This window comes from Lycorma delicatula, chromosome 1 (assembly GCF_047948215.1).
Source record: "Lycorma delicatula isolate Av1 chromosome 1, ASM4794821v1, whole genome shotgun sequence".
NCBI classification, from domain to species: Eukaryota; Metazoa; Arthropoda; class Insecta; order Hemiptera; family Fulgoridae; genus Lycorma; species Lycorma delicatula.
This window is the reverse complement of record NC_134455.1, coordinates 376,932,030-377,004,118: the sequence shown is the minus strand read 5'-3', so window position 1 is coordinate 377,004,118 and position 72,089 is coordinate 376,932,030. Positions and strand designations below refer to the sequence as shown.

Below are 72,089 nucleotides of genomic sequence, written 5' to 3'. Positions count from 1 at the left end.
GATAACTTTTTCATATGTGCAGGATAGTTAAAGACACACTATCAAATTTAATGTACTTAAAACCCCATGCAGTAATCAAAAATGAAAGGGAACCACCCAAGTCAATGTCTATTTATGATGAAACAAAAATGGTGTAATCAGACTGATTTTTTCATGGAGCCCACTGTGACAGGGCACATTTACCTCGACCTGTTTGAGAATTTTCCTGTTCCTCAGATTCCTGCCGGATTCAGTTTCCAACAAGATGTTGTTCCACCACACTTATATTGGGATGTTACCATGTTCCTGAACAACACTTCCCCAGATGTAGGATCAAATGAATTACCAATTGCATGGCCAGCTATATCTTTCAAATATCACTTCTCTAACTTTTTTGCTTGAAATTTCATTAAAAGTTGTAACAAAGAAAGTTTGAGATTTGGACGATTTAAAACAAAAAATTTGAAGGTGTAGGTCTAATAATAAAGCTGATGTTCTAACACCTGGCAGGAGTTAGATTATTGTCTAGGCATCTGAAGAGCTACAAAAGGTGCATACACTGAAGTAGACAAATTTACATTAAAACATGGCGAGAGTTGATGTTTATTTAAAAAAACGTTACCAAGTTATGTTAACTGGTTCTCTTAATATTAAGCTGTACTTTTAGACTAGACACTCTGAAGATTATAGTAAAATATGATATTCTTATCATATTAAGTAAATGAAATAACATTTTATTTTTTATTCTAAGCACTTTTGCGGGATCCTGCATATCAGTTTTTTATAATACAATTAAATAAAATTACATATCAAACACAATAAAAAAAAAAAAACTACAATCATATATAAAAAACATATGAAGTCAGTTAAATAAAATAACTACTTCTACTATAAATAACAAATTAAATTTAAAAAATAAAATAAATAGAATAAATTTACGCTATGTAACCTGGAAAGCCAATTTACATTACTGAGTGGATTTAAATCACGCTATTTATAAAAATTATAATCATTTCTTTTTTTTATCTATAAATGTGCTGCCATCTGTTGCTGCTTTTTTAAGTGTCATCATCATATTCTGTCTGAAAGTTGATCAAGTAGGAATCTTTTGTATTTATATGTTTAAATATCTGAAAAATGTCCTAACTTTACCTAGTATTATTTAAATTAAATTTCTTGATATTTTAATATTAAAATTAACTATTTACAATATTTTAATTTGTTATTATGTTTGATATGTAATTTTATATAAATATATTATATACAGCTGATGGTGAAGGATCCTGCAAAGGTGCTTTTGGAATAAAAAACAAGGTAAGTGTCATTTCATTTACTTTATAATTCTGTACTGGGGTTGTTCAAGTTGATTTTTTTATTATAAAAATACTACATATATATACATATGATCAAACTGAAAAACATGATTTATAATGTATAATTTTATAACAAATAAAATAAAAATATATATTTTTTAAATTCTTCTAAATTCGCGTCCTCTTTTAACAATATATTAAAAACATTTAAAAAAACTTGTAAATAAATCTGATGATGTGGTGCGCATGCAAGAAACACTAATATATATATATATTTCCACACAGGGCAAGAAACTTAAAAACCAAACTGAGAGAGCTTAACTACAGGTATTTGAGGGTTACCTTTTACACTGCTCCTATTAGCACTATTATTGGAGGTGTATATTACTGCTCTAATCTATTATTGTCTGTTGTAAACTATTCATGCTTCAGTGCAATAATTTTCGAGAACAGTGGTTTCCTTGTCAACACGATTTGTCTAGTGCAATTCTGACTAGATGATTTGTCTAGTTGCAAGTCCTACACTATCAATAACTGAAGGCAAATGTTCACAATAAAAAACTGAAGTCATTGACAACAGTTTGCATCAGGTGACTCTCAATAATATTACTTTAGCATTGATGCATCAGCTGTGCAGGGTGATCACTTCGGACATCTTTTGTCAAAATATGGTAGATATGTTAAGTCTGTCTTCCTAATGTAATCACAAAATTAGATTTTATATTATTTTCTTTTCATTTACAGATTTTATGTCACAACCATGTTTAGTCTGTACCAGGTCCAATTTAAACTCCCTATCTGATAAATATTGAAACATGAACACTGAATACAATTAACAACATATCACCCAAAGCTTACAAAATGTTCTACTCTATCAACAGGTTAAAATTCACATACTTCGGTCATCAATGAATTTCAAAAACACACTTTGCTCTCACACATTGACCATTTATCATTCACAATCATCTCAATAAATCAATATTAATTAAACAGAACTAAATACAGTTACAAACATTTTTTTTTAAGACATTGGAATATATACACAGTAATGAAATTAAGAAGAGACAAATCATGTTTGTTACAATAACCAATAGCTAATACTTACACGACATGGATAAAATACCATCCCATCTTTGGTCTTCACTGTGTGAAAATCTTTTATTCGAAGTTCATTGCTTTTCATATTAGGATTAACCTGTGGTGAAACATCATCATTCAATAAGATCTCAGATTCCTTTAAAAAAAAAAAGATAAAGAAAACAAATTACAAACTAATTAATTTCCAATAAATGTTTTTTTTTAATTTTATTCTGACTGGAACTTAGTAATAATACCACTTATATACAAATCACATATCATAAAAATAAATATTTTTGGCAGTAAATACCATTAAAATTTGTCTTGCTAAAATTTTTAGAAAAATCCAAGTATTATGACAAAATTAGGCCAAAAAAGAAGAAAATTATTTTAATTTTATTTTTATATGAATTTAGTATTTAAAGAATATTACAATGGTTATTTATATATATATATATATATATATATATATTATACACTTTATTTTCTCAATGTGTACGTTGTAAAAAATAACAAAATAGCAAACATATTAATCACAAATTTAATTCTGAGAAAATTGATTTTATAAGTCAATTTAAAACAAATATGGGGGTTGTTTTCAATGTTTTGAAGAATTTTTTTTTAAACTTTCAACTTAATTCTCTTACAATTTACCCAGATTTTCCAACATTTTATATTATCACTATGATATGATTTGTCCAACTCTGCGAAATAAGCAGTTCTCTCACCTTTGCATCATTAGAAATAAATCTTTGTCCAATGAGCGATTTCTTCATATTTCGGAGAAGGAAGTAATTAATTGAAGCCAAGTCAGGTGAATACAGCACATGCTTTCAGATGACATTGTCAAAGTGTAAATTATCATTGAGTTTTGCAACTACTATCAGAGACATGTGTACCGGCACACGATTGTGGTAAAAGAACAGTATCTTTTTGGCCAATGTGGCAGTACATATCAATCAGTCTAGTAAAACATCAGAACTGTAATGATCCTCTTACTTGAAAGTTCATGTATTACTAAAGAATAAACCGAAACATGGTAAAAAAATGCACTGAAGTCAAATTAAAACATCAACATTAAGTGCTTACATAAAGTTTCACTCACATAACTACTCCACTAAATTCACTCTGAAAGGGCGAGTAAAACTAACTTACTGCTTCATTGTTGATTTTATGATCTTCAAATTTAATTAGGTTGGTCCCTTCAGTTACAAGCGGATCTGTCGCTTCATAAAAATTATCACACCCATTACTGATCGGCTCCTCTTTCACTTGCAAAGATTCACTTTCCTGAAACACAAAATCAATAATTTAATCAACAATAAAGTTTCCTTTGTGGTATCATCTTCAGTTTCTAGTTTGATACTGTTAGAGGGGAATGCTTCATACACGTAGATATTCTTTACAGGTACATCCATTATCTTCAAAAATAAAAACACTCTAAGTTAAAATTGAAGTATTTATAATAAAAACAACAAAGTCGCTGAAAACAGTAAAACATTTCATATATTGAAATTTTTATTTATATTTATTTGTGTGTAACTTTTTTTTTACATGAATATTTAAGAACTTAATTATAGTGTATATATATAAAATATTGTCAAGTGAATGATTAATGCGAGACCTGACATTAGACACATCACTAATAAAAATGGCACTAGTCATTCTCAAGAATGAAAGAGAAGAAGAGGTTTTGCAATATTTTCTTCATGCAACAAATATACACAAGTGTTACATAAACATGATATTACCACTGAAATAAAGGTGATAATCAGCCACACACAAGCAGCTCAATTATTTATACCACAGAAATTTATGTACAATGGACATCAAAACTATCAGAGAACATTACCATGACTGTGCCCAGACATACTTTAGTTGCTTCACATGAAACAAAATCAAACCTAGGGCAGACAGTTTAAAGCAACCAACTATTGGTCTTTTAAACAGAAAATTATAAATTATATATGACTCCATTCACTAAAAACATTAAAAAGCTGGAGCTACAATTTTAATAATTTTTTTTTAAACCTTACAGTCCAGTACACTCTTCTTCAATTCAGAGAAGCCCCTTATTGAACAAAATGTTGAAATTCATCAAAGTCACTCCCAAAAATTGTAGGCTCTCTGTAGGAGATGATCTTCTCATACTCTGAGAATGACATTCCCCTGTCGTATATTCCCGATACAGAATAAAAATTGCACCTACAAGATGTGTTGTTATTATGGAAACCATATAAGAAAGGAATCACGACATTATTGTTGTGAATGTGATGTTGGTATTTGTCCTGCCCCTTGTTTTAGAAATTTCCACACTAAGAAGGAAAACATTTTCATATTTCAAAAGCATTATAATCCACTAAAAAAAAAAAAAAAATGTATGACTAGTATTAAACTGAAATATAGTAATAACTCTGTGAACTGGCTAACATGAATCTAAGTTATTATTCTGTGATCTTGAACTCTGAATGCATAAATTCAACTAAATTCAAAAACAACTTTTTTGTGATGAGTTAAACACTAGATCAGCCTGGTGGGCTAAATATACATATTATTATTATCTTTTATGACCGCATAGGATCATTCTAGTCAGTCTGTTCAGCATGTCTCTTTGATGGGACTGTTTGGGCCTTGTGGTCCTCCCATTACTTTTTCATACATTTCAATCCTTGTGTCCTTTCTAGTGTTGAAAATGTTTGTGTTGTGAGGTTTTATCTTATAAGAGTTTTTGTTCATGAGTTTCTCATTTAATTTTATCGTACCTGTGGCGTCTACTGATGTAATGCCAATTTCCTTCAGATCCTATCTTATTTCTCTCAATCATCTGCATCCTGCCTTTGTATTTTCCGAGTCGAGATTGTACTGCATTAGCAGTTTCCGAAGTCTTGAATACTGCATCCACATGATTATGTCGAAAGAATCCTAATCTCCTCTTATGCATATCAGTAATGGGTTCTAACTCTTTGTACATGATTTTGTTTGGCACACTCCCACCACTGCCCATCTTTCAGATACTTTTTATCCATGCAAGTTCTTCTAATTTTTTCTTTCCTTCTTCTGGAATCTGTCTGTCTTTCATTGTTTGTTCACGTGGAAGAGTGTTTGCTGCATAAGTGGTTTATGGTTTTATAACTGTGTTTAAGTGTCTTATTTTTGTATTTATTGATAGGCATTTTTATTATAAGTGTACCAGGTTAATTTTTGTGCTTCAGCTAGATTTTTCTTCTTATTCAGATAAAGGAATGTTTGTTTAGATTGTTTGTTACTATTTCTCCAAGGTATTTAAATTGGGTTACTAAACTTTGGGTCCAATTTTATTTGTAATGTTTTGAAGTACTAATATCCGTGATTTAGTTTCATCAATGCCATTTGCTACAAGTGCCAACTCGTCAGCAAAACTAGGAAGGTTTGTTTCAATTTTTCCACCCATTTTAACTTTTGTGAGACAACTTTTTGAGAGCTTGAGCCATTCCCTCATCACCATTTCTAAAATACAGTTGAACAGTAGTCGTGAGAACTCATTGCCTTGGCGCAGTCCTGTTTCGATCTCAAAACGTTCTGACAGCTCACCCCAATTTTACCTTTGACACAGTTTGTAAGGGTCAGTTTTATCATGTTTATAATATGATGAATAGTTCAGGGTGTCTTAGAATTTTTAGTAGGGATGCAGTCATAAGCTTTCTTGAAATCTACAAACGTTACGACCACATCCTCTTGTAATCCATTATTAGCTTGAAACTCAAGATGTGTTCTGGGCAGCTCCTCCAGGCTCTGAAACCTTCCTTGTATTCTCCTGGTTTTTTTTCGAGTTGTGGATGATTCTTGTAAGAATTTTGTATGTTGTGTCTAGGAGTGAGATTCCCCAGTTAATTGTTAGGGTCTGTTTTGCCCCCATTTTTGTGTAGGAAATGGATGAGGGCTATCGTCCACTGTTCTGGTAGTTCTTCTTTGATCCAGATGTTGACAAACTGTTGATGAAGGACAATTTTTGCTGATCTTCCTGCATGTTTTTAGATGTTTCCAAAAGTCTGATTTTCTCCTGCTGCTTTGTAATTCTTCATCTCACCCAGTGCTTGGTAGACTACTTTTATTGTGGGAGAGTTGATGTTTTCTGGTAGTGTTGGTGTTAAAGTTCACGAATTTTGTTGGTTCTTCGCAATTTAGGAGATCATTAAAATATTTAACAAGGATTTCCAAATTGTTTTTATTTCTGTTAGCCAGTTCCTTCTATTGACTTGTGTTTTTTTTAATGATGTAGTCTCTTTATTCTCCTTAGGGGTCAGGTGGTTTCTTTTCCTTGTTTTACTAGATTTTGGAAGGATATTTCTAATTTTTGGGATTAATAGCAATAGTAGATTTTTTTCCACTGTTTTGACACATTTGCCGTTCCAACATTGATGTTTTTGTACGGGATTTTATTGGGGCTAATTCTTCTGCGATTAATTTAATGTTGTTGACTGGATCTTCGAGTTTATCTGTGATTGTTATTTTTTTGGTTGCTTTTTGTTGATTTTCATTCTTGACCAGTCGGGCAGGATCCTCTTTTCTTTTAGTTTTAGACTTGATTTTGTTGTTTTCTTTGTGAAGCAAATTTTATTTTGACTACATAGTGATTGGATCCAGTGTCTACTCTTCTGATGACTTTTACACTGTAGATCTCCATGTGGTGCTGTTTATCCATAAAGACGGTCTAGTTACCATTCTCCTATAGTGTAATCAAGGTGTTTTTAGATTTTGATTATTTGAGATTTCCTCTTGAAATATGTCGATTTCAATATTAGCTTGTAATTTCTGCAGAGATCTATGAATCTCTCTCCATTTTTGTTTGTTTTCATTTGAGTGGGCCATTTTCCAATGTTGTCGTGGTCTTCTTTCTCTGTCTAGTTGGGCATTGAGTTTCCAATTAATTGTTTAACATGGATTTCAGTTATGTTATTTATAGTCAGGTCGCGTAGATTCAAGAACCTTACTGTTTCTTTATAGTCTTTTGGAGAATTATTTTTATTATTAGTGGATGCATGGCTGTTTATTATAGTGTAGATTTTATTAGATGCATTTGGTGTGAGTGTTGAGATTCTTGGAGATTGTGACTGGAATTATTGTATAGTTTCTTATTTTGAGTCTGACTAAAAAGCCTGTTCCAAACTGTGGCACTTTTTCATCACTCTCTTTCCAGGTATACCTTTGCAGAGTCTATATCCTTGAGATTCAATGGCATCCTGGTCAGTGTTTCTTATTTCCTGCAGACCCATGATGAGAATTTTGTATTGGTCCATTCGGCCAGTTATTATTTTTAGTTTACCAGTCCGCTGCAGCAAGTTTACTTTGTGTGTGGAAATGTAGATGATTTGATTTGCTTTGGTTTGATTTTGGACTTTGTATTTTTCTTATTTGTGTGTGTAGTGTTAGGGCATTCCAATGCTTCCAGTTGCATGTTATATTCTAAGTGCCAGCCCACCATATCTAAATGCTGCCTTTTCTAAACTCTGGTGTTGCTTGGTTGAGCAGGTGGAGTATTTCTTAAAAAAGATCTTTCAGTGATGCCTCTCAAGGGGTCACCTGTCAAACTAGGTTCCGAGTTACAACTCTAAATGCGATCTAGTGAGGTGTGATTTGATAATAAATGAAGCTATGAAGTTTTTTTAGATTCAGTTCACCAGACAAATTTCTCCTATTTGTTTGGGATACCTCCAAGCATAATCCATGAAGGCTCAATCTGACTTTTGTTAAAAGATATTACTTTGGAGAAAAGTTAAAAAGTCTGATCCTAAATGTTACACCCATATATATATATATATATATATATATATATATATATATATATATATATATATATATACAATAATGAAGCCAGGCGTCTGTGTAGGGCAGATATTAATCGGGCTAAGAGAGCTATGTGGGCTGACCAGCTCTGTGAGGTTGATGGTGACATGTGGGGGAGCAGCTACAAGATAGTAATGAAGAAGTTTGGTCGTTCCCTCCTCGTTCTGCCATGAGTCTGGTGGATTGTTTGGAAAAACTATTCCCAAAGGCTGTTGAGTGCCTTGGCAGGAAATCGCTCTGGAAGGTTCAGTGCCTCTCGTTAACCGGGATGAAGTAACAGCTGCCGCCATGCGGGTTAGGCACAGGAAGAGTACTGGACTAGAAAGCATTACCATTTAGTACATCTAGAAGCACCGAGTGATGCAGTGCAGGACCTGGTCAATGTAGTCCCGCAAAAGCTACAAGATGCTGCTAACTACTGCTTACACATGACTTTGTGCCAGATGCTTGGAAAGTTGCTTGGTTGGTGCTATTGGAAAAGGGTAGGAATCAGGAAGTTAATGTCACTGGCTACCGTCCTTTGTGCCTACGGAGTACACTTGATAAGCTATTCGAGCGCCTTCTTGTGGGTAGATTGATGACCGAGTTGCATGCTAGGGTAGGTAGTATGGTTTTTGCAAAGGTAGGTTCACAGTGCATTCTCTCAACCGAGTAATGAAGCTGGTCGATGAGGCTGCTGCTGGATCCTGGCGTATCAGGATGATTCCGGTTGTTGAAAACGCTTGCTATACCCTGCCCTGGTGAGTGACTCATGGTGAAGTGGGTAGACGTGGTGCAAGTGCGTACTCCAGCGGATCATAAATCTGTACCTGTCCCGTAGGTATGTAGCCGCCAACTCTGAAGTAATGCAAATTACCCATGAGTTGGAGGGTGATGTGTCGCACAGGGCTCGGTTCTCGGTCTTCTGCTATGGAACGTCGCATATGATGTTGTGTTGAGAATCGGGTATCCGGAAGGGGTCACGGCTGTAGGTTTTGCAGATGACCTGGCCCTGGTAGAATATTATTTACATTTATAGAAATGTACAGCATAGTACTGTATTTCCAAAAAAAGTGTTTCTATTATTTATACACCAAAGTTTTTTTTTTTTACATATGAAAAATGTAAAAATTAGAAATGAAATAAAATTAATTATTAAACCAAATTAAATGTACTTAATTAATTTTATTTTAACTTAATGGCTAACAGAAGTGTTAGTTCCCTGTTTACTATATTTATTTCAATGTTGTGCAGTGTACTTTGTCAGTCATTTGTGACATTTATTTATTTTTTTAAGCGGTTTGCAGTACAGCTCAAGCTCTTTACCACATCCTGACCCCCATAGGGGAAGACCCCCTCCGCCTTGTGATAATCCCAGTCCCTCCCCACATATCCCCCTCCATTCCTAGTCCTTATGGGTTTTACCATTTCACCAGAGGTCATCTTTTAGACCCTCTTAAACAGCTAACACTTCACAGTCATCAGTCTGGCCTCTGTCAGGAAGCCAACAATGCAAATGCCTCTGCAGACACTTCCATCATTGTATTTACACAACTTACCATTGCCTTCTTCCAACCATGATCCACCTACCATAACTTACAACTCTCAATCAAATAAACCGATTTGCAGAAGTGTGATCCCCATGCCTTCCTCTAACACTGAAGGTTTCACACAAAAATTCTTCCCTTATCTAACTTCAATTAGAATGTGCACTCAGATCATTACTTGGTTGAGTCTTTAGACACCAAAAGTACTACTCTCACACCAATTACGTTTTGTGTTATAAAACAAAACGTTGATCGCAACAATAATTCTGTCTTGTAATTCAATTTACTCAAAGTCTTCTTGTTTACTCAAAAATCAAGAAACAGATTCACAAATTTAATAAACTTCTAATGAAAACTTACCCTATTTTTCTCTGCTCTGGTCTGCTTTCAGAAGCAGGGTAAATCCCTACACCCTGCCATATTGCAGCTTCATCACACATTTATCCAAAGATCCATTCTCATCCCAACAGGCAAATATCTGAGCTTATTGGGACGTCATGCCAAAACACCTACCTTGGTGAAGTAAGCACCCAGCCAGGCCCCTAGCTACACAGGTTGCTATACTATAATAGCATCAGACACCCTCAGCCATCCTCCGCAGAGCTAAGAATCTAAGGAAGCCAGCAACTATGTTCCACTGCCTTTTGTTCTTCCAATTTACTTGCAGATCAAAAACAAAATTGATTCTTGCAAGCTTTCTAACTGCTTTAGTATGTTCAGCTTTGTACCTGAAGCACACTATAAAACATGGTGCACATCATCAATGGGACTACACTCCAGAAACAAGCTGAATTAATAACCAAACCTGTTAACCAATATTGTGAAGCACCATGTCCAGAAAGAGATTTTGTAATATGCTGATCGGGGGAAATCCACCTAACAACCTGAATACTTTTTAAAAAATCCTAAGCCAACTGAAAAAAAAAACTGTTTTCGAAAAACCTTACATCTGGGTTGAATGAATACTGCACATGTAAACACCTCACATGTTTAACATATACAGTGGTGTTTCACATGCTTGGAATTATTGTATAGTTTCTTATTTTGAGTCTGACTAAAAAGCCTGTTCCAAACTGTGGCACTTTTTCATCACTCTCTTTCCAGGTATACCTTTGCAGAGTCTATATCCTTGAGATTCAATGGCATCCTGGTCAGTGTTTCTTATTTCCTGCAGACCCATGATGAGAATTTTGTATTGGTCCATTCGGCCAGTTATTATTTTTAGTTTACCAGTCCGCTGCAGCAAGTTTACTTTGTGTGTGGAAATGTAGATGATTTGATTTGCTTTGGTTTGATTTTGGACTTTGTATTTTTCTTATTTGTGTGTGTAGTGTTAGGGCATTCCAATGCTTCCAGTTGCATGTTATATTCTAAGTGCCAGCCCACCATATCTAAATGCTGCCTTTTCTAAACTCTGGTGTTGCTTGGTTGAGCAGGTGGAGTATTTCTTAAAAAAGATCTTTCAGTGATGCCTCTCAAGGGGTCACCTGTCAAACTAGGTTCCGAGTTACAACTCTAAATGCGATCTAGTGAGGTGTGATTTGATAATAAATGAAGCTATGAAGTTTTTTTAGATTCAGTTCACCAGACAAATTTCTCCTATTTGTTTGGGATACCTCCAAGCATAATCCATGAAGGCTCAATCTGACTTTTGTTAAAAGATATTACTTTGGAGAAAAGTTAAAAAGTCTGATCCTAAATGTTACACCCATATATATATATACAATATAATATTCTTTCAGCCTCCACAAATCATAGAATTAGAGAAACATTCACCTTTAATCTTTTACTCCATCAGGTGCTATTGGACCTAAGCCCATCTTCAGTGATATCTTTTATAAATTCTTAAACTGTTTACAATTATACAATAACTATTAGCTTTTTACATTTCGTAATGTTTTTGCAATTGTTGGATTTAATTATATAAATACCAGAAGAATACGATAAAACAAAAACTCCCGTTATTTCAATTGAGAAATAAAATGAATATATAAATGAAATGGTTTTAAAAAAATTAATGACCCAACAATAAAGTTTTAAAAATTAAAAAAAGATTCCTTAGTTAAATACAAGGAAATATTTAATAATAATAATAAATTAAAATATCATATCAGATTATCCATATATACCTTGTACCCCAAAACTTACAGGTTTCCCAAAATTACACAAGGAAGGTATAACAACAAGACCATTAATTAATTTCAAAACAGCCCCAAGTTATATTATTACTAAAATTATTGATATAGCAATTAGATCAAGGATAAATATAGAATATAACTGAAATATAAAAAACAGTTATTAATTAATTAACTAAATAAGTTAAAAATTATTAAAACTATAATTACTAGCTTAGATATAACTAATATGTACCCAGATAAACCCATTGATTACACAATCTCAAAAGAAAATAAATTAATAAAAGCAGGAGAAGACATAAAATGTATAAATATTTAACAATTAGAAACATGTGTAAGCAGAATTATTTTGAATTTATTGGAACCTGTTACATATAAGAAAATATTTTACCCATGGGATTTCCCTTATCTGCTTTAATGTCAAAAATATATTGCAGGAATTTGATAATAGAACAGTATATGGCATAAATCACATATATTAAATTTTATTGTGGGTCAGATTCGTGGATGATAATTTAGTTATATATGAACCAGTTATAGATAATGAAGTAATTTTAAATAAATTCAGTTCAGATCATAAAACTTTATAATTTATATATGAAATGGAACATAACAGAAAAATAAATTATTTAGATATATATATATATATTAAAATAAAAACAATCAAATAATAACTGAATTATATAAAAAACCTACCTGAAATGAAATTTTTATAAATAGGAATTCTAATCATATTTGGTCCCAGAAGGTTAATATTTTTAAGTATGTACTTAAACAGAGCAATAAAATACATAAACGACAAATGGGAATTTTGTAATTTTAGTATAAAGAATATAGCTATAAAAAAAGGATATCATATGTCATTGACTGATATTAAAAATATAATCCAGAATTTTTCAGTAATAAAAATATTACTACATTATTACCCATTAAAATAGTGAAATGTTTATCTAAAATACCCTTATACAAATAAAATTATAGAAAACTAAATTGATGCGTATACAAATAAAAAATACAAACCTGATAATCATATAATAAAACATTAAAAAGTAAAAAATAAATGTGGGTCTTCTGGTATTTATAAAATTAAATGGAACAATTATGAAAAGATATATAAAACAAATAGATCATTTAAAAATAGATGTAATGAACATTTTAAATCATTTAAAAATAGAATAATAGGTTTCTCGAATGTTGCTTACAATTTTATAATAAGTTTGATTATTATTTAGTTTAGAAGGTAATTTGGAAATAGTTGAAAAAATTAATACTGAAGATAAAAAGTTTAACCTGCTAAATAATTAATATATATGAGTTCACAAATGAACTGCATGGAATCCAAAATTTACATGCAAGGCCATAATAATGAAAAACAATACAGTAGGATGCCTTAAACCAAACTGGACTGCTTAAATCCAAATTAAGAAATTAAAGAAAAAATAATACATTATTTGAAAAATAAATCTTTACTTCAACCGGAAATATTTTATTTATGTTTATTTTACTGAATTTTTCAATTGACCTTTTTGCAATTCATTTAGTAAAAACATATATGTATTTTAGCCTTTGTAAAACTTATTAAAGTAAATTTTTACCCAATTATCCAGATCTGGCCTTGTAAAGGTTCATCTGGACAATTGGTGTTTTCACTGTATGCAGAATCTAATATCCTTACTTACCACTTCATTTTTAACTTCTAAATTTTCTGATTTATACAAATTGGTGTCTTCAATTGCTAAATGATCTTTTTTGATATCAAGTAGTTCCTCTTTCAGCTGTAGTAAATCTACTTGCTGTAATAAAAAACAAAAAAATGAATGCTACAAAGTAAAAATTTTTACGATTTTTTTGTATAATTTATTAAATATATAAAATGGCTCCTGTAATTTGCTTAGCATACACATATAGGACAGCCACAGTTAAATTATTACTATTATTATTAGGTGACTTTAATATGCCCGATTTTGCTAAATATTATCAAAAAATGTTTCAACTCATCTTATAGATTTTTCTACAAATTGTAACCTTTTACAATCAAATAATCTGTTAAAACTCTTGTGGTAATTCTCATGAGTTTGTTTTTTCTAATCTTACTGACATATTATGTTAATAATGCTTACAGTAAAACTTTTTATCATGGTAAATATCATTTACCTTAGAGATAATGTTGCCTAAGATTTTGAGTTAAATCTTATAGCTAAACAATTCTTACCAGATATTTTTATAACATTCACCATTTACTAAATAGGAGTTTGATTGTAAAGGATATTTATTTATTATATTGCCATATAATATTGAAGTTTAAGAGTGAAACAAGGAAACTGAATTTAGTAGCAAATGAAAAATGCAATACCTGACTCGGATTTGATATTTATCACCAATATAGACATTTTTTTTAGAACTGCAACTACATATTAACAATATTGTTGATAATCATGTACCAAAAATATTTATATATAATGTAATTTTTGAAGCAGTTCTCTACTGAGAATTTACACAATTATTAATGAGAAAAACTTCCATAAGCTTCAAAAACAACATAGATCTACCTTATTATTAAGATATATTTAAGAACAAAATATTTGTAATACTCTTAGTCAAGATTTATTTTTTAATTATACTGTTAAAGTTGAGGAATCTTTATGCAATGATTCCAAAGATTTTTTTAAAATAAGCTAACAAAAACAATGATAAATCTATTTTAGGTAGCCACGAAGGCGGAGCAAATGTCCTCAACACTGAAGAGGCTAAGGCCAATGTCGGAGGTCCCAGGGCATCTAAACACAGGATATTAGCGTCTACGGTGGTGTTGGATATATAGCCGATACTATTACTATCACATACAATATTGTATGTGATGGTAGTAAGGTGGGAGGCCTTCAGACCGAAGAGCAAGTATAGGAAGTTGGCAGTCAGGGTAGCCCAATTATATAGGACAGTTTCCTTGCATGCTTCACTAGTGGTGGTGTGAATGCCACCATTGGACCTCATAGCCAAGGAAAAAAGGGACAGGATCACAGAAGGCAAGGAGGAGGCAAGGACCCGTATGTTTATTGAATAGCAGGAGGTGGAAGAATCCAAAAGGACATTACAGCTATATTTTGATCCCAGAAGTAGCTGTTATATTGGTCAATAGACCATGGGTCATTTGGGGTCTACGTCTGCAGGATTGGAAGGAGGTGTACAGATCAATGTCAGTATAATGAAGAAATTAACAGAATGGAGCACATCTTTTTCATGTGTCCCAGGTGGAAGGAAGAATTGGCATGTGATGGTTTGGACTCGCTTGGGGGTCATGCAGTTGATGCTCTTGTTCGGTGAGAGTTGGACCATGTGTTCACAGTGGTTTCTGGTCAATTATTATTCAGTCGACTGAAAAATATTAAAAAATAATGAGTAATATTAAGTAAACTTTGAACACTTTCTTTTTGAATATCTTGTTAAAAAATTCGGAGATGTATATACACAAGAAAAAATTTTAGCAGATGATGAAAGTTTACTGGAAAGGTAGGCTAAATTTCATTCACTTTATTAGAATAAAAAGAGCACACTTTGATATTAAGACATTTCAGAGTCAGAAACAGGATATATATAAATAAAACTTGATAGCATACGTAGATGCAGGCACACAAATTGTAAAAACTCCTAATCATGGCTACACCACTTTTATTGTCATTACTCTTTTTGAAACTAGTAACCAACTAGTGAACAATAAAGCTACCCCATGAACGTCCACTTAAATGAGGATGATATGTATGACATGTAAACAATGTGTAGACGTGTACACTCAGGCGTAACATTCCTGTGACATATGGTTTATTGAACCCCAACAATCAAAGTCTATAGGTATCCATGGTTTAGGGTTTAATTGTCTATAAAAGCAACTAAATTTTACTAGGATTTGAGCTTTACAACCTTTTGACTCAAAAATCAGCTGTTAAACAGCAGTGTTACTTAACTGCCTATTTGCAACTCAACAAATATTAGTAACAAAATATATATATATATATACCAACCTTTGTAAAACTGATTATAAAAGCAAATGTCTATATAGTGTATTTTTTGTACCATATTACTGTCTTTTTTCTTACACTGTACATTGTATTTTCATTTTTCAAATTTCTTCTTAATTTAACTGAAACACATATACTTTTTATTTTTTTTACTTATTGTATTACCCATTAAATATAGAATCACACAACCTTATTTAAATTACCCCTTTCAATTATCCAGATTTGGCCTTGAAATGTCCATCTGGATAATTGGTGTGCCACTGTATATAAAATCTAACACTTACCACTTCATTTTCAACTTTTAAATTTTCTGGTTTAACTAAATTAAACTCCTCAATTGTTAGAGATCTGTTTTGATTATTCATAATTTCAAGCAGTTCCTCCTCTTTCAGTTGTACTGAATCTATTTTCTGTAATAAAAAACAATAAATAAATGCTACAAAGTAAATATGTTTATGATTTATTGTACAATTTATAAAAGTAAAATAAATTGTATATGTAATTCGTTTATCATACACAAACAGCGCAGCAACAGTTAAATTATTATTATTATTAGGCGACTTTACTGTGCCAGGTTTTGTATGGGAAACCTAAGAAATGTTTCTTTTGCTAAATGTTGTCATACAAATCTAAATATTAAAAATGCTGTTACTCACCTGACAAATGGGTGTTGAGAACAACACCACCTTACAAGATGATGTTTTCTACAAATTGTAAGCTTCTGCAATCAAATAATTTGTTAAACTGTTGCAGTAATTCTCATGATTTAGTTTTTCTAATCTTAATGTTGCAATTTGTTCAAATAGTTAACAATAAAACTACCCTACCATGGGCCAATTAGATGAGAATGATATGTAAACAATGTGTAATCTTGTACACTCAAATCTCTGCTACACAGGAATTATTTTTTATCAGTGTTTATTTTACTGGGGGTTTTTAACTGAATTTTTGCAATTCATTTAGGAAAAACACACACAAATATATTAAGGAATTTATTAATCTCAATTATAAAAGTAAATTTCTACACATAGAAACTTTTTTTTGTTTTTCCACCATATTTATTTTTTGTTCATTGTACAAATTTACATATATTCCAAATATCTTTCTGGGTCAATCCACTTACTGTGACCCAAGGGTTGATACCAATTCAAAAAAATTCAAACTCACCCAATTGTTTTCCACATGTCTCAGGACCTTAAAATTAAAAGTCTTTTTTTAAGCAGTTTACATGTGGCAGCCATTTTTGTTACGGTACACACACCTATTTTTGCGATTGTAAGGGTTTATGAAAACAATCGTAACTAAAAAACTGTTAGTCCAGAAAGAATGAAACAAAAAGCAATATATTCATATTTTTTCAAGGTAAAAGAATGGTCTAGCGGTTTATTTACCTATCTCTCTTCTTTCTACGAGAAAATTAGCGATAAATTTGATCTTGAAAAACATGGAAGAACAATGTCCCATAGGAATTTATGTGAATGAAGAGTGTCACAACATTGTACTGGTACAGTGCCAAAAGAACTCATAAAATTTGTGAATTTACTGATGAAAGCAAATAACTTATTTTTTTACATGTTAATTCAGATGTCACTAGTGTTTGTAAATATCATGAAAATGTTTTTGTCAACATTCAGTCACCTGCATTGACAGTTCTGTTGCAACCCTTTGAGAACTCATAAAAAAACAGTTAAGAAAAACTTGACAAATAACATTAGAGCAAGCTCTAAAAGAACACATTTTTCCAAATTTAGATTTAGTACCTGGAAAGTAACCTTTGTGTTAACTGTTTCAACAGTATTTTTTCTCAGCAGAACAAAGAACTATATGAATGTAAAGACTAAGAACATTATATTGCCCCACATCACAATATTGAACAATTGGATGCTGGTTGTAGCATTTTGGGTGTATCACTTTCATCAAAATTAATTATAAATTAAGGTATTAGAAGCTACCATAAATATGTTCTTGTGTCAGAAGGCATTGTAAGATGTTACTTTACTTCAGACTCCAAGGACTAAGAACATCATCTGGTGTCAAGTATTGCACAACTTTCACTTAGGGAAAAAGAATCTATTGCTTGTGTGTATGACTATCAATGGTGGATAGAAGTGGTAGATATTAGCCTTGGAAATGATGATCTGCAGGTTCATTTTTCCAAGAGACATATTAGAAGAGATATCACAGCTGTTGCTTAACCACACTAAACAATAAACTTTCATTGCTACAAAAACAGGCTATTTCATTGAAGAATTACTACAATTTTGCTACAATTTAGTTTTTCTTCGTTAGAATTTTATTTTGGTGAACAAAAATACACCAATATATAAAGATGAATTCTTGAAAAAAAGATGTGGGCTACTCATTGAGATCTCAGTTTGGGTAAGTTTTACAAATACTTTTAAATCAAAATTGTTTTAGGTTACTGTTATTGGTTAATTTATAATTGAATTACTGAAAAAAACTATTACTATAACTAATGTAAGTAATAAAAAACAATTTTAAAAAATATTGAAAACATTAACTTCAACAGCACAGGCGCTAAATATAAAAATATATAAAAACTGTCAAGTGCAAAGAAGACAACAAACCCCCTTGGAGAACTTATTTAGAGAGTCAAAATCATATAGATTTTAACAGGGTTTTCATGATTTTTGAGAGGTTATCATTTTTTAATAGTACAATACACAAGACACTATTTTATTTTCCATAAAAATCTACAAAAACACTGTAAGCTGTCCACATTAGAGATTTTTATTGCTAACCCCATGAAAGTTATTTAAAGCCAAAATTTTAATTTTTTGTAAAAAAATTAGTTTTTCAAATTTCTTCTTAATTTAACTGAAACACATTTACTTTTTATTTTTTATAACAGCACAGCAGGCCAACATATTAAGATAGTAAATATTTTCAAATTGTTGATAAGGAAAGTCTTTAAAGAAGATAAGATACTTTTTAATTAGAAGAAATACTCATATGTTACTGTTTTACAAATTTAAGTTATTATTTTTTTTTCCTCTCCCAGATATTTCTTGTTCACGGTGGAGCATATATGTGATATCAAGCAAATAATTAAAAAAAATTATCAACAAATTATATGGTGATTTATAAATTTGTAGATAAGAACTTAATCTCTGGCAGAAATTAAACATGATAAAATTTTACACTTGTTTATTTAAAAAAATGTATAACCTGATTTAATGTTAATTATTATATCTACATGTATAGATAATAAAATATATGAAATTCAAAGTTAATGTCCTCTAAAACTGTAACAGAGATGTTTAAATATAACAGGGAACTTTTGTAATTTAATCTCAACAATTTCTGAATATAAATTTTAAAAAAACAAGAAAACCCTCAAAACATTAATTGTTAAATAACTTTTTTTTGTAAAAAGATATACCTAAAACTAAAGGGCTATTTCAATTATTAAACAATCACCAAAAGATACTGAGGAAATAGTACATTTGTAAAACAATTACATGCAAAAAATGAGGAAGCAACAATGATACATATAACAAAACAAAAATAGAATTAGAAGTGTTCATTTTATAAACAGAGTTATCATATTTCAAATTCAAAGATGAAAACACAACTGAAAAAAGGTAAGCAGAATAAGTCATGAAATAAAATCTATTGCTGTGTCCAAACTGAAAGTCATAGGGAGAAAAACCGAGTACAAACATAAGGGTTTTTCTCATTCTTCATACTACAGAAAAGTGCTCCAGCAATACTGATGGCTACATCATGTTTGAAAAATCTAAAAAGAAAAATTATAAAGATTTATGAAATCGAGACTAGAATTCTGGAACTTGTTCAATACAGCAGGATAATAAAACATGAACATATAAATGAAATAATCTCTCAGAAATTTTGCAGATTATTATCCGCTTTAACTGGCTTAATAAGGAACCATGTCTTGACAAACTGTAAAAATATATCAATTAAAATCTAAAACTGAAAATAATGTAAGAAATCCACCAGGAAATCTTTATAAAGCACTCATCTAAACTGAAATTTTCCAGATGGGCCAATTTTTAACAATGAACAACTTTCGAATTACCATAGGGAACTAGCCTACAACGTTACAGTTTTTGTCAACAAAAATAAATTTAATTTGTTTGGGTGAAAAACTGAATGATTTTTATTAAAAGGAAGAACACTGAAGTTTAGTTAATAATTTAATTAAATTAAATTTTTAAGTTAAGTTTTAGTTAGAAAAAATGTCTTAAGACTTCTTTTGTTAAGGTCGATGGGCAATTCAAATTATTTGATTACAGAGTAATTGAAATGGGTGTAATTAAGGATTATTTTAATTATTTACCATATAGAAGAAACACTCTTTAATATTTTTGACCTAAACATTTAGCTTACTAAGCATTTTGATGAACTACTATATATATACTAAATGATTGCAAAACTATATTCAATCTTATTTTTTTAATTAAAGTCTCGTCAAGAGAAAACTTTCAATTTACTTATATTTATTAATAGTTACAAAATAATTAAGAAAAAATTAACTAAATAAATTGATGTTTTATGAGTAATTAAAAGTGAAAATATTGATTTTTAAAACTACTTCATACAATATGCAGGAATGTAATAATATAATCTGTCTGAATAAAAAAAATAAAGCTCAATTAGTAAGATTAATGGCTAGTTACTTACTGCTGCTTCAAATATCAATTTAAATTATTTTCTTAAATTTTTAATATTTATTTGAGTAAGTTTAGATATTAAATACTACTACTATCAAAGATCTAAATATAAATATATTTCTAAATAGTAATAGTAATACTTCAGCACTATATTAATATTTAAAGTAAATAAGGTTTTATATCTTGCATTAATGAACTACTCGAAAGGAAACTGAACATATATCATTTATTGATCATATACTTAAAAAACAAATTAAGACGATAGATTAAAATACACAATAAGCGATAAACCACTATAACAGAGCACTATGCTGTAATGTTCCACCAGGCATTCAATAATAAGATAGTCAAAAATAGTTCTATAAATAAATTTAGGAGGAAAATGGATATTAATCTACTGATATAACTCTTATTACAAAGTCATGGAATTTCATTTATATCTGTAGTTCAAGAAAACCAAACTGAACAAGGGTGAGGAGAAACCAAAAAGCATTGATGTGCTTCACATAGCAACAAGTAATAACATTTCAAAACCATGCAGCGAGTTGTGACGCACATTGACCTTGAATGACAAGAGGGGAAATTGCAAGAGGGGGTACACAATCTGTAACTGTGCAGGAATTGCAGTTGAGATAAAGGCCAACCACCAGTGCATACATACATATGAATATGCTGCTGACAAAGGTTACCAGAATATTCATCATCAAGGAATATTACACGCAGGGCGGATCGATCAAATGAGTGCAAGAAAACTTCTGTGCAGAGTACAACAGTGATTCATTCATACACAAATCATCCACAGATGAGTTCATAAAGTTTGAGTAAACTGGATCTGTGCTTGAAAAGAAGCATCACTACCCACCTGTTGAAAGGACCAAGGCGCAGAAGGAAGATATTCTCACCAGCACACTGTAAAGGAACAGAAACTGAAGCCATACAAGATCATGGCTTTGTATTGCACACGACTACTGCAGGAAATCAAAAGTGGTCAACTCGACCCAAACCTCTACTTCATGACGAATGATGAGGCATGGTTCCACTTCAATGGCTACATTAATTTACAAAATTTATGATACTGGTCCGGTTACAACCCATACAAATATTCAAGCTATCGTGGCATGATGTAAAGATAGGAGTGTAGTGCGCTGAGTCGGGAACAAGAATCATTGGACCCATTTTCTTCAAAGACACTGTGAACTCAGTGCATTACATTGCCATTGCCATCTTCCAGCCCATTGTAGAGCAACTGACACCAGATTAACATTTTGTGTATTACCAGCAGGACAGCACAGCAGCATATGCCTCCTTGGCAGTTGTGTACTTAGTTTTCACAACTGACAGGACTGTCTTGAAGGATCAACAGTCTCCACAGTTGCCTGATCTATCCAGTTGCAATTTTTATTTGTGGGGCAACATGAAGGGCAAGGTTTACCAAAACAATCCATGAACTCATGATGCATTTCAACAGAATACACACAACGCCAACAACAACATCCAATGTGACGAATTACAGTAAGTCGTATTCAACATAATTTATTAGGCCAAACTGTGCCCAGACCATGGCAGTAAACATTTCCAACAGTACCTGTAGAGATGGAGGAATCTGTGTAAGTAGGGTTTTGTCTTTCATTTACTTGTATGAGGCATATTCATAAAGTAAGGACCGTTTAATCAGATTATTACAGGAAAAGAGTGCACGAATGTAAAAACAACAATGTGAAACTGGAAATACAGCAAAAACTTATTTGATATCAATGTACCCCACAATGATATAAACGTCAGCAATAACTAATTCCTAGCTGGTGTTGGTAAGCAAAATGCTGATAATATTTAAATCCAATTATCTAACTCTTAATGAACTCATATGACAACCGCAATTTTTTTAAATTCTCACAGTTTCTAATTCCAGTCTCTCCTTAAGAAATACAGTCAGTAATTAATAAAGTAAAAAAATACTTACTAAAGTAAGTATTTATTTACTTTTACTAAAGTAAATAAAGTTCTAGCCTCGAATTTAGTTCCCCACTTATTTCACAGCCTCTTTCTTATATTAAAAAAAAAATATATTTTGGTCATTATAACTTTCTGCATATTTTAAAAATGTGAAAATTAAATTGCTTTACAAAACAGGCAGGCCAACTTTTTTTTGAAAATTACAGACCTATTGATTACTTTGATAAATAATGTAGCTAAGATAATAGAAAATTAATCAAATTTGGGTTAACTAAGTTTATAGATCAGCACAAATTACTTGATTCAAATCAGTATGGATTTCAACTGAACAAATGCACAGAAGGATGCATTACTACAATGATATTCCAAAATACAAATATTAATAGGAAATAGCTAGCAGTTTTTTTAGACTTGATTAGAGCCTCTGATAATATTCCCAATAATGCCTTGTTGCTTAAAAATGAAAAATATGGTATTACAGGAGTAATATTAGATCTATTAAAAAATTACTTATGGAGCATTTCAAAGTCTTATTTATTAATTCAGAACAGAGTACAGTCAATGTAACAGATTTTGGACTTCCGCAGGAAACTGTTTTATCATGTATACTATTTTTACTTTATCAATAATATGCTTAATCTGAAATTGTGCAACTGTAAAGCCATCTCTTCCGTGAATGACATTGCATTAATACTTTACTAATGATTCATGCTTCAGTGTCTTTTACTTGTAGAAAGGGATGATTGTAATATAAAAGTGGCTTGATAATAATAGTTTTAAGTCCCAAAATCTGAAAAACTAAGCCAAAAAACTGAATAATATTGATCTTTTAATAAAATTCTTTAGGTTAACTCAATAATAATATTAACTTAATCCTACACTTAAAACTATGCACTCATACTAGGATATTTTGTTCATGCATTGTTTTAGAGAAGGTGAAAAATATTAAAAATAAGTTTAACAGCTAATTAAAATTTCAAACAAAAAAACATGTAAAACTCATTTGAAAAAAAATAAAACTAAGATTCATATTTTACACTTAGTTTTATTTTTACATAAATAAAAATTGACTGTTACAGTTAAAACACACAGTTGCATTATAGAGAAACAATCAAATCTCTCACTCCCTACATTTCAACCTCATTCTTTATGCTTTTAATAATGTATAACAGGTACTAATATTAATTACATGACATACCAGGTTCTTCAGAAGATATATCTGGCAGTATAAAAGTATGTACAGGTGTTTCTACAAAAAAATCTTGCTCTATGTTATCCAACACTAGCTCGGATCTAACTTGTGATACCAAATTAACATTATCTGTTGCTCTTGATATTCCGCTATTTAGCTTTTTATCTGGAATAAAGTAGGAAACATGGTAAATTTTAATAAAATATACATAGATTAAGACAATGATAAGAATTTATCGTAACTAATATTGGGGACTTACTGGGAAACAATACAAATTTTAAAGGGCAAATCTAAAAGTGGAGTAATTATTCTAATTATTCTAGGAGAGAAAATAAAAATTACATATCAGTCAGAAGAAATGGATTTATTGCTAAGAAAGAAACTAATTCAGAAAAAAATAATAGCAGGGCACTGACCTCAAGTAGCGGTCATGTAAAGTTCTCTCATGAAACACAGATTCTAGCAGCCTTTTTTCAGTGATTTAATCATACTTTTCAAATATAAATTTAATACCTACTGAATGACAATATTTTGTTTTTCACAGTGGTCTAGTCATCTTTATGAAAGGTATGCTAATTAGTCATAAATATTACAGTTATTATTTCAGTTCAGTAGTTACATCTTTGTAGTTACTGAACCTTGTTCAGAGACAAGCTCAGAGATTAGAAATTTATCTGAAGAATATATGTCAAGATACAAATAGTGGGGAAAGTAATTCCTTACTATATTTGCTCGCTTGGATTCTACACAAACAAAAATATCACCTATTAGAAGTTAATAACAAACAACTACTTATGCAGAAAATCATACTAAAGATGAGGTTGATTAATTATTTACTGAGTTAAATAAACACAATAAAAAAGGGAGTAGTCATGAGAAGCTAATAAAAAAACAAAAATGTTAATTAAAAAAGGAAAGGTTTGAATTAGAACACCCCACTGATGGATGTCCAGTTTCTGTTCTAAAGTTTTACTGAAATAATAAAAATCCTTGTGGGATCTAATGAAGATTTATTTTCACATATTATTACAACATTAAAACTACATAATGTTACTACTTAATGCTGAGATGACTGATTTTATTTATGGATGGTAATGATCCAATAAGCTTTAATTATTGTTAGATACAAATTTTTTGGAAAGTGTAAATTTAACAAAAATCAATTTATAACACAAACTTTTAAATTTTGAAGGGCAGGGTCTAATTTATATAAACAAGTGATTATTGCTTATTAATATAAAATTTTAAATCAACGGAAGTTGAAAAAATGGAGGGTAAATAGAAAAAAGGAAGGTATTTGGAACATGGACATGTACTCTCAAGGTAAGGATAAACTTTCGGAAAATTCTATGCCCATATAGATGATTATTGGACGATTACTGGATTACGTTAAATCTCTATTTCGCGGTCCTTAAATACCTGTTCCTTCTACAGTTGAATTTAATATTGCTGTATGTGATACTACTCCTTAATTTTAACTGCTAGGTCAAATACTTCAAAATATCCTGAAAAATTCTGCAGTTGAAGGTTCAATGAAAAATCTTTTAGTGAAGACATCAGGCAGGACACTGGAGGAAAAGTGTTAGCCTGCGTCAAAACATCCAAGAGATAAAAATATTAACAGCCAATGGTAGTGCAATTAATGAAAGTGCAGCATATGAATAAGTACAGTTTTGAAAATGTGTTGTGGAGTGCACATGCTTTCTTTAATGTTAAACAATTAATTTTCTGAATTAGTTTTCAATTTGTGCTTATAAAACAAGGGTCGGTAATCATCAAATTGATTAAGGAAATGATTTAATAGTCAAAAACTACTTGTTTTTGACAATCCAATATGTAAGGTCACTTATACTTTCTAATAAATATTGTGGATGAGCAAGTTAAATGTTCTTTCATATTCTCAAAAAAAACATCTGTAGTGAAGGTTAGAACAGGCCCTTTTGATTCTGTGTACTCCCAGTCATGAAATTGATTTAATTAAAACTTGATATTAGCCATTTATTGAGGACTACAGACTGGGGAAATTTCACATATTTAAGACTTACACTTGAAGTAAGTTTTCTTGATTAACAATCGCTCATCTTTAGAAAACAATATGGCACATCTAATGGAATGGAATTCTGAAATGATACTTAACATACCAAGGTTATTTCATTTGTAATGTGAAGGTATCCTTAAGTTTGGGGTTGTTATTTGACACGCCAATAACATAAAATTTACTTATATGTAAACTATACAACCACATTCCAAGAGTTAAATCTTTTTTAAATACCCACTAGTGTGGATTGAAGGCCAAATATAAACTTAATAGCTGAATATTATTTTATTAAAAGTAAACTCAAGGACTTTTCAACATCAAATTTTACATAAAATTGTTTAAGATCATTTAAATTACTAGAAAATAAACGTGAAATATTTAGCCTTACCACATTGTATAAAGATAATGAATTAAAAAGAAAAGAAAGCGATATGTATGAACAGAATACTTTTCTGATATTACAAAAAATATATCCACACTGTCAAAACAGCACTTTATATTTAAACAGAATTTTGAGTACATATAATTACTACTATGTTCTTTACAGATAAAAATAAAAACTTTATTGTCTTACTTTTTAGTATATTTGTTATACAACAGGCAAAAAAGTAATTATTGTATTGTGTATATAAATATCACAAAAACTCAATGCAATACAAACACTGCATTTTTTTTTTTACAATACACTCTTAAATTAAAATGTATAATACAACTTTAGAACAGGCTAACAGCTGTTAGCATGAATTTATATTATATACTGATAAATTAGAATATCACCTTTTTCTGAGAGATCAACACTGAAATACATTCATAACTTTCAACATGTATAATTATAAATTTTCATATCTAATAACTTCTAATAATTGAAAAAAATCAAAAGGTACATACATGGTGATACCATTTAATCACAACTAATATTTGGCAATAATGCAATAAAAACTCAATAAATATGTCATATGTTTGGACTTTTGATTAATTCAAACTGGTATGGATAGTTTGAATATCTAAGAGAGTAAAACATAAACATAAATCACAAAAATAATAAACAACTTATTTGGAGAATAAGATAACAAGAGAATGTATATTTAACCAGACAACACTAAATTTAATCATGTTAATGAAGACAGACACAAATTCCAAAGTAAAATTCTGGGGAGAAATCAGCAAACTCAATTTAAATATTTAACTCAATTTTAAATATTTTTTATATTTTAATATATTTAAAAACAAGATTAATTATAAATATCATTAAAACTAATGAAAAGACACAGTAAAATACTATGTGTTCTTTCAATTTCTTATAAAATTCTTATCTTTTTGTTTCAATGCTCCTTTTGGTGCTTTTTCTTTTGTCTCCCAACGGGTCATCCCTTTTTAACATCCAACAAATAGCCAGCTATTGTTCTCAGTTCCATCTTCCTTGATATCTCCTCTCCATCTCTTTCATGTCTTGGTGGAACCTTTCACCTTGCACCAAGATTTTTGGGAAAGTAATAGAGGAGAGAATCTAGGAAATGCACCTTTAGCTTCTCATTTTACAGCCTAAATCTTAGAATTTTTTAACATATTTTGAACAATATTTTTAAAATCTTCATGTTTTTTGTTGTCAAGAAACTCAGTAATTGTGTTCTTGAAGGCTTTCCAAGCTTGTTTTTCTGCTTCCTCAATTTTAGATTCAAATATTTCATCTTTAATAAGTTTCCTTATATCTAGCCCAACAAAAACACCCTCTTATCTTTGTTTCTGATAAACCTGGAAACTGACTGCAAAAATATTTGTAACACTCTCCATCTTTTTTAATGAATGAGATTGACAAACTGTTGTGTAATATTTACGTGAAACAGGAAGTTCTGTCAGACTTCAAAAAGAGTGTTAGTGTCATGATACCAAAGAAAGCAGAAGAAGAACAATGTGAAGGATACTGAATAATTTGAAATAATTAAATCTGAATAATTTTAATTTAATTAAACATGCATCAAAAATCTTAACTAGAATTCTGTACAAAAGAATTGAGAGGAGAATGGAAGAAATGTTAGGAGAAGACCAATTTGGTTTCAGAAGTATAGGGACAAAATTAATAGTAGAAGGAAGATTAAAGAAAAACAAACCAACATACATAACCCACTGGGTTGGTCTAGTGGTGAACAAGTCTTTCCAAATCAGCTGATTTGGAAGTCAAGAGTTTCAGTGTTCAAGTCCTAGTAAATACTAGATCATAGATACTGGTGTTCTTTGATGGTTGGGTTTCAATTAACCATACATCTCAGAAATGGTCAAACTGTGACTGTACAAGACTACACTTCACACTCATACATAAAAACCTCATTCATCCTCTGAAGTAATATCTGAAAAGTACTTCCTGGAGGCTAAACAGGAAAAAGAAAGAAACCAACATACATGGCATTTATAGACTTAGAAAAGGCATTTGATAACGTAGACTGGAATAAAATGTTCAGCATCTTAAAATGTTTACGGTTCAAGTATAGAAATAGAAGAACAATTGTTAACATTTATAGGAACCAAACTGAAACAGTAATAATTGAAAAATATAAGAAAGAAACACTAATGAAAAAAGGGAGGATGACAAGCAGGATGTTCCCTATCCCTGCTACATTTTAATCTTTACATAGAAATAGCAGTTAATGATGTCAAAGAACAATTTAGATCTGGAGTAACAGTGGAAGGTGAAGATAAAGATGCTATGATTTGTTGATAAAGTAATTCTAGCTGAGAGTAAAAAAGATTTAGAAGAAACAATGAATGACATGGATGAAGTCCTTCGCAAGAACTACCTACCACATGAAAATAAACAAAAACAAAACGAAAGTAATGAAATACAGTAGAAATAAAGCAGATAGACTACTGAATATAAAAATAGGATGAGAAAGAACTGGGGGTAGAAAAATTTTGTTATTTTGGAAATAGAATTACTAAAGATGGATTAAGTAGGAGCAATATAAAATGCTCAATAGCACAGGTGAAATGGACTTTCAGTCAAAAATATAATTTCTTACAAAAAAATTAATTTAAACATCAGGAAAGCATTTTTGAAAGTATATGTTTGGTGCATAGCTTTATATGGAAGTGAAACAAGGATGATCGGAGTACCTGAGAAGAAAATATTAGAAGCTTTTGAAATGCGGTGCTATAGGAGAATGTTAAAAGTCAAGTGGGTGGATGAAGTGATAATGAAGAGGTGTTACGGCAAATTGATGAAGACAGAAGCATTTGGAAGAATATTGCTAAAAGAAGAGACAGGCTTATAGGCCACATCTTAAGGCATCCTGCATTAGTCATCAAACCAGTCAAATGAATGAAGACAAAAAAAGTATTATTTAACTTATAAAGGGTATAGTTTAATAACAGACAGTTCTATGATAAAATCACCAACTGACTTAGAACAAATACTGATTTATCTATAATAAATCAACCTGCAAAAAACTTCTTGATTTGCACATACACTGTGCTTGGAAAGCAATGCTCCTTGCTAAACATCCAAGGAAGTTGATGAAAAAGGATTATTTTTCTTTAATTAACTCTAATTATATCCAAGCTAATAATGAATATTTACTGAACAAAATAAGCTGATAATTTTAGCTTATATTGTTAAAATCACTGATTTTTAATATTTATATGGGCATGTTGTTCCTGAATTTTATTGAGAACAAAATGACTTGAAGAACCTGTACTGTAATAACTTGTAATATACAAGAACAAGTGAGTTAAACTCTGGCTAATTGACAGAAGTACAAACTACCCAAAGTAGCATTTTAAACAAAGGAAAGGAGTTGAAAATTGTTTTACTTATTGATTTTCTTAATTACAATCTCCATTGACTACTTTGGTAGAGTTCTCTGTTTCTTCAGAGCCAATTCTTTATTATGATTTTGTAAAAATAAATAAAGTTAAAACTTTCAGGAAATGTGGGAACTTCTGACTTCATCAGGATGGTTCTGGCACTTAGTAAACAGTCATAGTTAGGTGGACTAGTCAGGTTTTGGGAACATAGCCTTAAAGATTAAGTGACTGGTGTAATTCCCTGCTCTCCCTCAGCAATAAGTAAATACATAAATTCTCTTTACATTTTAATTTGCATATAGAAGAAGCAAAATGAAGGAGATAAAAGAAAATTTTAAGGACACAGTAACAATTCAGAGATTAAACAGTAAAAACTTTATTACGATACTGTTTATTTAATTGAATGCAGGAATGGATTAGATCTAATGAATTAATTCAATGTTGATGGAGAAATTCAATTTAGTACAGGGTGATTCAAAGAAACGGGAAATTTTGAAAGTTGTGTTGGTTTGGAAACCGTGGGCGATTGGTACCACTTGATAAGTGGCGCCAGCCTCTCTGTTGTCATGGATCCTTGGAGTGGTGCGCAACGTGCATTTGCTATCAAAGCGTTTTACAAAAACAATGACAGTGTGGAGGGAGCGTGTAGAGAATTTCGCCGTCATTTTAATCTGGGATGGCACGAACGTCTTCCATCAGCACATGTAATTAAAACATGGATATCTAATTTTGAGGAAACAGGTTCGGCAATGAAAAAGAAACCTCCAGGCCGTGAGCGAACCGTCCGTACACCACAGAATGTTCAAGCTTTACAAGATGCTGTCACACGAAGTCCACATCGGTCAATCCGTTGTCTTTCAGCATCTTTGCAATTGCATAGTTCAATTGTTTGAAGAATGTTAGTGAAGGACTTGCAATACCATCCATACAAGTTGCAGATCATCCAGGAACTGAAACCAAACGATGCAGTTGTGCGAACACAATTCTGTAATGTAATGCTTCAGAAGATAAATGATAACGAAGAGTTTGTTCACGAACTGTGGATGTTAGACGAAGCGCATTTCCACCTCAGTAGATTTGTTAACAAGCAAAATTTCAGATACTGGGCACAAGGAAATCCTACGCAGCTACACCAGCGTCCGTTGCACAGCCAGAAAGTGACCGTGTGGTGTGCTATGTCATCTTACGGTGTTATAGGCCCTTTTTATTTTGAGGATGACAACGTTCTTGCGATTACAGTGACGTCGGCTCGTTACGTAGCCGTGCTTGAATCCATTGTTGTGGAACAACAAAAGAGATTTCCACCGATTCTTAACACAGCCTGGTTTCAACAAGACGAAGCAATGTCACATACTGCATGAATATCGATGGCAGCTGTACGCCGATTGTTTGGACAACGTGTCATTTCACGAAATGGTGACATTAGATGGCCTCCCAGATCGCCTGTTCTCTCAGCTTGCGATTACTTTTTGTGGGGTCACCTTAAAAGTAAAGTGTTCCACAGTAGACCTGCTACAACAGAAGAACTGAAGGCAAAGATCCGAAAAGCAATTTCGGAAATTCCAGTTGAGATGTTATGTCAAACCATGAACAATTTAACGAAGAGACTTCGTGAGTGTTTATGTAGAAGAGGAGGTCACCTGGAAGATGTCATCTTTAAAAAAATAAACTAAAATGTATGTATCCTGAAATGGCAACATTTGTACAATTACATGAAATAAAATTCATTTTCTAAAAAATATTTTTAATATTATTTAATTTTTAAAATTTCCCGTTTCTTTGAATCATCCTGAATCATCCAATTCAGAGAATGCAGAGATTGATGATAGTAAAAATAATAGAAATGGGATCTGAAAAGATTTTTATAATTACAGTTTATGTGAAAAGCCAAAAGCTACATCAACACTAAAAATTACATGCCCTGTTACATTATACAATTTTACGGCTGTTAAAACCTGATGTATGATGATTCTTGGCAACTAGAGAAAGCTGTTAATACTTAGCAGTGCTGAGGGAGATGCATGCCTAACAGCTTCACAGCTTCAGAACTGGAGATTATGATCCAGTGAAAAATTCCACTCACTGATAATGAAGGAATTAATTATAAATATAACAGTCATCAAGTAGTGTGAATAAATAATGACAGACGAAATCATATCAAGGTGATTTTCACATCACATTTAGTTTGAAAGTGACCTCCAAGACCTTGAAAATAGCTACTGGACAATATCAAGAGAGATTAAAGGTTTGGAAAGGAAAGACTTTTAGAGGAGTTGCAAGACAGAACAAAGTAGAGAATACTACTACAAAAACCAAAATTCTTCACAGATTCTAATGATCATCAAAAGCAAAGTAATGTCCAAGAACCAAAAAATATATTTTTTTTAATTGGAGGTTTTCTGACCAGTCTTAATGGGGATTTTCAGAGGTTTGGAAAATATTTAAGCAACCTTTTCACTTTCTGATTAGACCGACATGTGATGATGTATAATTATTTAATTAATAGTTAATCGTTAAATAGTTTATAAAAACAGGTAGAAATACCTTCTATGTAAAATTCCATAAGCCACTTTTTTTTTTACATACTATCAGAACTTGTATTATTTACTTTGTAAATATACTCATTTGTTAAGCTTTATATTCATTTTTGTACTTAAACTTTCATAAAATGTTTGTGTCTTCTTCGTGAAAAGTTGCCTCAATCTTTTATATATATACAAATAGGGTATAGCAAATGTAAATTGAGCCTTTAAAAATCCAAACAGTCAGTACATTTACAGCATCCAGCACTGTAAATCCAAATGCTACGGTCTGTATAATTACTGTACATAAATGCAGTATATAGTACTCAAAAATACAGCAATACTTATTTCATATTACGTAAATAAGTCATTAATTTTTATACTATTTTGGTCAAGGTTATACACTATGTGACCCATTCTGGCAAATGGAAGGACAGTTACTTTTTTATCCATGGAGTACACATTTATCAATTTCTGAGATGATCTGCACAACATATAATTACTTACCGATCAATATAAATTACATATCGATTATTTATACATAATCTACTTAACAATATTACACCACTAACATCTCCTCAATGGCAAAAGAGAAAATCGTTTTAATGAACAAACCTCTTAATTACTAACAATGCTCACTTACAAAATGCATGGAAAATATTGTGGGCTTTTCTATAGGAAACACACACAAACCAATGATCAAACTCAAGTAACTGAAAGTGTTGATATACAAATAATAATGAGATGACTAATATTTTTCATTCAATTCCCAGATTTTAAGAATGTGATGAAGATGGAAAAGAATGATTGAAAATAATGATGAGTTTTTATCTCTTATACATGGATGCAATAGTAAAGCCTGCAAAAAACACTTAGGCAGTTGAGAATGATCTGTCAATGTCTATAAAAATGTGAAAACACTTCACCTGCTCATGCAGAAGCTTTCACTATACTAGAAGTTTAATTAAAGTGTAAAGAGCATCAACCTAAATATTTCAAATATCGACTGTTACCAAAGGAGGCATCTGAAAAATGTTCAAAAAATAATAATTTTTCGGAACCTGTATTTTTACTTAGGCTATTGTAAAAATATATATAATTATTTTAGGAATTATCTATATACATACATGTACAGTATTTAAGTTGCCAGTATTTGCTTTAACAATAAAGTATGTGAGTGTAACTCATATATTAATATTACTCATATTTTGCTAAAATTAATCTGAATGTTAAATTTTTCTGTTATTTTAATCGTTTTTATTGAAAAATCCAAAAATAATCAAATAAAAAATTTGAATTTACATAGATCCCAAAATAATTTGAATTATTTTGCAGCATAAATTAAAAGGCAGTCCACAATCAAAGAGTGGAGTAATACTGCCCAAACCTAAATTATCATTGAGATGATACTATCTAGATGGTTCCAATTGTTTTAAATAAATTGCCAATTGAAAAAAAAAGAATTATAAGTTCAAAGATGAAATTGAAAACCTGTGGAGTGATACTGGTCAAACCTAATCTAACAATGTGAAAATTCTACATAATTATTTTTCAATAAATTATCAAAGATATTAAGATAATTAATACGTTCAAAGTTGAAATTAAAAAACCTGGTTTACTTGACTAAGGTGATGTAGAATTCTTATTTTAAAAAAAAGAAGTTTTCTTGTTTTTATGTTAATAAGAAGTACATAATAATTATGTCTTCATATATTTAATATTTAACAGGTTACAAGTACTTATAACAAATAGTAACATCATAAACTATTTGTTAATGAATATTATTAATGTTTTTAGCTACCGTTTAGATATTAATTGTATCAAAAATTTATTATTAAAAGTTTTAATACCATTATCCTTATAAAATAATCTCTTTTATCTAATTAAAAAATATTTTAATGGCTATTTAATATTGTTACAATAAATTTTTAAAAATATTCTTAAATATATGAATATTTTTTCAATGAGTTACATAAACTGCCAGAGTTTGCTATTTTAAGGTATATATATATATATTTTTTTTTTTTTAGTAATCTCTTATTTGTTTTAAAAACATATTCCTAGTTGAAAAGTTAAATCTGGAAATTCTGAGCAATTACTTAATCTTTATATACTTTAGATTCTTTTCATACTTTAATATAATGTATTGGAAATACTTAGGATTAGAAAAACATAAGATCTAAATGTCAGAAAGCAGGTTTGGACATTGGGTACCAAGATCAAAGTCTGTGCCAGATTATCAGTACTTTTGCCAATTAGCAATCAGTTTTGTGAGTTATGGCGACCTGTTCAGATGCTAATTTGTAATTCGTTCTGTGGGGAGAGATTAGGGGCAAAGTTCAGGTACGTCATCATACTAAACATCATTTTGTAGGTCACTGAATTGAATTTATATTTAAACATTAATACAGTCACTACAGAGAGAGATTGCACCAGATTTTGTGCTATTAGTCATGTGAACTATGAAGAATCATCTTATGAAGAGCGCGTCAGTCATCTTCAATACGGGGGCTGAGTCCAACTCTGACTATTAAGATAAGTTGGTGGTTTATTTTGCACTTCCGACACTTAATTTATGTTGATTTCTTTTTCTGTCAGTGTAGAAAAATTAGACAATCAAGTAATTGCTCAGTATAAGTTGGAATTGTTAATTCACTGCATGGAAGTACTGGTTATTAAAAGTATATACATAACACTCAAAATTTAACTAAGTATTTTTGTACTTCAGATACACCATATGTTCAAAAATTAAATTATAATAATTAAATATAAGAAATTCAAAATCAGAACTGTATACATTTTATATAATAAGGTATGGCATTACATTATAAAGTTACTGTTGATAAAAAAGAATTTAAAAAAACACAGAAAAATGGGAGCTTAAGTAATTTAAAAAAAAAGTTTAAATAGATTGAAAATTATGAAAAAAAAAAAAAAACACTTTCCCAATGTTAGTTGGGTGTAATGAGCCAATTATGAAATAAAATATTTATTGATAAAATGACTGAACAGTAAATAATATGATGTTTTATACTATTTAAATAATGTATAAACTGTGGATCTTTAAAATTTAAAACTGCACTTATGATCCCCAAAACATTTAAAATGGGATAAGGTTTGAAATGCAATATAACACAGCATAAAAAAACTTATAGAACTAAACAAATATCTTTTAAGATAGTCTACAGTCAGGAGACCTTGTGTTGTATGATGAAAATATTCCTATATACACACACACATTAATTGGAAAAACATAATAAGAAATTTAGGTAAACAAACCACAATTAATCAAAAATTTAAAGGTTATATGACCTGAATATGAAGTGGTCAATGTCAACAATTATGATAGATTTTATGTCTTTCATCATTTTTATCTTACACTAATTAGAATAGTATGTTTTAGGGCTCCGGAAAATAGAGTTCAGTCTTGGAAATTTTATAATAGGTTCTATATGTTTAGTTACAAAATCAGGTACAGCAACGAAGCAAAATTTAACAATAGTAAGCAAGCCTTTTATTAATTTAAATCTAATAAAGAAACATTTCAAAAGTAAAGGTCGAGCTTAAAAAACAAATTACAAAAAGAACTGCACAAATCATAATTAATTATATATATATGTGTATAATTACATACACACATTGCATAACTTTGTAGTTTATTAACACAACTTACAGGTAAATCACATAAAATTTGCAAATTTTGAATATGAAAACTGAAGGAAAAACGTATATTTATATACTTAATTTACACTAAGCACAAATTAAAGGACTGGAACCGTTAATTAATAGATATAATTTGTACAGCGTTTTTGGGATTTCTGTAGCAGGGGTCACAGTCATAATTTCGTTAAACACATGAATAAACTAGCACCATAAATCACTCATATAGTTACAATAAAACGCAGAAAACAATTGCGCACATATTCAAATATATATCAATAATATTAAACTTAGCTTCAATAAAATCTGTTCATTTCTCTAAAACACGTAGGTGTATAGTGGAAATTAACCTACATAATTTAAAAACTGTTATCAATGTTTGTTTTTTTTACTGATCAACAATTCTGATTTTGGGTTAATATATTTTGAAGGTCACGACAATTTGCAGTTAAATTATACATTTAAAAACAAACTTATTCAATTTATGAAATTGTAATAAAAACAACCTCAACTAAAACATAAATCGTATGTCATTCACCTTATAATTAAAATAATAATTAAAAAAAATTCTACGCATGAGATACGCACCAATCCAACAAATACGCAGTGTTTACATAACTGTCAACATTCCAACATACTGACAACTGTACCGAAATGACCCTGGACGGGGAAAAAAATACATTAAAAATGATAACTTAATTATTTAATTACAACATTAAATTAAAAATGTAGCGTTCGCACAGCTTATTTAATGAATAATTCTTGTACAACCAAATTTATTTTCCTAATGTTAATTCAGATGTCACAGAGTTTCTTCACTATTATATTTAAACCAGTAGATAGCCATATTTAATCCAAAATGTTAACATTATTTAAAACGTATTAAATTTATGTCTGTTTCAACTAAAATATACACTGGTATGAAAATTAATTTATTTTGTCAAATATAAAGTTTTATATGTAATAAATGACGGATTTAATAAAATTAATCTTATGTAATCCTTATAACATGGCGATGAACAAGTACATACTCTAGGCTTTTTAAAATTACATTCACTGTTGCAAAGATTTTGTAAATCTATATTATAATAGTAAGCTGTTACGTAGAATATGATTAAAGTGTAAAAAATGCAATACTCCTTAAAAATACAATACTCTATGTCATTAAAATGTGACCACACTTAACCAAGTCTAACTTGCATTAACTTAGTTGAGAATATTTACAATAATATCTTAAATTATTTTTTCTAAGTTGCAGAAAGTTAATAAAGTTTCATTTAAGTATTTACCATATTTATTTTAGATTATTAGTTATCAGTACAAATTGATATGTGTTACATGTTTACCAATATCATTTGTCTGAAAAGATATTTATAGACCTCAAGTAAAAGTGACGTATTTATGACCACAAATTCCTTCTTTTTTTTTGTGTGCCGTATATCATAATTTATTATGTGTTTCAATACATCGATATGTTGCTAGTAAGATAAGCTATTTTTGTAAATAATAAATAAATCCGTAATCCTCATAGCAATTATAATACACAAGTCACACACACATACACACAAGCACATTTCTGAGAAAAAATGGTCATATTTTTTCTAGTCTAAATAAAACATTTTACATTGTATAAATGTCGTTTAAATTGTGTAATAAAACTGATTCCTTTGTTAATATAAAAAACAAATAACCGACTTAGATGCCATATAAAATGATTTTGTAACAGCGTTTTAAAACTGACGCAATACATAACCAGTTCCAAGGCTACATGATCTGAAAAGGTTAAAACCCCACCATTATTACTAAAATCTGCAATAGACAAAGTGTAATAAATTAAACTACAAACAACCAAACTAAAGCAACTTACACATGTAGATTTTATGCATTCTTCTGTCTGATTGACAGGCAACAATAAACAATCTAATTCCTTGTTTTCTTCCTCCTCTTTGATTTCAATTTTAACATCAGTGCTTAATGGGTCTTCTTCTAAACATGATTCAATTATTGGTGCATTCAATATCTGCAACAAAACAGAATTTCAATCCATATTAATATTATTTATTAATCAACATTAAATAAATTAAGAAAGTATAACAACTTATTTAAATAAACTTATCTGCTTGTATTAATTAAATATATTAATAATTAGCAAATGTATAACTAGCATATAGTTTTTTAAAAAGCTTTTTTGGGATAGACTGTGTTGTAAGCCTTAGCAAGGTCAAGGGAAGTTGTTTTAATTGGTTTATGGTACAGAAATATAAGAAATGAAATTAACAGAAAGTACAAAGCAGAAAAGGAAGACCGATTGAAAGTGATATAGTTATGTAAAAAAGTAAATACGAGGGTTGTCCAGATTGTAAACAACATTTTGATATATAAAAATTAATTAAACAATTTTTATTTTATATTTACAGGAACCCTAAAACTACATTTCAACATATTTATCACATAAATTCCAATACTTGTGATATCATGATACCATTTCTTGATCCCCTTCATTGTACACTTCTACCACCAAGTTCAATTCACTGACAACTACTTTTAGATCATCACTGTTTTGAAAGTACCTGCTTCCTAAAAACTCTTTCAATTTGGGGAATAAATGAAAGTTGCAAGGGGCCAAGTCAGGGCTGCATGGTAGATGCTGAAAAATATCCTGGTCAAAACATAGAAGCAAAGCTCTAGTGTCAGCAGCTGGATGCAAGCAAGCATTTTCATGGACAAATTGGGAGGGACGTTCAATGACATGTGCACAATGTCTGAAAGGACCGGAGACACATGCCAAGGTCAAACAATCTTACAATGAATGTAATGATATGACATATAAGTGTGTGGAAAAACGAGAATATTCTAAGGGTAATTAAATGAAAATGTAAAACTAGCAGAAATGTGGATAAAATGCTACTGTTAGCACGTGAAAAGAGACCTAAGTGGCAGAAATACATACAAAGATGTTATAGAAGTAAAAGCTATCAATTTAAAACAAACTTTTTTTTTGTATAGAGGAACACTACAATTTTAACTTTACAGTCTGAAAGATTCAAACAATAATAAGATTGTAACTGATGACGTACCGTCTCAAATATAAATCTGTTGAAACAGAGAATGCAATAATTTATTAAAAAAAAGGCACTAGTAAAAATGATTTGGTTCTAGGAAATGCATGAAAACATGACAAAACATTTTAGCCCTCACATTTATTTTAGAAAGAACGTGATGAAATACAAAATTTTTAAAGGAGTTAATTATGTAGAGTAGAATAGAAAACAATAGAAAAAAATTGAAGTATTAAGAAAGAAAAGAAATTACTTCAAATAATTCTATGCAAAGTAATTGAAAGTGATTAAGAAGAACATCAAATGATTTAGTTCTTGTTTGTAGATACTAACAACATGTATACTAACTTTTGGAAATCATGAGTTCTTATGTGAAAAGTATAATGCTACAATGTAATTGAATTTCAGTAGTCTTGAACCTTCTTCTATATTTCCTGTAAATATATATATTTTTTTTCTATATTTTTCCTACAACCATTTCACTTACTTTGTATATTCTATTCTGTGTAGTTGTTAAATACACTGTCATTTATGTAACTTTATCTACAATAATTAATCCAATAATTTTGCATATTTTATGGAAGTGATTAATTTTCTTTTAAAGTAACGCTATGAACATGTTGACATGTTATGAATAATATTTCTTACATGCCATGAATGCAAAGTGATGGAATATAATATGAACTTCAATGCTATACAACGTATCAAATTTGGAGCGGTAGTTTCTTGGCCTTTCATCTGGTGGTCCTGGGTTTGACTACTAGTCAGACATGACAGTTTTCATACACTATAAATTTCCATTTTCATATTCCCACACACAAATTTCTTTGTTGGCTTCTGCAGTGAATTAATTCAGCAGTAAAAAGAGAAGTAAATCTTTGGTTCATTACCCATGACATTTTTTTTTCTACACATTTCCTATAATTATTTTCTTTTTTACAGCTCTACATTATATCACAAAGGACATCATAATTTATATTTTCTCATAATTACTCTCTAACCTAGTTACCAAAACATGTAACTATTTTGGCTGTTTTAAAAATTGACTATATGAACAGCACTTCTTCTAAACACAGCTAATTAGTATACACTAAATTTATTGAATATTGATATTGTGTATATTTCAAATTATAATGACTGTTTTTTCTAAAACATGTGAAAAAAGACAGCAAAAAGTAAGTGGTAAAAAATTTAATCTAAGTATTTACCAACCAAGTGGGTAATCTAAGTGGTTTACCAGCAAAAAATAAAAATAACCTTCTTGTTTCAATAAGAAGCAATAATATGTAATAGTTCAAAAAAGATAAATATTGTACAAAATGTGATTATGCAGTCATGGTTTAAATCTATAGTTACTTTTTTGTTTGATTATACACATCTGCAGTAGCATAAATTTCCTGTAAAAGCCTATTCCACTGGCAGTGAAATCAAATGAGCATTTACATTCTTTTATTACTTTATCCATAGTGTTACAGTAGTTTTCAGGAGCTGAAATATTACATTTGAAGTAACTTCACCTAATATTTTAATATTGTATAATCCAACTTCTCTTCTAAACTATAAACTACTCATTGCTGATATGAAGCTTTGATAGTTTCACATAATTTTGCTTTAATGTTTGAAATACTGACAGTAATATGGCTCTGAAGAAATAGATTCTTGACTAGAGAAATATGGCTGATTGCATTATGTTAAAAAATTTGCATCTATTTGAGGTATAAGACTTTCAAACAGCTGTTATTGTGTTTTTTAATCCATTAAAGTTAAATTGAATAACTTAAACTTTGAGCTGTTTCATTTACTTTTATATCAAATTTCTTAAATTTAAAATCTGCTTACAGTAACTTACTTCCTTAGATCTTTTGCAGAGAATTTTGATTTCCTTTTTTTGGTAACAAAATTACTAAAAATTACATCCCCATAAAGGTACATTAAATACCATAACTGTGGTTTTAAAATTTATTGAATGAATTTTATTAATTAGGATGAACATAAACTTTTTTTTTTGTCTACAGTCATTTGACTGGTTTGATGCAGCTCTCCAAGATTCCCTATCTAGTACTAGTCGTTTCATTTCAGTATACCCTCTACATCCTACATCCCTAACAATTTGATTTACATATTCCAAACGTGGCCTGCCTACACTATTTTTTCCTTCTACCTGTCCTTCCAATATTAAAGCGACTATTCCAGGATGCCTTAGTATGTGGCCTATAAGTCTGTCTCTTCTTTTAACTATATTTTTCCAAATGCTTCTTTCTTCATCTATTTATCGCAATACCTCTTCATTTGTCACTTTATCCACCCATTTGATTTTTAACAATCTCCTATAGCACCACATTTCAAAAGCTTCTAATCTTTTCTTCTCAGATACTCCGATCGTCCAAGTTTCACTTCCATATAAAGCGACACTCCAAACATATACTTTCAAAAATCTTTTCCTGACATTTAAATTAATTTTTGATGTAAACAAATTATATTTCTTACTGAAGGCTCGTCTCGGTTGGTGCTATTCGGCATTTTATATCGCTCCTGCTTTGTCCATCTTTAGTAATTCTACTTCCCAAATAACAAAATTCTTCTACCTCCATAATCTTTTCTCCTCCTATTTTCACATTCAGTGGTCCATCTTTGTTATTTCTACTACATTTCATTACTTTTGTTTTCTTCTTGTTTATTTTCATGCGATAGTTCTTGCGTAGGACTTCATCTATGCCATTCATTGTTTCTTCTAAATCCTTTTTATTCTCGGCTAGAATTACTATATCATCAGCAAATCGTAGCATCTTTATCTTTTCACCTTGAACTGTTACTCCGAATCTAAATTGTTCTTTAACATCATTAACTGCTAGTTCCATGTAAAGATTAAAAAGTAACGGAGATAGGGAACATCCTTGTCGGACTCCCTTTCTTATTACGGTTTCTTTCTTATGTTCTTCAATTATTACTGTTGCTGTTTGGTTCCTGTACATGTTAGCAATTGTTCTTCTATCTCTGTATTTGAACCCTAGTTTTTTTAAAATGCTGAACATTTTATTCCAGTCTACGTTATCGAATGCCTTTTCTAGGTCTATAAACGCCAAGTATGTCGGTTTGTTTTTCTTTAATCTTCCTTCTACTATTAATCTGAGGCCTAAAATTACTTCTCTTGTCCCTATACTTTTCCTGAAACCAAATTGGTCTTCTCCTAACACTTCTTCCACTCTCCTCTCAATTCTTTTGTATAGAATTCTAGTTAAGATTTTTGATGCATGACTAGTTAAACTAATTGTTCTGTATTCTTCACATTTATCTGTCCCTGCTTTCTTTGGTATCATGACTATAACACTTTTTTTGAAGTCTGACGGAAATTCCCCTTTTTCATAAATATTACACACCAGTTTGTATAATCTATTAATCGCTTCCTCACCTGCACTGCGCAGTAATTCTACAGGTATTCCGTCTATTCCAGGAGCCTTTCTGCCATTTAAATCTTTTAATGCTCTCTTAAATTCAGATCTCGGTATTGTTTCTCCCATTTCATCCTCCTCAACTTCTTCTTCTTCCTCTATAACACCATTTTCTAATTCATTTCCTCCGTATAACTCTTCAATATATTCCACCCATCTATCGACTTTACCTTTCGTATTATATATTGGTGTACCATCTTTGTTTAACACATTATTAGATTTTAATTTATGTACCCCAAAATGTTCCGTAACTTTCCTGTATGCTCCGTCTATTTTACCAATGTTCATTTCTCTTTCCACTTCTCAACACTTTTCTTTAATTCACTCTTCTTTCGCCAGTTTGCACTTCCTGTTTATAGCATTTCTTAATTGCCGATAGTTCCTTTTACTTTCTTCATCACTAGCATTCTTATATTTTCTACGTTCATCCATCAGCTGCAATATATCGTCTGAAACCCAATGTTTTCTACCAGTTCTCTTTATTCCGCCTAAGTTTGCTTCTGCTGATTTAAGAATTTCTTTTTTAACATTCTCCCATTCTTCTTCTACATTTTCTACCTTATCTTTTTTACTCAGACCTCTTGCGATGTCCTCCTCAAAAATCTTCTTTACCTCCTCTTCCTCAAGCTTCTCTAAATTCCACCGATTCATCTGACACCTTTTCTTCAGGTTTTTAAACCCCAATCTACGTTTCATTATCACCAAATTATGGTCGCTATCAATGTCTGCTCCAGGGTAAGTTTTGCAGTCAACGAGTTGATTTCTAAATCTTTGCTTAACCATGATATAATATATCTGATACCTTGCAGTATCGCCTGGCTTTTTCTAAGTGTATATTCTTCTATTATGATTTTTAAATTGGGAGTTGGCAATTACTAAATTATACTTCGTGCAAAACTCTATAAGTCGGTCGCCTCTTTCATTCCTTTTGCCCAGCCCGTATTCACCCACTATATTTCCTTCCTTGCATTTACCAATGCTTACATTCCAATCTCCAACTATTATTAAATTTTCATCTCCTTTTACGTGTTTAATTGCTTCATCAATCTCTTCGTATACGCACTCCACCTCAGCATCATCATGGGCGCTTGTAGGCATATAGACGTTAACAATCGTTGTCAGTTTAGGTTTTGATTTTACCCTTAAACTGATATAGTTTTGTTTTGAACATAAACTAATATAAAATAATAATTGCAAACTATGAAAATGAAATCTTTGGCTAAAATTTTGAGATAACTATTGTAAAACAATTACATTAAGTAGCTTAGGCAGCATAAGACAAAATATATTTTTTAAATTTTTTCTTAAACCCACAGTGTGAAATGCATTATGTGAAAGATGACTGAATTTGAGTACAGAATACAATGAAATTGAAGCAGTAAAAGCACCGCTGAAACACAAGAATACTCTCAGTTGGGTGAATGTTTGGTCAAATGAGGCAAATGAAACATATTCTATTACTATTATAAGCAAATGGACAGCCAATAGACAGTAATAAATTCCATTTTTCTGGATGACCAGACAACAATTCTTTTTTTTTGTAAATGTAGTGGTCACTACAGCAAGTAATCACTTGTATAAACAGGGATATGCTGAATACGCTTTTATGAATGATGACATGAAATATGATGGTTAAAAGAAAAAATGTTATTGTCATCAGCAGTAAAAAATTTGGTCATAAGAAATCGTGTTGTTTGATTTACTTTCATTTCATAGCAAATAGTTTGTTCCTAGTATGAAGGTTAGTGATTTTTTTTATATCTCTCAGCAATAAAGCAGGAAAACATTAAAATTTAAATGAAAATACTAAATATTAATGTTAAAATAATATTAAATATGTTTAAAACAAAAAAAAAACTAAAATTGCTATGAAATTTAATTCCCACTTACTTCTTACTGTAATAATATTCAACAAAATAAAGTAGCAAAAAACATTTATTATAAGTAAAATCATAAGCTAGTTTCAATTTAAATGGATATATCAAGAAACATATTAGAAATGTAAAATGAACAAAACATGTATACAAACTTTAAAAAATATCACAAAAAACTGACAACTTTTACAAAAAAAATTAATAAAAACACCAAGAAAAAGGAAAGGATAAATAGTTGAAGAAGAGAAGCAGAGAGGTAAACAAATGGTAAAAACAGAAAAGGTAAGTGAAGCGCGTAAAATATTTCATTTATAATTTTGAAGCCAAGCAAAAATTTGAAATCTCAAATTAAAATATCAGAATTTTTAAACACTTTTAAGAGCTTACTGAAATATTTTTTTTTTATCGAACATTATAGAATTTTTTTTCATAGTACAATTTTGAGTTTTAAAAATTGAAAAATTAGTATTAATGCACAAAATAAATAATAAAGAGAAAAATATGTTATGTATATGTAGCATTTAAATTGTCTTACCACTTCGGTGGGCATTACATTAATCTGTTGACCTTTAACTATGGGGACTTCAAGATTAGCAGGATTCAATGGAATGTTATCATTCTCTATGTGAAATGGCTTTATTTCAGGCAGTGTTAAATGTGATTTGTCAGTTACCTGTAGCACAAAAAAAAATAAATCAAATATAATTATAAAAAAGTATGGGTTAAATTAATTAATTATCTAAGTTTATTTAATTTTTTGTAAATAGTTACTTTTAATAAAGCAAAACTATAAAAAAAAAAAAAAATTACATTTATTTTCATACTTTGTTCACATTTTCCCTTCCTTGTATGAAGTAAAGGAAATAATGTGATCGCGAAATGTTTTGGTTTTCATATTTCAACGGAAATATTCATGTTGACCATCCCTGAATCCATTTGACTAGTTTCAGTGGGACGTCTGTAAGTACGTACATGTATGTATCTCGCATAACTTAAAAACGATTAGCTGTAGGATGTTGAAATTTTGGATTTAGGGCTAGTTTATTTAATTGTGCACCTTCCCTTTTGATTGCAATCAACTGAAGTAAAAGTGTCAAAAAAAGCCCAAAATCCCCAAAAATTTGGATTTTGAACCTTTTCTTAAATGCAATAAGCCCTCATTGAAAGTTTTTCAACGATATATCATAAGTGGTGCTTATTTTCATTGGTTCTAGAGTTATAGCAAAATAAGATTTTAATTAATGAAATATTTGGACTAGGGAAGGCACATCGATTCGAATGAGACTTCATTTTCTTCTTTTTTTTTTAATTTCTTTTTCAACTTTTTTTTAATTTAAATATATTGATTTATTAATACCCACGATTGTAAAAAAAATTACAATAATTACTCAATAATAATAAAAAAAATTTATGAAAAAATCATAAGTTATTAGTGAAATAAAATTTTATGTACTTTTAAAAATGCATACATGTAATTTAATAGGTTTTATTACATATGTGTATATGTACTAGATTTGGTGAAACATCTGATTATTTTATATTAATTGAAAATTATAATTTAGAATCATATTATTTTTGTTTTTTCTAGTTTAATTTTATTTAATTATTCTGGAATTTCTGTTAATTTTTATCTACATTAAAGTTAACTACAGAATGACTGAAAAATAGACCCTCACAAGAACAACATAAACACGAGACATACATGCTTGATCTTTAATAGATTGCAAAACATTATCTTTTAGTTTATTACTTCTCTGATATTGTCAGACAATATTCTCCACAAGTCAGAATTGATCATCATTTCATGTATCTGTTTTTTGTTGCCAGTCATTTAATCACTCTTTGGTTTGATATAATTCTCCTAATTTTAATTTGTGTAAATGTTTTCTAAATTTCAAATTTTCTCTCTTTATTTTCATCATCCTCTCTTAATCTTTTTATCCTTTCCTTCGCCTTAACGTTTTCTTCCTCTTTATACTAATCATCTTCTCGTAATCTTTTTATTCTTTCTTTAGTTTTAATATTTTCTTCTTCTATATTTATCATCTTCTCTTAATGTTTTTATACTTTCTTTGCTTTCAAAATTTTCTTCCTTTTTATTCTTTGTTTGGTTTTAACATTTTCATCCTCTTTATAATTATCATCTTTTCTTAATTTTTTATTTTTCCTTTGGTTTTAACATTTTTTCTTCTTCATACTTATTACCTTTTCTTAATTTCTTTATACTTCCCTTGTTCTTAACATTTTTTCCTTTCATATTCATCTTGTTGTTTTTTGACATATATTTCTTCATGTTAATTTTCTTTTTCCTGTATGATTGTTTCTTTTTCATTTTTGATTATTCACCAAATAATCCAATAATAATAACTGAATATTTTACACTTTAAGGTTGATATTAACATTTGTAACCAGTATATAGTTCACTAAACAGAACAGTTTACTTATTATTAACTTTTATTTACATGACACATCAGAAATCTGAAACTTCTGTTAATCAGCAACTCATGAAGATACAAATTATACTGAACTAATAATACGAGTAACAAAGGGACTTTTACTCTATCCTTATATGTCATGTAAGAATATTGAATTAATAATTGTCTAAATATTTGATGTTAATAGAAACTAATATTTCAGCAATTGTATGACTGTCCACTTTATTAAAGAATTGGAGGATTGTATTTCACTTTCAAATGAAATAAGTTTAAATGAAATGCGGCAAAAAATGTGTATATGTAATTTAATAAGTCATGTGTCCACATCAGATTTTTTTTAATAATCTGTTTGTATGCGTTTGTAATTAACACTGTTTAACAAGAGTTAATGATGAAGAAAAATTAATCAAACATATAAGCAGATATGTTAAAATACTGTAAGAACTCTTATCAAAGATTTTATATGAGGTAGAATTTATACAAGACTTTACCCTGTCTTGACAACAAAAAAAAATCTACTCTCTAAGAATGTAAACTTGAAAAGAAAATATAGATAAAAGTAAATAAATCTTCTAATTTAAAGGGGCGAACAACCAGGTCTATTATTTAGCAAAAAACAATGGTATACTTCAACTGAAACTTTGAAAATATTTTACGCCATTTGTTAGAAAACCTGAACATTTTTCTAAGATATATAACCAACAAAAAATTCAATTAGAGATTTATTATAATGGGGCACACTCAATAAATAAAAAATTAATCAGGATACGTATAAAATTTCATCATTCAACATTGTAGAAAAGCAAAATTTTCAGCTCATCTTATTACAAACTACACTAACTACAGTACATATTGATATACTTTATAAATTAGCATTACAAAATACAATTCATCAAATATATTAATATTTCCACTTATAACCATGATCTTTGCAAGAATGGAAAGATCCTTTATGAACTGAGAGGTTTTTTCCAACATTATAAAACAATCATTTTTATAATCAGATAACAATTTTTAATTCAATTTTTTAAAGTTTAAGATTTATATTAAAGAGTATAGTTTTAATGAAATATGATAATGAATGGAAGTTATTCTTTATAATTTTTTTTAATAACTTCAAAATGTGCTGTCTGGCAACGGTGCACTAAAAGAAAAAAATAGCATCTATAAAAAAACCATATGTGTATATATATATATATATATATATATATATATATATATACAATATACATTCAAAAATTTATCAGATTATGATTTTCAAAATATAATGTTGATTTTGAATATAACAACCAAAACATATCAAAAGTGATTTGTTGTTTTTAAATATAAATTTATGAAATTGTGGTTCAGTGTTTATACAGATAACAATGTGTTTAAGATATAAAACAATTTTATTTATCCTTATCAATATATAAAAAAATCAAACATTTGTATGCTAAACTGCAAGCGCATACAAAGATGTTGGTATGAATATTCTCACGATGTGACTAATTCACTCATGAGAACCACCAATCACCATTAACAATTAACAGTGTCTGATGAGTTTACCTATTAAATAATTAACATCTCTGGTCTAATTATGATGCAATAAAAGTTATATGGAGATTGGATGTCATATTAAAGCATGATATTATACGATAAAATAATATTGCAAACAATTTTAACGTTTTTTTACAAACTTACGTTATACTTTTTAGTCATAGATTAATTATTATTTTACATTGCGTGAGTTTAATAAGTAGGTTAATTTTAATTTAAAACCCCGCATAGCCGTTTTGCAGACTTTGCAATTTTTTTACACCTGCATCCTTAATTTACTCCTCGACAGGGGGATGTTTACAAAAGTAATGTGGAATATTGTATTGTCACACGATCTTAGTAGCTGTGGATAATTTCATCAGTCGCCAAAGTCAGGAAGTATGTTAAATTAAGGATGCCAGATTTGAGGACAAACATGAAAAATAAATTTAAAAAACACTATGAATTAAAATAAAGCAGGGAAAAATAAAAAGAATTTTGGTAATTTGAGAAGTCACAAAAACGACATTGACCTTGAAGCCGAATGGCACTTCTTTGGATCATCCCTTGGGAAAAGTGGGATCATCCCTTGTGATGGTGTGGGATTAACAACAAAACGAGAGATGGCAAAGGTAAGCTTGCAAAGGCGATTAAACAGTCAGATAATAAACAATGAAATGTATTCATTTTGTAATCACAAGCTTAAAAACCTCAAGTATTTTTTGATTAAATAGATGGGGTAGCTAAGATTTCAGAAACTCTAAAAAAAACTGTTTTGACTACTGTGAAAGAGTTGTTGGTAATAGAAGCTACCACAAGTATGTTCTGGTCTCAGACTCCAAGGACTATGAAGACCTATGAATACTATGTGTCAAGTATTGTACCACTTTCACTTAAGGTAAAAGAAGACTGTATTGCTTGTGTGTATAACTATCAATGGTGGATAGAAAAGGTAGATATTAGCCTCGAAAATTACTATGTGCAAGTTCATTTTTTCCACTCAGCTGGACTAAGTATGTAATTTCAAAAGTCTCAACTACACAAAGTGTGGGTATCAATCTGCAAAGTTCTGAGAAAGTTGACTTCACTTGAACTAACTGCAGTGTCAGGTTGTTCTTACACAATTTCAAGAGAACTTTCAGAAGAGATATCACAGATGTTGGTTAACCACACTCACAGATGTTGGTTAACCACACTAAATAATAAACTTTCATTGTTACAAAACAGGCTATTTCATTGAAGAATAATTAAAATTTTGCTATAATTTATTTTTTATTCGATAGTGATTACAAAAAAAAAACCAACATAAAAATAAAATCTTGAAAAAAGATGTAGGCTACTCATTGAAATTTCAGTTTGGGTAATTTCAATCAAATTTCAAGTATTTTTGAATCAAAAATGTATTAGGTTACTAGAATTGGTTAAGTTATTAAATTACGACCTATCATTAATAATTAAAAAAAAAAAAACTATACTGTAAGCATCAACTTCCACAACATAGAAGCTAAATATAAAAAACGTAAAGTGCAAAGAAAAGACACTCCCTTGGAGGACTTATTTAACGAATCAAAATGGTATCACTTTTAACAGGTTTTTCATGATTTTTGAGAGGCTATAACTTTTTTTATTAGTACAATACACAAGAAACTTTTTTATTTGCCATAAACATCTACAAAAACACTGCCAGTTGTCCAAATTTAGAGATTTTTATCAACAGCTCCCATCAGAATTATTTGAAGCCAAAATTTGATTTTTTTTAAAAACTAGTTCTCAAAAATTCATAAAAATGTAGGGTAAGTACATCACCATTAATATAATTTACGGTAAAACTACTAACATTTTTTTTTTGTCTTCAGTCATTTGACTGGTTGATGCAGCTCTCCAAGATTCCCTATCTAGTGCTAGTCGTTTCATTTCAGTATACCCTCTACATCCTACATCCCTAACAATTTGTTTTACATATTCCAAATGTGGCCTGCCTACACAATTTTTCCCTTCTATCTGTCCTTCCAATATTAAAGCGACTATTCCAGGATGCCTTAGTATGTGGCCTATAAGGATATCTCTTCTTTTAACTATATTTTTCCAAATCCTTCTTTCATCATCTATTTGCCGCAATACCTCTTCATTTGTCACTTTATCCACCCATCTGATTTTTAGCATTCTCCTATAGCACCGCATTTCAAAAGCTTCTAATCTTTTCTTCTCAGATACTCTGATTGTCCAAGTTTCACTTCCATATAAAGCGACACTCCAAACATACACTTTCAAAAATCTTTTCCTGACATTTAAATTAATTTTTGATGTAAACAAATTATATTTCTTACTGAAGGCTCGTTTAGCTTGTGCTATTCGGCATTTTATATCGCTCCTGCTTCGTCCATCTTTAGTAATTCTACCTCCCAAATAACAAAATTCTTCTATCTCCATAATCTTTTCTCCTCCTATTTTCACATTCAGTGGTCAGTGATAGTTCTTGCGTAGGACTTCATCTATGTCATTCATTGTTTCTTCTAAATCCTTTTTATTCTCGGCTAAAATTACTATATCATCAGCAAATCGTAGCATCTTTATCTTTTCACCTTGAACTGTTACTTCGAATCTAAATTGTTCTTTAACATCATTAACTGCTAGTTCCATGTAAAGATTAAAAAGTAACGGAGATAGGGAACATCCTTGTCGGACTCCCTTTCTTATTACGGCTTCTTTCTTATGTTCTTCAATTATTACTGTTGCTGTTTGGTTCCTGTACATGTTAGCAATTGTTCTTCTATCTCTGTATTTGAACCCTAGTTTTTTTAAAATGCTGAACATTTTATTCCAGTCTACGTTATCGAATGCCTTTTCTAGGTCTATAAACGCCAAGTATGTTGGTTTGTTTTTCTTTAATCTTCCTTCTACTATTAATCTGAGGCCTAAAATTGCTTCCCTTGTCCCTATACTTTTCCTGAAACCAAATTGGTCTTCTAACACTTCTTCCACTCTCCTCTCAATTCTTCTGTATAGAATTTTAGTTAAGATTTTTGATGCATGACTAGTAAAACTAATTGTTCTGTATTCTTCACATTTATCTGCCCCTGCTTTCTTTGGTATCATGACTATAACACTTTTTTTGAAGTCTGACGGAAATTCCCCTTTTTCATAAATATTACACACCAGTTTGTATAATCTATCAATCGCTTCCTCACCTGCACTGCGCAGTAATTCTACAGGTATTCCGTCTATTCCAGGAGCGTTTCTGCCATTTAAATCTTTTAATGCTCTCTTAAATTCAGATCTCAACTGCTATCATATACCTACATATAAAAAAATAATTCAAACTGTATATGCCATCCCTGCCTCTTGAAAAAAAATTACCAAAATTGAAATTTCACAGTTTTTCATGTTCAACTTTATTGGTAATTTTCTCATAGAAAGAAGAGAGACAGGTAAATAAACCACTGCACCAATCTTTTACCTTGAGAAAATATGATTAAATTGCTTTTTGTTTCATCCTTCCAGGACCAATAGTTTTTTAGTTATGATTTTTTCCATAAAACCCTATAATAACAAAAATAGGTGTGCACCATAACAAAAATGGCTGCAACAGGTAAACTACTTAAATAAAAAATTTTAAAAAAAATTTAAGATCATGAGACATGTAGGAAACAGGTGAATAAGTTTCAATTTTTTTTTGAATTGGTCAAGCAACCTTTTGAGACACTTAAATGGATTGACCCGATACTAAACTGTATATAAGTAATTTTTTGAGTTGTTTTCACCTAGTCATTTATCTGGGAGCCAGCATTTTATTATTTATATTCAGAGATTAAATGTTGCTCATTCTTGCAGACTATCAGAAGTATATTGGACTTCTTTTCTGCCTCTAGATGCTGAAATGGCTTGGATGTCTTTTTTCAGTTTTTTCTTCCTTGTACGAAGTAAAGTAATACGATGGTAAAAAATTTCAGTTTTCAGATTCCAACAGAAATAACCATTTTGACCATCCCTGAGTCCATTCCTACTAGTTACAGAAACATCTGTATGTACATACATATGTATCTTGCATAACTCAAAAACGATTAGCAGGAGAATGTTGAAATTTTGGATTTAGGACTGTTGTAACATGTAGTTATGAATCTCCCCTTTTGATTGTAATCAACTGGACTAAGTGTCCAAAAAAAAACAAAATGCAAAAACATTTGGATTTTGGACTTTTTTTTAATTTCAAAATTCAGCCCTCATTGAGATCTTTTCGGTGATATATCATAAGTGGTACTTATAAGTATAAAATTTCTGATTCTAGGAGAAGCGTCATCAATGACGTCATTCCTTCCCCCTCTGACGTCACAAAAAAATTTTTAAAATGTACACGCCCATCGATGTTTAAAAAAAAGCCTCTTGTGTAGAACACGTGCTTGCTGACCTTGCTTTAACCTTGTTTACAAAATAGAAAGTTAACTGGTGATAATTCATTTGCTTCATACTTGTTTACTACTTTATTTGAAAATTATCTCAATACCAAGGCCAACGGTTTTATATAAAAGCCCGCCAAATTTTCACTCGTTCATATTGCGTTCTTACTGTGCACGTGTTACTCCGCTATTTCCTACTAGCAATCTTTAATTTTCATCATCTTTATTATTATAGGTAAATGAAACAACATTCTCAACAATTAAATATTAAATAATTATAAATATATGTCTTAGTGTAATTCCACCAATTATATACGAAATTATAACATTTCCAAATAAAATATATTAAATGTAAGATATAGAAGGATTACGCACTTTAAAATAATACTTTTCTGTCTTTTAATTTCAGCAATAAATAATAATTATATGCACTTGTAAAATATATTAAATAATTACGCGGTTTAAAATAATTTTATTTAAGCTAGTTTAGCATAATTTAAATAATCGCTAACTTCATAGCAAAAACGGCGTGGTGTTTTGGGTTTAATCTATAGTTCAAACACCTTATTACAAAGCTAAGTACATTTTCATTAAGAAATAGTTTTAATGTAAATTTAAATATATAGTTTATTATTTTACAGATGTCACAAGGCATATTCATTCCTGATGAACAATTAAGGCATGCTGTTGAGGCCGTCCTCAATGCTGACTCCTCCAACGATTTGGAATCTACTCGATTTTCAAAATTAACAACTACCAGCACCAACTATCTATAAGCCTCGCTCTGCATCCTCTCATAAAAGACTAGTTTTCGAATCTGATAATTACTAGATTATCCCCGGCGACTGCTTTTGGTTTAATTAGGGCACTAATAGATGAAACTAATAGTAATTTAGAATCCAGTAGCAATAATGATCCCCACTGGGTTGAAGATGGGTGGAATCAGTGGTTAAATACTACGGCGGAATTAGCAGAACAAGAATTAGTAAATGCATCATCTAAGGTAGAAGAAACAATACCGCTCTTGGAAAATGAAGCTCATCCCTTCTTAACATAGCAACATTAAAATGCAATTTAGTGCTGAGAGCAACGTTAATTTTATGATTAACCCGGGACATAAATATATATAAATTTGTAAGATAATTCTATTATATAAATTTACTTTTCATATCATCATTTAAATAAACTTATTAATACTGCATAAACTCAAAGGTTGTTATTTCTTATTCGATTAAATAAGATTAAAAAAAAAATGTTCTTTTGTTACAATGACACATGTTATATATCACATTTATATTAGATGTTGGGGGGGGGGGGCGTTAAGAGAGATTTTGTTTTTCTTTTTGCTTAACAGATATTAATTGATTGTTGCAAACTTTGTGATCATCATTAATATTTAATTCCTGGGTGTAAATTTACTACTTTATTTGTAATAATACAAAGTTAGAGTATATAGTGTGTGTGTGTGTGTGCGTGTGTTTATGTGTGTTGTATGACGCTACTATCGATCGTGAAAATATTTTAACACACACACACACACACCTAGATATTTTATTTTTTATAAAAAATGTCTTAATGCTGAGTGAATGTTTACGAGATATATTAGTGGAAGTGGTGTAGGTGTGTATAGGTAGGTAGGAAGGTAAGTGTGTGTTGGTAGGTGGTGTGTGTGTGTCTGTATGTATGTATGTATATGTGTTTGTCTATGTATGCGTGTGTGTGTATGTATGTACCTATGTGTATGTATGTATATGTGTATGTGTGTATGTATGTGTTTGTGTATATATATATATATATATATGTGTGTGTGTGTGTGTGTGTTAATGTACAAACTGATATGACGTTAAGATTCACAGCTTATATAGAACATTTTTCACTCTTTACGTCAGGGAGTCACGCAGCCGATTGGTTTAAGGCGTCAGTCAGTCGCGTCCCGTCATGACCGGGTTCGAGTCCTAGCCAACCATGTTATTTTCACTTCGAATATTATTTATTTATTTAAATAAATAATTAAACCGACCGGTACACAATAGCTGATCAACAGCGGTACCAACCTTTGAATTAATTATTATAAATAATATTCAAAGCGAATATTTTACATCAAAAATTAATTTAAATGTCAAGAAAAGATTTTTGAAAGTGTATGTTTGGAGTGTCGCTTTATATGGAAGTGAAACTTGGACGATCGGAGTATCTGAGAAGAAAAGATTAGAAGCTTTTGAAATGCGGTGCAATAGGAGAATGTTAAAAATCAGATGGGTGGATAAAGTGACAAATGAAGAGGTATTGAGGCAAATAGATGAAGAAAGAAGCATTTGGAAAAATATAGTTAAAAGAAGAAACAGACTTATAGGCCACATACTAAGGCATCCTGGAATAGTCGCTTTAATATTGGAAGGACAGGTAGAAGGGAAAAATTGTGTAGGCAGGCCACGTTTGGAATATGTAAAACAAATTGTTAGGGATGTAGGATGTAGAGGGTATACTGAAATGAAATGACTAGCACTAGATAGGGAATCTTGGAGAGCTGCATCAAATCAGTCAAACGACTGAAGACAAAAAAAAAATATCTAATTTCTGTTTTACGACATTTTTTGTTATTCCTTTCGCTTTTTTCGTGGTCTCCTTTGTTGTAAAAGTATATAATATTGCCCTCAATCCAAAATTCTTTAATAGGAATACCGTTACATTCGTCCTTAAATTTGCCTAAAACCTTTTTATTTAACTTAGCAATCGAGCCTAGCAACTTTGTCATCATCTGTAATGACAGATCAGTGAGATTACTCAGTTGTGTTCAGTCACATGTACAACAAATGCAAACTGGATCAACCATTATTTGCATTTGTTGAAGTAGATATCTGCAGTCTTCCATGTCTGGTAGAAGCAGCTGCGAATTTATGTAACATCAGAATATTTATTGCTTGTTTATGTTTCATATTTGGGAAGAACAGCTTAATCAAGGCGCCATTTAGAATAGCTCTCCTTTGCCAATGAAGTCTACTGGTGTCTGCCTTGCAGCTTAGATAATATTATACATCTGGAATTTTTCTGCTCTTCAATCCTTTTCTGAAGTATATTAACTACGTTTCACGTACAAAATTTAATTTTTTATTTTCTCAATAAATGAATTTAGTTCAACTACTTCTATAAAAAGTCAATTGTAATTTTATTGTTTGTAGATATTTTAATTTTCCTTCTACCAATATCAATTTTATTCATACTCTTATACTTTTTATAGTTTCATAAATAACAAATTAATCTATCATTTTTTTTTTTTTATATAACTTTCATTACAATTGGTAAGCAATTTTTTAATTGACTGATACTGGAATCAGAAGCTACCTCATCTGGACTTTTGCTACTTGTGTTTTTCTTTTTAACTTTTACAAATATTATATATAAAATTCCTGTACTTTTAATAATTCTCTCTCTCTCTCTCTTTCTCTTTCTCTCTGCTTGCTGCTACTGAGGCCTATTATTAACTCTGTATGCTATGTGGATGCAGCGCCATTACCAAATATGAAAAGACAACTTGCAAAGCCTTTTTAACAGCTTTGTATCTTTATCTCCATAAGCTGGAAAAGTGCTAGTTAATCCAGCCATTAACTTAATAATGGTTCAAATACAGCTCTATATAACCCCGGACATGTATTGCAGGCAAATGTACAGCTTTAGTTAAAAAATGATGATATTAAATAAAGTTTATTAGATTATAATCTTTCATCACTCGCACACAAAAAGGTCATGTTATCAAGAAATGTAGCTCAACGAAAATTATGACCTAAAAAATTAAAAGTACTTACATTAACACCTGTCAAACAATCTTCTGCCTGGTTAATGGGTAAAAACAAACATTCTATTTCCTTGATTTCTTCCTGTTTGATTTCTACTTTTACATCAGCACGCAACATTTACACCAGAGCAATGAATAGCTGTATCCATCATCTAATAAAAACCAAAATATAGCATTAGATTAACAAATGTCAATAATCACATAAAAATAATTAATTTCTTTGCACATTTAAAACATCTATAATTTTCTTAAAAATAAATAAATCTTTTTTAAATAAATTGGGGTATTCCATTTTAATTCAACAAAGTTACAAAAATTTTATTGCATTACTATTTTTTGGATTTTGATGATATTTGGTATATAACTATCCACCTTGTAGTGTCCATATTTTTATATTTTCAAAAAAAGTTTTTCTTGAGTAATAGACCATTTTCTAATTTTCCAAGAGGTACAAACAGCAAATTTTCATCACTTTTTCCATGAACTGACGCATTCTTATTTTACAAAATACAGAGGTCAAAAAGTGCTTTTGGAATGAGTAAAGATGGAAGTTTATTTAGTGTACTCAAAATTCATTTTGTTACATAACCAAATCTTGTAATGTTCACTGAAGTTACGTTTACAAATTGTTGTTTTTCAAATTTTCGGGTCCAAAATAAATAATGAAGGGCTGAAAGTAACAGGCCTGTTTTTTACCATTTAACTCTTGTAGTACTTATAAAAAAAAATGGCTGCCAAATTGTAAGATTTTGAAAATATCTCATTTTTGGGGCCCCGAAAACCACATGTGGGGCAGGCAGAAAAAATCTGAAATGTTTACACCAGTTAGTACCTTTTATGTATTTTAAAACCAAATAAAATTTATTTTGTTACTCAAAGGGGTTGACGAATAATGAAGCCAACAAAACTGCTAAAAAAATGTTTCTTCTAACCGTAAACAATGTATACAAAAATTCAGATTATAAAAAATTACAACTTAACTCATTAGAATGAATAAATTGATAATTAATAAATAGTCGATTACAAAATGATAAACAATTCAAATACATTAACAAGTTGTTCAATTCACTGTTACCATATTTTACTCCTGCTAATGGAAGTTATGAATAAATCGTACACTTTTTGATTAAAAACTTAACTAGCATAACTTAGTGCTCCTGCAATTCTTTTATTGAGTAGAACTTTTAAGTCCTCATTCATTTTTGGTGTAATGTTGTGTCCTCTTCCAGTAGTTGATAGAAAAAGCGTGAGAATCTTTAAAATATTTTCCAGTTGAACCCGTGTTTGATCATCCCTCAATGAATTCTTAAATGAAGTACCAGGACTCTGCAGTTGGAAAAAGTGTATTCGATATTCCTCTTCATTTTCATGTAGTTTGACTTCAATGACTTTGAATAACCGCCACCTGCCATCGTATACGCAGGAGAAGACATAATTTTTACATTTTGGCTTTGGTAAACTTAAAAAGCAATCAGAAACATTGATGTCCTTGTGTACTGATACTAATGTAAATATTTCTGATTCAGAGGTTTCCCGGACTTTCATAACACATTTCTTTTCTTTCTTTTTCCTGTTTAGCCTCCTGTAACTACCGTTTAGATAATTCTTCAGAGGATGATATGTATGAGTGTAGATGAAGTGTATGTAGTCTTGTACATTCTCAGTTCGACCATTCCTAAAATGTGTGGTTAATTGAAACCCAACCACCAAAGAACACCGGTATCCACGATCTAGAATTCAAATCCATGTAAAAATAACTGGCTTTACTAGGACTTGAACGCTGTAACTCTCGACTTCCAAATCAGCTGATTTGGGAAGACACGTTAAACCACTAGACCAACCCGGTGGGTTTCATAACACATTTCTGACTTGTTAGAACATAACTGTGAAAGGTTCTTGTTTCTGGTACTGTTGTGATTTCCTGACAACGAGAACTGAGGTATTCTTCAGTCTCTTGAACATTTTTATTAGAGCAAAAAATAAATGTTATATTTTTAATATTGTCTATGCAATAATTGTACATTTCAGAAGGTGTAACAATTTGATTGTTGACTGTCCTTTGAAGGCTTGCTTTAGTCATTTCTTTTTAAAATTCCACCAATACCATCACATGGTCCTTTTCCATGGTATGAGGCAAAAAAAAGCCACCCAGCTGTGATTTCAAAATCTTCTGGATGGTAGCACAAATTTATGAATTTTTTTTTATATTGGGCTGAGGAGCCATCAGAAAAACAAAAAAATTGTTTAACTTGTAGCAACAGTGTTTTTACTTTATTTATGACTTGCTTTTGGAAGAAGAAGAACAATGCAATATCATGCTTCAAGTACTCACTAATCACATAGTCGCTTTGGCTTTGTAATTTTCCTTCTTTTTTAAAATATGAGAAATGGATGTACTGCGGCATACATTTTTGACCAGTGATATGACTGGACTTCATCCTGTATCACAAAAGGAAAATTTTGAGAGAAGTCTTCCATGACAATATATTCACCCTCTTTTTCCTTTTTAATGTTGAGGAAATTAGCTTGTTTCTTTGCAACCTTTTTAGATTATTTAAATTTTCAGTAAATTTATATAAGTGCTCTTGAAATGAAGAATTTGAGTAGTTAGTTAACAACAGTCAACAGAAACCCACTGTTTGAAGATAATTTCAGAATCAAAATCATCCCAGCTCTCTTGCAGTAATCTGAGCACTTCGTTAATGCCTGGACATTTCTCACAACGTGACAGCATGCATGTTTCATTTTCTATATTATGGTTGAAAGGAGAATTTTATAATCAAATTTTATTTTTAGAGCAGGTAAAATGAGTTTTACATTTTGGAGTTATTTTTGTAACTTAATTTTTTTAAACTGGTTCCTTTGCACTGCTCTATAATTTTTTAACCTTAACGAGGGAAAATGTCAAGTGCTGAACAAGCTTAATTCACTAACTCAACTATAACACATTGAGGTATATCTTGGCATTCGATTCGCTTTCTGTAACACCTTGTGGTTTTTGTATTTTATTAAGCATTTAAGCATTTTGTACAGTACTCTGCCTGGAACTAATTTTAAATTTGGACTGCTTGTTGAAAGTGTCAAAGATAATTTTTGAAGAGATTTCATAACTGGTTTAGTATGACAGCTAAATGAGTCAGAGTAACTTTTTCCATTAATATGAAAATATTTATCTAAATATTCAGTTTTAGGAAAAGTAAAAATATTTTTTTGTTTCAATACATCCACTTCTTAAAGATATCAATGTTATTTGCTGTTCAGACAAACTCTAAAATATCAAGCATTACTGAAGAGCTATTGTAACTCAATTTGTAACATACTGTTTCAATATGAATATCAATTGAACACTTCATAATTCGTTTTTAGAAAATGCAAGGGTTCTTACAATAACAATACAGTTAGTATAAATTATAAAACTACCAACTGTACCTTACTTTGTCTTACCCCAGTTTTTCTACAGCTAAAATAAAAATTTCTCTAACAAATTTAAAAATGAAGATATCACAATAGAAATTTGCAGCTAATAAAATTACTTTATAAACAAGTTACATTACCTAACCGCAGTATTAACACTAGCAACAATACAACATATCACATTGAAATCAAAACAGTAACTGAGCCTTCTACAATGTTTACATTCAGGATTACACAACATTTATTCCAAGCATGTCTATTCATTTCCATGATTAAACACGAGTTTGTGTCTATGAGTCATACTTTAAGTAATAAATATCTAGAATATAAGCTATCTGATTATAGACATAACAAAATATTTTATATAGTAGGCCTACATTATCATCTGAAAAAATATATGTTGTGAATTTCTTGAATACATTGTACACGGTTATAAGGAACACTTTTTAACAGTTTTGATGACTTCATTATTCATCAATTCCTTTGAGTAACAAAATAAATTTTATATGGTTTTAAATTACATAAAAATTAGTTACTGCTGTAAACATTTAAGATTTTTCTACCTGTCCCACATGTGGTTTTTGGGTCCCAAAAATGAGACATTTTCAAAATCTTATGATTTGGCAGCCATTTTTTTTAATAAAGGACACTTGGTAACAGTGCAATTTTTTTTATAAGTACTAATAGTATCTAAGAGTTAAAAGGTAAAAATAGGCCTATTACCCGCAGCTCTTCATTATTTATTTTGAGCCCAAAATTTAAAAAAAAAAATTGTAAATGTAACTTCAGTAAACATACAAGATTTGGTTAAGTAATAAAATGAATTCTGAGTACACTAAGATGAAGTTCCACCTTTACTCTTTCCAAAAAGCCCTGTATGTTATAAAATAAGAATGGGAAAAGTGATGAAAATGGCTCTTTTTACCCATTGGCAAATTAGAAAATGATGTATTACTCGAGAAATTTTTTTTCGAAAATATAAAAAAATATTTTTTGGCTACTACAAGGGGGGGGGGGTTCAAATATCAAAAATAATGTTGAATAAAATTTTTTTGAAAATTTATTGAATTAAAATGGAATATCCCTATTTCATTGAAGAATAATTAAAATTTTACTAAAATTTTTTTTTATTCGACAGTGTTTACAAAAATAAAACAATATAAGAATAAAAATGAATTTCTGAAAAAAGATATAAACTACTCATAGAAATTTCTGTTTGGGTAAGTTTTACAAGAATTTTTGAATCAAATTTGTATTATGTTACTGGTATTGGTTAAGTTTTCATTAAATTACGACCCATCATTAATAATTTAAAAAAACTATTTTAAAAATACTGAAAACGTCAACTTCAACAACATACAGGCTAAATATAAAAAATGTAAGGTGCAAAGAACAAAAGAAACCTCCTTGGAGCACTTATTTAGCGAGTCAAAATGGTATCACTTTTAACAAGTTTTTAATGATTTTTGAGAGGTTATAACTTTTTTTATTAGTACAACACACAAGAAACTGTTTTACTTGCCATAAATATCTATAAAAGCATTGCAAGTTGTCCAGATTTAGAGGTTTTTATCAGTAGCCCCATCAGAGTTATTTGAAGCCAAAATTTTAATTTTTTTTTTTTAATTTTTCAAAAATTCATAAAAATGTAGAGGTAAGTACAACACCATTAAAATTATTTATGGTAAAACTACTAACATGTACCTAAATATAAAAAAATAATTTAAACTGTGTATGCCTTCCCTGCTTCTTGAAAAAATTTTACCAAAAGTGAAATTTCACAGTTTTTCATGTTCAACTTTATTGATAATTTTCTCATAGAAAGAAGAGAGAAACGTAAATAAACCACTGCACCAGTCTTTTACCTTGAGAAAATATGATTAAATTGCTTTTTGTTTCATCCTTCCAGGACCAACAGTTTTTTAGTTATGATTTTTTCTGCAAAACCTTATAATCACAAAAATAGGTGTGTGCACCATAACAAAAATGGCTGCAACAGGTAAACTGCTTAAATAAAAAATTTAAAAAAAATATTTAATGTCATGAGACATGTAGGAAACAAGTGAATAAGTTTCAATTTTATTTGAATTGGTCAAGCAACCAGCTTATGTTTTTTTGAGACACTTCAAATGGATTGACCCAATAATAAAGTGCATATAAGGAATTTTTTGAGTTGTTTTCACCTAGTCATTTATCTGGGGGCCAGCATTATATTATTTATATTCAGAGATTAAATGTCACTCATTCTTGCAGACTATGAGAGGTAAACTGGACTTCTTTTCTGCCTCTGGATGCTAAAATGGCTTGGATACTTTTTTCAGTTTTTTACTTCCTTGTACAAAGTAAAGAAAGTATTATGATGGTAAAAAATTTTGGTTTTCAGATTTCAACAGAAATAACCATTTTGACCATCCTGGAATCCATTTTTACTAGTTTCAGCATGACATCTGTATGTACATATGTATCTCATATAACTCAAAAACGATTAGCAGGAGAATGTTGAAATTTTGGATTTAGGACTGTTGACATCTAGTTAGTAAAAATGTAGATGTAAGTACATCACCATTAATATTATTTACGGTAAAACTACTAACATTTAACTACATATAAAAAAATTCAAGCTGTGTATAACTCTTCTTGCTTCTTGAAAAAAATTTACCAAAAGTGGAATTTCACGTTCTTCATTTTCATCTTTATTGGTAATTTTCTCATAGAAAGAAGAGAAATCGGTACATAAACCACTGCATCAATCTTTTACCTTGAGAAAATATGATTAAATTGCTTTTTGTATCATCCTTCCAGGACCAATAGGTTTTTAGTTTAGTTTTAGTATTTTCCCTTCCCTTACAATCATAAAAATAGGTGTGCACACCTAAACAAAAATGGCCACCACAAGTAAACTGCTTAAATTAAAAACTAAAAAAACAGTTTTAAGGTCCTGAAACATGTAGGAAACAAGCGGGTAAGTTCACTTTTTTTTTTAATTGGTCAAGCGACCAGCTTGTTTTTTTGGGACACTTCAAATGAAATGACTCTTAACTACAATTGCCACAACTCAAACCAAATCTAGAATAAATACTAACTTTGTTTTAAACCATAAATTATAATCTTATATGAATTAAAATCCTCAGACAAAATAAAAGTTTGAGAGTAGACAATCAAGTAAAAGTTTTGTTTTCCTAAATAATAATTTCTGCCTTCAATAAAAAGATGTTATTTTTTATTTGATTTTTAACAAACATTTGCTCACTCGTTTCATACATGGAACAAATGTCAACAATAATAAAACTTGATAAGAGTAAAAAATTCACTGAAAAAAGTTATTAATTAAATAAGAAAATGCTTACATTTTTGAAGAAGCTTCAGTCTATATGATTTTAGTATACTTTGTTAAAAAAGTTTGTTAAAAACTACAAACAGTAGTAAGAAGATTATAATATTTGTACAGAATTTAATTATAAAACTTCTTTGTTAATTTTGTAAAATATACAGAAATACTTTGGTATACTGTGTAGAAATAATCTTCTTCACTGAAGAATTGTCTAGATCTTCACCATTTCATTAATGTGATACTTTATTAAATATATTTTATGTATTGATCAAAATAAAATATTTATTCCCTGTTATCTAAGTATATTTGGATACTTAATCACTCTATTCTAAATACAATGCATTCAAAACTGTATCACAAGTAGCTTTTTACCAAACACTCAACGTAAACAATAAAATGCATCAGCTGTTGAATAAAATTCTTCTTTTCATTGAGTTGTGAAACTGATTTTATCTAAAAGCATTTACAAATACTACAACTAATAGAAAATGATATCTAAAAACTTTTAGAGATGTAATATTACGATAGAATCCATTACAAGTCATAGAAAATAGCAGCAATTCTTCATATCCTTTGTGTAAAGATTACTGAATTGGAGGTTGGATACTGAATCCAGTTTCATAGTCAAACTATGACCTTTACAGCAGTCAAAAAAAAAAACAAAATCACTGATGTGGTTCACTGAAACCTTTGCTACTTTAATATAATCTCATAACTACACCTACCATGATTACTTAAACAATAACATATTGACAAACTAAAGGTTTTTCTAGGGTTATCTTGCGATTGTGGAAGAAAATAAATTTATTCTTTTCATTGAACATGACTGCATTTTGTTAACATTTATACAATTATTGTACTGTTATTTAACGTTCGTTAATTACTAATGACTACAAATGGAATAAGATATCACAAGCGGCCTCTGACAAATACAATGAATTAACATTACACTGACCAGACCAATTTTAATCGCTTAACGTACAAGATACACAATGAAAGGGATATCAGAGAGGGCTCCTTGGCTGAGTTTTTCCTTAATAACTTCCCCATCAAAATGTACACAACCCACTACGAATATCTATGATACGGAATGTCAACAAAAACTGCAGAATTAATATATCATTACTGTTGTAACAAGTAAGTTCACAGGGGAGAAACTATAGAAAAATTATGACTTAAGATTCAATATCTTTCTTTCTTTTTATTTCCTGTTTAGCCTCCGGTAACTACCGTTTAGATAATACTTCAGAGGATGAATGAGGATGATATGTATGAGTATGAATGAAGTGTAGTCTTGTACATTCTCAGTTCGGCCATACCTGAGATGTGTGGTTAATTGAAACCCAATCACCAAAGAACACCGGTATCCACGATCTAGTATTAAAGTCCGTGCAAAAATAGCTAGCTTTACTTGGACTTGAACGCTGGAACTCTCGACTTCCAAATCAGCTGATTTGGAAAGACGCGTTCACCACTAGACCAACCCGGTGGGTCAAGATTCAATATCTAAAACAGATTATTTTATCATTTAATATTACAGATTCGATATCTACGTATCTAAAAACAGAAAAAATTACTCACAATAAAATGTAATAAATATTCTATTGAAACTTAGTTTCACAAATTTGCTGTTAATTTTTAAACACTACTAAACATAACTTGCAATGTAAATACACTTCTAATTCCGATCAGTCATGCCAACACTCAATTTCAACAAATTTATCTTGCAGGATCCAAATTGAAAAAAAAACTTTTCTAGTAAATATTTAACTGTATTCCATTTAACTTGTTCAACCTCCCTTTCAGTTTTATTCACAAAATATTTAAATTACTGTTTTTAAATAAATGATTTTCTTGTCCGAATAAATCTCAAACCGCGCTGTAGTTAAATCAAAACCCACTCCGTCTTAGTATTTTTCATGATTTAGTTAATATTTATATTGAACACTGTTCACGCATACAACACGCTGTTTGAAAACAGAAATCTGTCTCAAAATTTATTTTCAAAATTGGTTATCATTCTTTTCTTAGACAAAATATTATTTAGGAGAATAGAACACATACCGCATGTGTTCGGGATGAACTAGATGTTTTGCATGTCCACGATGACCCGGGAAAAATCGATTCAACCACACCGATATGGATATATCTGCATCCAATGATAAACTGTGAAAAAATTAAACATTAGGTGTCTTTTAAATTTGATTGGTTACGTATCCACACCACCCACGTGGTGGTGGATACGTATCTCCAACCACGGCGCGTTGAATTTTTTTTTTATTAACGAGTGAAATCTCTCCCCAGAAGGCCTACTATAAAATACTCGTATTATTATTTTTTATTGATTTATTTATTTTTTATTTTTTTATGTAATATCTACAACAGCAAGTTCTTTAATTATAAACTCATCACAGTTGCCAAGGAAGTCGGGATACTTAATAAGTCCTTTCATGCCGAATGAGGTCTGATTAACGTTCTTCTAATTCGTCTTAATTACATTTCATCATACGCATTTAAAGTTTTGTTGTGATCGTTTATCAGTTATTTCCCACATTACATAACCGTTTCCCCTATTCTCATAAACGATGTGTACATGACGATAGTATCATGAAAGATGAGACAGTAAGCAGACGTGTTGGTATATTGTTTTTTGTTTCAAATGCCGTGTTGAAATTTTTCAATTGTTGGATGATGACCCATTTCTTCAGCTTCCAATCTTCAGTTCGTTTCCATCAAAGTGTACAGCGTACACGCTATCCATGTTATTTTCTACGTCTCTAATGGCATCCAACATATACTCTTGCACTAACCCTTCTCAAATGCCAGTCTTCTCATAACTGATGGTGTCGGTTCATCTCCTCCCACAACTCTTTTGTATCTTCTTTTTTAACATCATTAATATCATCTTCATCATCATGATTATCGTATCTTTGTTGGTGTTGTGTTGAAGTCTGGTTAAATCGCTTAAAGTTTAGACTATTGGTTTAAAATTCTTTTGTATCACTTGATCCGTTTCTGTTATTCCTTGGGCAATAGCGCAATGTTTTTTTTAAAGTAAGGAAGCACCGAAAAAATCAATGGAACCTGTAAAAGGAGGTAAGTTAAGATTTTATTTACTTTTTAAAAATTTCTGTAGCTTAAAATGTTTTTCCCATCAGCTGATGAAGTCCATAACTGTAGTCCTCATTAATCAGATTCTTGTTTTTATTGTTTCGATTATGCAATTCTTACAGTTATATCTTCAGTTATTTCTTCTTTCTTAATATGATATGCACCCCTATCGTACTTTTTACATAAAATTGTCCTTCTTCTATTCTAGTCATATGCCCAAACCAAACTAAATTAAATCTTTCATTCTACGGACTGCTTCACAATCAGCATTTCAAAATAAACATAAGGCAGAGGATTGTCTTACCCAGTAAAAATTTTATTCACTGATTCAGCAAGCCTTTGTTTAACTACATGCACAATCATAAGAAAGGGCTTTTTAATAAGAGTTACAGTAATAACCCCATTATTAAGAAAGGTTGCTAATTCTCATTTCTTTTTACTTATATATGCTATTTATACACCAGATTCCTTGTTAACTGACTAGACGAGACCGAGCAGTTAAGCAAACAAGTTGATTAAATGAATTATTTTCCTATTAACAGCAATACTACTAGTAACAATCTGAAAACTCTTAAGATAATAATGGTACTATATTTTAATTATAATTACATTTTTTATACATCAAATAAACTTTTGTTTAAAATTTTAGTCCATTAATAACAATGAACTCTCTCTATGAATCATGAGACCTTGTCAATGGTGAGGGGGGCTTCAGTGCTCAGTGATACAGAGTAGCTGGACCAATGGTGCAACCATATCAGAGAGGTATCTGTTGAGAGCCAGACTAAGGAATGATTACTGAAAGAGGGCAGCAGCTCTTTAAGTAGTTGTTAAGGGCATAGGTCAGGAGGACTTAAATGGCCATGTCAACATTCTCAATCTTCTGAATACTGCACAGCTGAAAGCAATGGAAACTACAACTGTTTTTTTCCCCAAGGAAAGTAGCTCTACATTTTCATGTAACAAAGTTGAAGGTGCCTTCCTCAGCAGAATATTCCAGAGGTAAGCCAGTTCCCTGTTTGGATCTCCAAGTGAGGAATACTAAGGAAGGGTCACTAGAAAATTAAAAAATAACATTCTACGAGTTGGAGCTTGATATATTAGAAGTCTAAAAAAGGCTGGTAGGTTAGAAAGTTTAGAGGGAAATTGATAAGTTACATGTACATATAGTAGAAATTAGCAAGGTTTTGTGGGAAGAGGAAAATAACTTTTGGTTAGATTAGTTTAGAATAAATAACTCAGCATCAAATAAAGGGCAGGCAGGAATAGGTTTTGTAATGAACAAGACAATAAGGAAGAGAGTAGAGTATTTCAAAAAGCTTAGCAATAGAATCATTGTAGTAAGGATAAAATCAAAAACCTAACCCGACAACGATTGTTAACATATATGCCTACAAGTACCCATGATGATGATGATGAGTTAGAGTGTGTATAAGAAATTGAAGAAGCAATTAAAATATAAAAGGGAATGAAAATGAAATAATAGTTGCAAATTGGAATGCAAGCATTGAAAAAGGCAAGGAAGGAAATATTGCGGGTGAATATGAGCTGAACAAAAGGATAAAAGCGGGGACCGACTTATTGAGTTTTGCAACGAAATATAATTTAGTAATTGCCAACACCCAGTTTAAAAATCATAATAGAAGAACATACACATGGGAAAAGCCAGATGATGCTGAAAGGTATCAGATAGATTATATCATGGTTAAACAAAAGATTTAGAAATCAACTCGTCAACTGCAAAGCATATCCAGGAGCGACCAAATATAGCTATCATTATCATTGATAGGAACCAAATTTAGTGACAAAGAAATCTTGTAGATTGGGATTTAAAAACCTGAAGAAAAGGAGTCAGATGTACTGATGTAATTTAGAGAAGCTTGAGGAAAAGGAGGTAAAGAAGATTTTTGAGGAGGACATTGCAAGAGGTCTGAGTAAAAAATATAAGGTAGAAAATATAGAAAAAGAATGGGAGAATGTTAAAAAGGAAATTCTTAAATCAGCAGAAGCGAACTTAGGTGGAACAAAGAAAACTGATAGAAAACCTTGGACATATTGCAGCTGATGGATGGATGGAGAAACTATAAGAATGCTAGTGATGAAGAAAGTAAAAGGAGCTACGGCAATTAAGAAATACTATAAACAAGAAGTGCAAATTAGAGAAAAAAGAGTGGATTAAATAAAAAAAGAAATCAAAGAATTTCATAGAAATGGAAAGAGACATGATCACTGGTAAAACAGACGGAGGACACAGGAAAGTTAAGGAGAATTTTGTGGCAGATAAATTAATGTCTAATAATGTGTTAAATAAATATGGTACAGCGATATAATATAAAAGAAAAGGTTGATAGGTGTGAAAATATTGAAGAGTTATATGATGGAAATAAATTAGAAACTGTTGTTATAGAGGAAGAAGAGAAAGTTGAAGAGGGTGAAAAGAGAGATACAATACTGAGATCTAAATTTAATAGAGCATTAAAAGATTTAAATGGAGAAAGAATCCTGAGATAGTCAGGATACCTGCAGAATTACTGTGCAGTGCAGGTGAGAAATCAGTAGATAGATTATACAAAGTGGTGTGTAATATTTACGAAAAAAGGGAAGTTCCATCAGACTTCAAAAAGAGTGTTATTGTCACGATACTAAAGAAAGCAGGAGCAGATAAATGTGACAAATACAGAAAAATTAACCTAACTACTCTTGCATAAAAAATCTTAACAAGAGTTCTGTACAGAAGAATTGAGAAGAGAGAGAAAAAAGTGTTAGGAGAACACCAGTTTGGTTTCAGAAAAAATATACGGACAAGGGAAGCAATTTTAACTCTCAGATTAATAGTAGAAGGAAGATTAAATAAAAACAAATCAACTTAGATGGCAGTTATAGACTTTGAAAAGGCATTTGATGATGTAGAATAAAATGTTCAGCATTTTAAACTATCAAGATCTGTATGAAGGTATCTGTTAAAAAATCATCGCCTGGTAAGTTACCTCCAGCTATCCAGGCTTCCCCCCACAATCTCCTCTTCAAGGATATGAAGACTGATGAAGTGTCCAAAGAAGCAAAGCACTTTATAAAAGTTATCAATACTTAAAAGAAAATCGGATAGTATTTGACAAATAATCTGCACACATAATTTTGTATATAACAGAAAAAGAATATTTATATGGATACAAATATTATTCAGTGAAATCTTTCCGGTCACTGTACTCGCCGTGAGAATGTCGAAATCCTACTAAAGGAAGAAAATCCTTCAATACAGTTTCTGCAGGAAACTCACTTCCTTCCCCAGGATGATGTATCTTTTTGCGGTTACATCTGTGAAAGATGCGACCATTAAACTGAGGGCAGAGGACGTGAAGGTGTGGATGTTTTCCTGGAAGCAATCGTATTAGCCACGCCTATTCCACCAGCGACAAACATTCCTGCCGTCTCACTGAAGATACTTGCGCCATTTAAAATAAATATGCACAACTTATATCTTCCGCCAAATTCCGATATCAGTGACGATGATCTGTCCAGTCTGTTTTCAGACATTTCATTTCGCTGCCTAATAATTAGCAATTTCAACACCGATGAATCATCATCATGTTCTCAAAGCACTATAGTTAATCAACTGAGGGAGAACTTAAATCTCTTCTTACTGAATGATGGATGGTACAGATTTATGTCATCTTCATCAGTTACATTTTAGTGCATCTATCTGTCCTTGTGTTCGTCATTTCTACTCCTACGTCTTACCTGGAAGAGATCACTGATCGGTTGTTATCTCAGTCGTTAGTAGTAATTGTTATCTCAGCGGTAATAGTGAACGCGACAAATCACAAGAGCCCTTAATCGAATAAGAAACACAGAAATGTAAACTATTGTGTTACACACCAAATGAAGAGATCGGAGACAAGTTTAGAAAATACTAGAACATTGGACTCGAAAAATAGACGCAACAGAAACTAAATGAATACTCTTTATTATTAACCAAGGACCGAAGAAAAGGGTGCCACAAGGACCGGCTTCGTCGATTGTGACCATCAAGAAAGAAAGAATGAAGTAGGAAGTCTGCCTACGCAAACTTATTGAAACAGGTCAAAGGTAGTACTGGCGAAGATTTTGCTGCGTATATCTTACCTGTTAAAAAAGGCAGATCTGAAACTTTGGAGTTACGGGTCATCGACTCGCCAGCAAAAAGAGATGAGGTTAAGAGACGCCTGAGTTCTAAATTTGCAGATGCTGTGGTAGAAGATAGGCCACATGAAGGCAGAATGATAGCTTTATACGTGAAAGATTTAGATATTGACGCCACTGCCGAAGAATTCACCGCGGCAATTAAAAAAGGAGTTTATGACATCTCTTCGAGAAAAGAAGTAGTTTCGAGTCTCTTCTAAGCGACCCGCGTTCGGCACAACACAAAAAGAGACGGTCCTATTCCGGGCACGAGATGCCAAGATTCTAGACGATAAATACAGAATTAAACTAGGCTGGCATTCTTGCCGTATCGAGGTTAGATCTGATGAAGTGAAATGTTATAAATATTGGTGCTTAGTTCGTGGTAATTCACGACACGGCTAGAAGACCGGGCGCAGGCGGCCTTGTCAACCGCAGAGGGGTGGATGAACATTCAAAATTTAAAGATTTCTGTGTCCAAGACGAAGTTTATGCTTCTTAAGGGTGTAGACAAATTATCGTACATTCGTAACCCCCGTATTAAATATAAAGACTGTGTAATCAGTCGAGTTAGAGTTCAAAAGTACCTAGGTGTTTTGTTTGATGAAAAGTTGCTCTTTGGTAACCACATTAGGTAAGTAGTGGCGGTCGCCGTCTGATGCACAAACTTAGGAGGATTGCTCGGAATGACTATGAGTTGTCGGGCCGTCAAATGTACATGGTGTACCGAGGTGTCTTCGAAAGCATGACCTCTTACGCGGCGCCCGTTTGGACGCATAGATTGAATATGAATAGAGTATTTATTTGAAATTAAAGTAGTTTCTAGTGCAGAGCCTTAATTATATGCAATGGTGTTTTTAAAACAACCTCCTACGAGGCTACCATCGTATTCGGAAAGGCTCTCCCAATCGATTTACTGATGAAAATTCGGGCAGTCATGTCCCGAATAATCACTGACCTCTTCGTAAAGTCATGGACAAGCCATGAGTTTGCGAAGAGGCAGGGAGGCTGAGGTATTTAGGATACAATTTCGAGCCGGACCAGTACCGGAGCGGAACGGTGATCACATTGCACCGGATCTAAATTTCGTTCAATTGCCCATCTCCCGCAGAGGCTGCAGAGCCTTGCGATGGAAGCATGGCAACTGGAATGGGACACCACAGCTAAGGGAAGATCCCTGCATAAGTTTATCCAGGATCTGGAGGGATGGTATACCTCGAGCTCCTTTTTAAGAGCAACGGGTGCTCACCAACCACGCTAACTTGAACCAATAATATCTGTTTCGGTTCCGCCCACCGCTGATGAGCTGTACGTCTGCGAGGAGGTCCAGTCAAATGAACATCTAATTTTGACCGTCCTGCTCTAGGGGGGACCAGTGACCGGGCCCCCTGGAACTTAGAGGTCAAGGGGAAAATTGGCCACTCACAAGAGGCGAGTTAAAGTGGCGAGAGCCGCATTGTCGCGTAGGAGTTCCCAGATACAGTTGATTGGTTCAAACAGCATCAGTAGTTTATTTAACGGAAAGACTCTTACCGCATGGCCGTGGGAGGCTAACCCTGAGTATAACTGACCACCAGCCAATTATTATGACTCCAAGCACTGTAAAATGGTGGACAGGTACTTACTGGCATTCAGCGACCTAGGTGTGGCAGCGAATTGCTGCCTAGAAAAAATAAATTTTATTATGGATGTCATACATATTTTTAGTAGTTGACGGGGTGCGCATACCCATTTTAGCAAATATATGACAAGTGAGCGGTTGGGACACGAAAACCGGTGGTGTATGGCACCGCGCTTAGTCCGCTCACGCTGTTAGGTAAGCTCTAGGAGCTATGTTATGATAAAACTGTTCGGGGTTCATTAGAT

At 30.9% G+C, this 72,089-nt stretch overlaps 2 protein-coding genes across 3 annotated transcripts; both read right to left on the bottom strand.

Annotated features, from left to right (window-relative positions):
- Nucleotides 1-2,370: 2,370 nt before the first annotated feature.
- On the bottom strand, nt 2,371-5,799 carry LOC142317957 (uncharacterized). Its single transcript, XM_075354488.1, has 3 exons — nt 5,707-5,799; nt 3,525-3,659; nt 2,371-2,526 (listed from the first exon to the last, which is right to left on the bottom strand). The coding sequence occupies exons 1-3, from the start codon at nt 5,797-5,799 to the stop codon at nt 2,371-2,373; spliced, it is 384 nt and encodes a 127-aa protein (XP_075210603.1).
- A 17,876-nt stretch (nt 5,800-23,675) lies between these two features.
- LOC142318454 (uncharacterized) lies at nt 23,676-64,641 on the bottom strand. Of its 2 annotated transcripts, XM_075355038.1 has the most exons (6): nt 64,536-64,641; nt 56,220-56,361; nt 44,605-44,742; nt 37,555-37,707; nt 36,276-36,347; nt 23,676-23,834 (listed from the first exon to the last, which is right to left on the bottom strand). In XM_075355038.1, the coding sequence occupies exons 2-5, from the start codon at nt 56,325-56,327 to the stop codon at nt 36,309-36,311; spliced, it is 438 nt and encodes a 145-aa protein (XP_075211153.1). In that variant the 5' UTR covers nt 56,328-56,361; nt 64,536-64,641; the 3' UTR covers nt 23,676-23,834; nt 36,276-36,308. The 2 variants fall into 2 exon arrangements, with proteins under 2 accessions (XP_075211153.1, XP_075211154.1); XM_075355039.1 differs by lacking the exon at nt 36,276-36,347.
- Nucleotides 64,642-72,089: the final 7,448 nt, after the last annotated feature.

Excerpts from the sequence above, each read along its gene's own strand:
- LOC142318454 (XM_075355038.1), bottom strand. The coding sequence starts at position 56,327 with ATGTTGCGTGCTGATGTAAAAGTAGAAATCAAACAGGAAGAAATCAAG. Across the intron at positions 37,708-44,604 it reads ATGTAATGCCCACCGAAGTG|ATATTGAATGCACCAATAAT; the intron begins GTAAGACAATTT and ends GTTTTGTTGCAG. Across the intron at positions 36,348-37,554 it reads AATGCATAAAATCTACATGT|GGTCATTTCGGTACAGTTGT; the intron begins GTAAGTTGCTTT and ends TTCCCCGTCCAG.
- LOC142317957 (XM_075354488.1), bottom strand. The coding sequence starts at position 5,799 with ATGGGTGGAAAAATTGAAACAAACCTTCCTAGTTTTGCTGACGAGTTG. Across the intron at positions 3,660-5,706 it reads AAACTAAATCACGGATATTA|GAAAGTGAATCTTTGCAAGT; the intron begins GTACTTCAAAAC and ends TTTGTGTTTCAG. Across the intron at positions 2,527-3,524 it reads ATAAAATCAACAATGAAGCA|GAATCTGAGATCTTATTGAA; the intron begins GTAAGTTAGTTT and ends TTTTTTTTAAAG.